The sequence below is a fragment of the Magallana gigas genome, chromosome 5 (assembly GCF_963853765.1).
Source record: "Magallana gigas chromosome 5, xbMagGiga1.1, whole genome shotgun sequence".
Classification (NCBI taxonomy): Eukaryota; Metazoa; Mollusca; class Bivalvia; order Ostreida; family Ostreidae; genus Magallana; species Magallana gigas.
The window spans coordinates 29,225,557-29,290,386 of record NC_088857.1 but is presented as its reverse complement, the minus strand read 5'-3'; the positions used below and the strand labels follow the sequence as shown (position 1 = coordinate 29,290,386).

At 31.9% G+C, this 64,830-nt stretch overlaps 3 long non-coding RNA genes across 4 annotated transcripts; all 3 read left to right on the top strand.

Moving 5' to 3' along the window:
• The first annotated feature begins 7,836 nt into the window (after positions 1-7,836).
• LOC136275303 (uncharacterized) lies at positions 7,837-10,606 on the top strand. The gene is made up of 4 exons (XR_010713870.1): positions 7,837-8,088; positions 8,374-8,713; positions 8,955-9,039; positions 9,827-10,606. It is a non-coding gene; the product is annotated as an uncharacterized lncRNA (long non-coding RNA).
• An 11,613-nt stretch (positions 10,607-22,219) lies between these two features.
• LOC109619943 (uncharacterized) lies at positions 22,220-23,405 on the top strand. The gene is made up of 2 exons (XR_010714343.1): positions 22,220-22,624; positions 22,741-23,405. It is a non-coding gene; the product is annotated as an uncharacterized lncRNA (long non-coding RNA).
• Positions 23,406-30,310: 6,905 nt separating this feature from the next.
• LOC136275775 (uncharacterized) lies at positions 30,311-33,848 on the top strand. 2 transcript variants are annotated; one of them, XR_010714271.1, is made up of 5 exons: positions 30,311-30,530; positions 30,712-30,926; positions 31,108-31,252; positions 33,410-33,622; positions 33,767-33,848. It is a non-coding gene; the product is annotated as an uncharacterized lncRNA (long non-coding RNA). The 2 variants fall into 2 exon arrangements; XR_010714270.1 differs by having other exon boundaries at positions 30,312-30,530; positions 30,709-30,926.
• Positions 33,849-64,830: the final 30,982 nt, after the last annotated feature.

Sequence of the window (64,830 nt, the reverse complement as noted above, 5' to 3'; positions counted from 1 at the left end):
ACACTCCTTGGAGGGGACCTTCTAATTAATAGAAACAGAAATAGAATAACGGCAATCCTTAAAAAATTACGGTTTTTACAATATTCTATGTTTTTCTCGGGATTCAAATTTTAATATTAAAACACACTGATACAAATAGAATAATTTTCTACTAAAAACAGTAAAATTCGTGCAGTATTCAATTTGTCTGCACCGCTTTAGGTGTTACAGGACCGCCGACATCCAAATATAAGCTTTCAAGGCTTATATGGATACGCTGTACAAAAGTTTAAACGTTATATTTTATTGTACATACACAAAGTAATGCGTCTTTTTGCTCATATATTTTAAACACTTGATAAACGAATGAAAAAACCATAAATAATTGTTTTCTCTTACTTTTTCCATGCTCATTTTTTCTCCATGCTTACAAAAATTGTATTGCCGCCCAAATGTCAGATCACGATGTGATCTCTTACAGTTATTCTGTAAGAGTTAAAAACCGACGGTTAGGAAAAGGCAATGTGTAATAATCCGTTTGTTCCTTTTCTTCAAAGAGATAAATAATTGAATCAACAATCTTAACCAGAATCTAGTTTGCCTTTAAACATTTTCAAATTGTAATTTACATATTACTGAAGTAATAAATTTAAATACAATTTTTAACACTGTTCCTTAATTAGAAATTGTGGCCAGAGGGGCTTTTGTTAATAACGGTAGGCGTTTTTGTACATATAAAATGTGAGATCGCATGACATTTTTAGGTGTTATTTTATCAATAGAGATTTTATGATTAGAACAATATTGATCAGATCTTGTGATACTGTTAAGAAATTAAATTAATTTATGTTTACTGATCATTTTTTATTTAAAAAAGCAAGCATAAGAAAGTGTCCCTATTTCGTTATTTACAACTGATCATTCTGTTGCACAAATTACAAACTACTCACATTTGTTGTAATGAGCAGTTCGTGAAATTTTTACACAACCAAATAGACATAGAAAAAAAGTTTAAAAGATTTTACAGGCATCTGGTGTAAGGTCTCAAGAAAATTAAAAGCATTGCAATATACCCCCTTCCCCTAAAAGTAAAAACCAAGATGTATACAGGGTTTGACAGTCACCTGAGTAACAGCCTTTAATTTCACTTGTCATATGGTCGAAAGTTCATTTAAGATAACAAACCCTTATATGAGTATAATGTTTTAAAAACATTCATTCATGAAGGGGGTGGGGAGGGGGCAGAATTAGAAGAATCTCGAATTATTTATAATCTAGCTCCAGGTGCCAAAACTTATAATATTTAGGTAAAAAAGAGTCCCGCAGGCATTTAAAGGCGATTTTTTTAAAAAACAATTTAACGTAGTATTTATAATGCATATGGCATGCATACAGTTTATTTCTACAAGCATGCAATGCACAAGAAATTAAAGTAAATTTCACAAAATATGACAGAAATAGCTAACCCGAAAGACTCAAGTGACCTACAATAAGTAACATGTTCACCATGGGCATTATTTGTCACCCCCTTATACCCCTAAAAACCCATTACCTTTGCCTTATCGGCAGTGAATCTCCAACGAGTTTAAAAAATCAGAGGTGATTATATTCAATTATAATATATTTTCAATTAGTGGCCACATTGACCCAACCCAAGAACCCTGATCCCCTGATCTTCGGGTAGTGAATTTTACCATTTAGCTAGAGGGTTTCATGACTATTATTACTTTGCATTCAGTTACATGTAATCTCCCCTGATGTGGATAGATCGAAGAAGATTTTGTAAGATTAAATACATTTTCACTTTATGGCCATATTAGCCCCGCCCTAAGGCCTGAACACCCGACACAGGCCACAATTTTAGTGGAAGGCCTCATGAACATCTGATTTGTGCATTCAGTTTATCTCCTCCTGCTGTTGATAGAGAGAAGTTTCAAATTTTTATTATATTTTCACATTATAACCTTATTTGCTCCGCCCTAAGGCTAGGGACCATGAACTTCATAGTTTTGGTAGAAGTCTTTATTGACATCAAAACCATGCATTTTTTTTTTTTTATTCAAAAATATAATGTAGTAAAGAAAAATATTTTCTAAAGATGTAATACATTTTCACTATATGTACATGTACATATTGGTCGCACCCTAGTGCATTAGTGCATATACCCCATGACCCAGGGGACATGAATTTCACACATTTGGTACAAAGCTTTATAGCGAGCGAAGCGAGCTCTAAGAACCAGTGTGCGCCGGAAAAAGAACGAGCTAAACCTACAGTTCATCAAACAAATTTTTTTGTCTACGTCCCATAATGCTCTCTAATGTTTTCACCCGTGGTGCTATGCCAAAAATGGCCGACTTTTAACTCGTAATTTACAGTGACTTAAAGTTTGAAGACACGTTTCGAGTACCGCATATGCTTTGGCGAGACTCAAAAGATTTGTTACATGCTTCCATTCTTCCGTATTGAGTCGAGAAACGTAAACAAAGACGAAAAAAGTTATGGATTAACCGGATGACGTCACAGTGCACTCTCGCTATATTTCCCGCGATAAATTTAGAGGTGGATCAAACATCTGTAATGCGTGTACTAGCTATTTCAGTATAGACTGCGATACCTGCCTCATTGACATATAATTTGTTTTTAATTTTTTTAATATAGAGATTTTATGTATATATATAAGCAAGAGCCATACTTTACTGTCATATCGATCCATTTTAAAGCTAATTGTGTATACATGAGTAGGGAGGAAATAAACAATAGGACATTTTGAACTAAATAAAAAGGAATATTAAAATAAAAAAAAATAAACAGTTAAAAAAATAATGTAGATATTGCATATAGTCAGACCATTAAATTTAAAATTGGGAAATTACACACCTACAAACAGGTTCCGGTCTCTCTCTCTCTCTCTCTCTCTCTCTCTCTCTCTCTCTCTCTCTCTCTCTCTCTCTCTCTCTGGGAAGGGGGTTGCGCTGTATGTACATGTATCATAACCATTAAAATTAGTACCTTTGGCATACTTATTGTAGAGCATTACTCTCTCAAAAATTCTTTGACGTTCGTTGATACCTAAATAAAACTAAGTTGACAATGATGCAAGGTATGTGTAATTCTTGCTGCGCTCGCCAGAACGGTAGCACCGTAAAACATATTAGACATATTTCATGTAATCATGCATTCAATTTTTTCAACTTGTGTGGGATAAGAGAGATTTTTTTTTAATTTGGCTCTATTTTGCATATTAAGCTCTGGTAAAGAGGCCCTGGATGTGGTATAGTAAAATATTTCACAATTTATATTCCTCTTATCCTACAAATGCTTCAAACTGAAAAATGCTAATAATTGGCCTGATAGTTTTCAAGAAGTTGTAAATTTGATGATGAACGAAGACCAAGAAGTTTCACCTGTCACTCAGGTGACCTAAAACAACTTAATTAAATCGGTAATAAGAAACCCGTGAATTGTATGTTAAAGAATTTAAAGAGGTGAGTTTTAGGGATCATTCGATTTCCTGATAGTTTTATTGATAATATTAGTAATCATTTTGATTGAAAACAAGTTCAGAGCAAAGAAAACTACGAACTTTTAAACCATACAAGCATACATTTTATTAGTAACTCAAATGTTGTTGTTTATTTCTAAGGATAAAGTATATTTCAGTTGTCCGTAACTAATTAAAGTCAAACATGTGATCTATTATATATAACTCAACTACAAAGAGAAAGTCAAAGTGAAAAGGAAATATAAATTTTAAACAAACTGTAAATAAATAAATCTTTAAAGGAACCGCACAACACTATATATCTTCAATCTATATATACAGCTACTTGAGATATATAGACACAACAGCAAAAAAATAAAGATATTTGTAACGAAATGCACAAGTAGCTGACTACATAAAGAGAGATATCTGAGTAATTGTGTCGTTATATTAAGTGGATGACTTCACAGAATGTTGATATTAGCATGTCCGGCATATATCTTCAATCTATATAAACAACTACTTGAGATATATTGACAAAACCTCCAAAACATAAAGATATTTGGAACGAAACGCACAAGTAGCTGACTACATAAAGAGAGATATCTGAGTAATTGTGTCGTAATATTATGTGGATGACTTGACAGAATGTTGATTTTAGCAAGTCGGGCATATATCTTTAGTTTATATATACAGCTACTTGAGATATATTGACAATTGACAGTGATAAGTGCAATGTACATCGTAAGAACACAAAAAGAAATCCTTGGAATGTGTTCTCACATGGCCAGTAAGAACTAACTAGAAGCCAAGTTTCTTTCATCTCGTAGCCAGTTACTAATACATGTAGCTAGCTTTTCTTACTTCTCGTAGCCAGTTACTAGTAGCTAGCTTTTCTTACTTCTCGTAGCCAGTTACTAGTAGCCAGTTACTAGTACCCAACTTTTATTTAATCTCGTAGCCAGTTACTAGTAACTATCTTTTCTTACTTCTCGTAGCCAGTTACTAGTAGCCAGTTACTAGTAGCTAACTTTACCTATCTCCATACCTGGTCCATTTATCAATATAAAAAATCAACAATCGGACTAGACATTTTACGTTTCTTTTATGATGGTAAAGTAATATTTAATTTTATTCCCGTAACAAAAATTAAAACTGCCGATGGCTTCACCCGAGGAAAAAAGTGTTTGTTGATGGCAAATACATTTACAGCAGTGAAATGACATTTTCCCCGTAAAACACGATTTTACAGAATACATCGGGTTCTAATACATGTAGTTTTAAATTTCAAATAATGTACAAACAAACAATTTATTCTTTTTTTCATCATTCAAATTATATATAGTTGAATTAGATAAGAAAGATTTCAAGATTAAAATACATTAAATTCAGTTTTTTGTTTAACTTCGTATGTTTATTATCCATGTTTTGGGAAATTCGTAAAAAAATTTCTATAGAACACTTTAAGATGTTATTTTGGTTTTTTACTATTTAGGATATATTTTTAAAACACTCATTCATTTTTTAAAAACTTAGAAACTTACCAGTATCTTGGAATGTAATACGTGTATATAATTGCTTTTTAGTATAACAACGATTAATCAGATAAATGCTACCTAATTCAGTGTTATGCAAATTTTTTGTAACAAAAGTAATTTAAAACATTATTTCATCCTCATTCAGTTCACAGTTAGATCTTTTGTTTAATACAATGTAGGTACCAGCAGGCATGTTCACGAAACTTTCCTAAGATATGACCTAAGTGTGTTCCTAAGATATGACTTAGGAAAAAAGTTAGGAACATCCTAAGATCAACTTAGGACACGTCTTAAGATGTAGCTCGACGGTTACTTAGAACATCTTAAGTTAGGATATCCTAACCTTCTAAAACCATTCTTTTTTTCACAATTAATCATTCAGATCGAATTTGAGAGACTTGTGTTTGGGTGAATCATTAAATATTTTGCCAGAGAAAATTGTACGTCTCGGTAGTTAACACAAAAGCCCTAAAACCAGTAATTTTAATGTATGCATTTCAATAATTTTACATTTACCTAAATATATATCAGTTACCAATAACAATTTAGTTTGTTTTTCTTTAAATGAACCCCCCCCCCCAAAGAAAAAAAAATTAAATGAAAAAATATTACAAGCTCCAACAAATTCAATTAACTGTTCTTTTAAAAAAAAGTATTTATCAGGACAGGATTGGCTTACAAGCAGATAATTATGTAAACAAGACGTGTGTATTGTTATATCATAATTAACATTTGAGAATCTTTGCATTGAAGTAAATGTAATACATAAACACGCGATTTTCATAGAATTTGAAACGTTACATGAGGAAACACATGTACTCGTACAAACACAACCAATTTCCCTTTAATCTGCAATATAGAATACACGAACATTTTAAATAAGAAATAAGTTGTAATATATATCGAAAATGTATAAATACAGTTCATTCAACATTACAAATGTTTTGAGGATTATTTTTTTCAGAATAAAGTGATAAAAATTAGGAATGATTACGCATGGTATATGTAGCCCCATGTAAATTTACTTTTTATAGCAAAGGACATTTAAATAATTGTTATTAAAAATTAGTTGAATCAAAACAATGAATGTAACTCATTTAGTATACAATGTAGATAAAAAAATAAGTAAATAACTTTCATTTGTCAAACGGAGATAGTATTTGCGAAAAAAATCTTAATTTGTCTGCTCCAAGGCAGGCATGTAGCAACGGGGAAGTGGTGAGAGTTTGGGGTCCCCCTCCACATCATTTTGTTAAAATGAACATACAAGATAGAATAATTGACTATGCCCCCCCCCCCCTCCCGGATTAGGAATTTGATGTTTGTCGAAAATGCTGAAACTGTGGAAAATATTGCCTTATTCTACCGGTCTTAAGAAAAGGCTTCACAACATCCCAATATCCCCTAAAACGTGATTTTATAGCTTTAGGATGGTCTTGGGACAAGGTAGGCGATGTCTTAAAGTAAGGACAAAGTTATGGCGGTTCCTAAATTTAGGAGAGCTTCGAGAAACAGACTTAAGACTAAGGCGTATTTTAAGATGTACTTAGGACACACCATAGTCCCAAGATACCTTCGTGAACATGCCTGCAGAACTATAGTTTACCTATGCGACAATGTAAAACACATCAGAAAACATGTGTCTTTTCTCCTGTATACATGTACTTATATTTCAGATATGGCAGCATGTGTTCTGATATCCAAACATGTAGAACTATTGCCATCGCATGTGTTGAATATCGAGTCCCCTGGGTATCCAGATGTCAACTACAAAAACGACACAGTCTTAATTTGGAATGTGACAGCACCTGCCACCACAGAAGAAATCTTTATTGTCGTTCACATTGATATTATAAAACGCTTTCGTGGAAAATGTGAAGACTATTTACAGGTAATTTTCCCCAAAAGAAATAAAGTGGTAATTACTCGTTTACATGTTTTGCCATACTGTTGTTTAATTAATGTTAATTGAACAGCAAATTTTGTTGTTGAACCGATCAACAAAGGCAAATGGTCTTCGAATGTAGAATCTAATTTACCAACTTCATTGTTTGCAAAACATTATTTAGGATCCGTAAATTTTTAGTAATCCATAAAACCGATTTTTAATCATGTTAATCGACGTTATAATATAATGTTCAGGATAAAGAAATGTCACTTAGAATTGCAATTTTTGTTTAATTTTAAAGCTATTTAATGATTATTTGATAATATATAAAGAAAAATAATTTTGAAGCTTCTTATATTAGATTCATGAAATTAATCCATCCGGTGGAAAATTCAGTTTCTTTAAACAATGCGGCAAACTTACAACGAATAGAACCACCCGGGGGAATCAACTTCTTATCAAATTCGTTTCAAACTTTGATGTGTTGACTTCAAAAGGATTTCAAATGCAATTGAGAGGTAATATATATAAATACTTATAAGAAAACGGTGAAGCATGACAGATTTTGTTGAGAACAAAACTATGAAAAAAAATATAAAATTTTATACATTTGTTATATGCTAATTATTTTAAGATTTAAGGGATTATTAATAGTCTTAAACTTCTTTTGATTAAGTTTTTAGATGTTAATTTTTTTTTCTTTAAACAAGTGCTAAAGGAAAAATCAACAACATCAATGTTAACAACAAGAGAAATCTCTTCATCAATTTCATCCATAACAACAAAAGCGTCGATAGAATCTACAAAATTAAAATCACGAACATCAAAAACATCTAAAGCATCATCTACAGAATCATCAACAAACTTATTAGCATTATCAACGATGATAACAACGATCAAATCAAAGTCACAAATACATGTTTCAAAGACAGCACAAATATCAGCATCTTCAACAACAAATATCATCAATTTAGTAGCACCAATAACCACGCCGACAACAAAAGGTACATCATCATCATCATCATCATCATCATCATCATCATCAACAACAACAACATTACCGAAGACAACAGAGATGAAGACAACAACGAAACAAATAGTGTCTAGAATGATTCTAACATCAAAGTTCTTAACAAAAACATATCTGAAAACAAAAACAACGACAATTGCATCAACAACAAATGCAGCATATAGAAAAAGTACGTACATGTATTATTGAATGGAGGTACATATATTAGGCCCCTAATAGTTTAAAATCCGCTACGTGTGAATTACTCTGATATCTAATTACTGAAAGCAGTCTTGATTAGAAAATCATAAACCGATAAAACTCTTTTAATTTTGAATGTATATATAAAGATTATATATGTATTTATTCAAGCAAATCAAAGATTAAGGTCATACAATTTATTACATAAAAAGATTTATTTTAGAAATAAAAATGAAATAGTAGTTTCAATTTAAGACCAATGTTTCAAAACCAGCTTAACCGCCAAAACTATCAACGGTTACAACACCAAACTCATTACCACCGTCATCAGAGACTACGTACAGGTATGTAGCTTCCTTATCGACCGTTGGGATATCCGTCTCACATAGAAAGAGGTCAAGCCTTGGACTGACAACAACATTAGCTGCTACGAATGAAATTTCGACTTCCCAAACAATTTTTTTCTAAACAAATAACGCAAACGAGACCATACCAACCAACGCAGGGAAAACCAAAATGTTCAACATATTCAACTTCTTCAATTACAACGGAAACAAAGTTAAAAGAAAATACATCGCCCTTGAGTTTGTTTACTTCAATGGACATGAAAACAGGTATGTTAATTTTTTGCAGTAAGCGTAGATATTTATTTCAACATTTAGGTTATTTATTTAGACGAATAAGTAATTACACACATTATACACCATGAAGAAACTAAAATCAAACCAGCATACACGACCACTGACAAAGGAGAAAACATACTCAAAAAAATAAATGTTTGTTAATGCAACTTTAACTTTATTCTTGCAAATTTGACAGAACCCTTTTAAACATTTTTTCTTTATCATGTTGAAGTTATTTTGCTGATGGGACTAGGGGTTCTAGAAGTAATGTTAATTGTGATTGGAGCACTAGCAGTCCGGAGACACAGACGAAGAGGGTAAATATTGAAAATCAATGCTATGCACACTGTACGGCTGTTTTAAAATTCATTTAATATTTAATAAGATACATTATTAACATACTGTAGCTTGTAAGTGATATTTACTTAAAGTGTAAGTCTTTTCCATTTTGTATCATTTTTATTTTGCCGATCAGAATAATCAATATAATTTTTAAATCTTTTTCGACCTGTTTTATCTCACCTGAACCGAAGGTTAAAGTGAGCTTTTTTTTTTACCACCTGTTGTCCATTGTCCGTCTGTCTTGAATCTTTGACATTTTTTTACATCTTTTCTAGAACCACAGAGCCAAATTTAATCAAACTTGGACTTTAAATCATCCTTATGGAAAGGGATTATAAAATATTAAATTAAAGGAGAAACCCTTTCTTAAAAGGGAGATAATCACGAGACGGTGAAAAAAGAGTGCGTCGTAAAAAAAGTCTTCTCAAAAACAACTTCACAAAAATAGAGCATATTTACTTTAAAGCTTGTATATATAGTGAAGAGTATTAATTGTTAAACTCCTTACCCCTAGACTAATACTTGGACCCAAAGAGGGTTTCAAAATTCAAATATATAGAAAACACTTTTGAAAAATCTTCTATTCAAGAACTACAATGCTATAATTGTGAGAACACTATGCAAGCATCTTAACTAGTGTATATTCTAAATTGTTCAAACTGGGATCCCTGGACCAATACTCTTGGAACCCCAGAATGCAAATATCATGAATGTTCATCATTTTCTTTAAATACATGCCCATTTATATTTGTTGACGTTTAGAAAATGGAAAACAAAAGAGAAATCCGATGACCAAGAACGTACACGGAATAATTACAAGGAAACAGACGTATATGACGAAATTGCCATCGATGACATCGGGAAGACGGACTATGAGAGCCCTTATAAAGAACTTCCTGAAGGTGTATACGATACAACATTTAAACGCCGATCACATCTCAACGTCGCCGAGGATACGGAATCAAATTATACGAAAGGGAATATCTTTTACAATGTATTTCAGCGATCATCGTTTTGTAGGAGAAGCGTGACTGATGCTCCCGCTATAACATTTTCAACATTCAAATGACCAATAAACTGTAACGAAAAAAAGGCAATCAGTGAAAAGTAACTATTTTACAGTCCCGAAATAATTAGAGGACAGGTGTACAAGTGTAACCCCAGCTGGATAATTTTGATTGCAATTACTCAGCGTGCCTGTACTTATATTTAAAATACATTTTTCCATGTAACAAACAAGCCTGTAAATGTGAAAACATCTCTGTGATGGACACCGCCATATCCTTATTATTACAAATGTTTTGAGAATGTTTAACTCAAGGACCTGCTTGTATGGGAATGGAGCTAAGGTCACTTGTGAATTATAGTACTTAATTTTAGTACTATTTCAAATGTTTTGAGAATGTTTAACTTATAGAGCTGCACGTGTAGGAATGGAACAATGATCGCTTGTTAAGTAAAGTACTTAATTTTGGTACTTATTGACGATCACACTATACAACTCTCTATGTGATTTTTTTGTGTGTAAATAAAAAATATGAAATCGCGTGTCATTTTTTATGTGTTAGTTTATCAAATGAAATTTTTTGATTTAAAAAAAGGTCGAACTGATCTAGCAATTCTGTCAAGAAATTAAATAAATTTAATTAATGTTTACTTATCTTTTTAAATTTCAATCAAAAAAACAAGCACAAGAAAGTGTTATCTATGCATCCCTATTTCCATACTTAGAAATTATCATTCCGTGGAAAGATAGAATCGTGTTGGTCTTAGAAATAGTTAAACCGTACCTTACCAATATTCACTCAACATTGTTAAAAAAAATCTTGTGAAAATCCGAAAATAATCTACGGAGTTTAATGAATAATATTTATAGATGTTATTGAATGAACCTTTACGAGTCATTTGATAGTAAATATATAAAATCCTGATATAATAAAGTACCGGGTGACGTCTGATAATTTCTGATACAACATTGGCTTCTTGTAACCACTATACAGTTGTTACATTGTCGCTATTTATTAGATAAAAGAAATAATTCTGGTTATTTCAGATACGGCATTGGGTGTTTCCTACAACTATTCAATTGTTACCCTGTCGCTAAATAATGAACAAGTCATCATGTCACCAGGGTATCCACACACAGACTATGAAAGAGACACAAACTACACATGGTACGTCGTAGGAGATGACGCCGTAGAAGAAATTTTTATAAGGATAACAATGGAAATCCAGAGGACACCTGGTTATCCTTGTTTCGACTATTTACAGGTTTGTGTCCTTTAAAGTAAATTTTGAATCAATACCACTGGCGATTATACTATCCGACATTCCCGACAATGTTCAAGTAAGATAAAAAAGACGACTTACTAATGTGATAAATATAAACAAGTTTGTAGATAAAAAATTTCCTGGATCATTTTTAAAAAGAAAGAAAAATAACAGTTTGAGATAAACATATTCAAATTAACTTTTTAAAATGCTGCTGTAATGTTCAATTCAAAAAGCCTGCGTGATTGGTTTAAACATGTGTCACTTTCTGAAGTTTATTTTGTGATACTGAGTTAATTAACTAAAATAGGACATAAAAAATTAATTAAAATGTACTTTAAAAACATGCAATTTAATAACTATGAATAAGTGCCTGAAAAGGAAAAATGATATTTGAAATGCATCCATTTTATTTTTTAGCTAATTAATAGTTATATCAATGCCATACAAAAGCCTACCGACATATCACTTCATTCTATGCTCATCCCGTGAATAGGCTATGCATGATGTATTATATTGCTTGTGGTCGCAAAGAAAACTCACCCTGTCTAAAAGTGATGAGTAAATCTATAAGCATTTCATTATGATATATTCATAATTGTTCTTCAATTAGATACAAGAAATCAATCCTTCGGGGAGAAATTTTAATCTCTTCAAGCGATGTGGTCAGTCCACGACTTACAGAAGAGCAAGGGGAAATCGACTGCTAATAACACTCATATCAAACGATGATAGGTAGACTTCAAAAGGATTTCAACTCACATTGAAAGGTAAAATATGACTAATAATAAAAACTCGAATGGAATGAAAAAAAAATCATTTCGTGATAATATTATAATTTATTTTTTTTTTCAAACATTTAATCCATTTAAAAGTCCTAGACCACAAATTTTTCTAAATTATTATTTGGGCACTTTTCACTTGTATTTTAAAAATTTTTTAAATATATATTGAATCCTGGAATGTTCGAAGTAGCGTTTTTAATTAGGAATGGTGTCTTTTTTACACTGGTGTAAGAATGTCGATTGGAAACAAATATATTTTGTAATAAGAGATACATGTATATGTAATAATCAAAAAGGGATGGAAACAATGACTTGGTTCTAGAGTTGTCGTATCATACGAGATTTCGCGTTATGAAAACATAAAAATCGTGTATTGTAAGAAATTACACATTGTTTTTGAAAAAATTCAAATGATGCAACATTGATGGTATTGAATGATTTTTTCTTTCGTGACACAATTAAAGTAACGATAATATATATACATTAAATATCTATACTATTTATAGATGCTTGTTTCATTTTTTTTTATCCCTAGAGTATATTAAAATGTTTCTCATAAATTTTAAAATACCCCAAATCAGTTTAAATTTTAAATGTATTTAAATTTAAACTAACACATTCAAAATAGTTTTTGTGGCACAAAAAGTTGATTTTACTATATATGCATTGAAATTTCAATGCAAAGTAATTAGAAGGATTTTATCCCTGAATAATGTAGTATGTGCGGAATTAGGAAGAAAGACATTGTGTCTTTAAAAAGTTTCGACAACCCACCAGCAAACAAAAATCTTCTCTACTAGGATTCCACCAAAGAAGAAAATTATATTGAATTGCAACGGCTTGAATTGATTTGGCCAAAGGTTACATGTCTTAGGAATATGTACATATTTCAATTGAAAATTATAGAAAAGTATCAAATTGGGTGTATATTTTTATTAGGCAACCTGAGTCATTAAGGTAACCTGTTGCTATAAGTCTTTGACCGTTGTCGTGCGTCTGTGCGTCGTACGTTAAAACTACAAAGCCCTAAGACGGGGCCAATATTGCCATATAGTGAACACGTTTTAACTCTTAGAAAATCTTCTCTACATCCCAAACAAGGGAATATAAACTTAATGGTTGTTTATAATGTCCATGAAACCCTCTTTCTAGATAGTGAAATTCATGATCCCTGGGCTAGGAGTTTGGGCGTTTGGGTAGGACCAAAATGGTCACTAGAGACACTCAGGTAACTTATTGTCGCTGATCTTGCGTCGGTCGTTAACAATTCTACATTTTCATTTGGAAAACTATCGGTAAAATGTCACTTTTCGATTACGATTTTTGGCCCCTGAAGGTAGGAAATAGATAATCTGAGATTTCTCCGACTCTTGTCCTTCCTGTTTTATGAATTGATGTCTGCAAAATAGCAGTGGAAACAACCACAGGAGTCTTGGATTAGGGTTTATTCTCCAAAATGAAGCTTAAAATATGAGACTCCCTAGGATATCCATCTAAAAGCTATGGTTCTCAGGTGACCACCAAGGCCTCTGGACCACTTGTTACAATATATACAGTCAGTTGTCACAAATATATGGTAGAACGTTAAAACAAAACGAAAATAAATATTCTTTGAAATCGTATCAAACATTCTTTTGGACGAAAGTAATAGGATATTGGAGACATTAAAATACAGCTTATATTTCTTAGTGTCGAAGTTGGGTATACCATTTACAACAAGAACTATCTCAACACAATCGACGGCAGCAATATCAACAAAGTCAACAAAGTCAACAGTGAAAACATCATATAATAATAGTACGTAAGAGTTCACGAGCATTCTGTTCCTAGACCAAGACTGAAAAAGTTAATTCTTTCTTTTATCTTTATTTACTCTTAAAGAGCTTCTGATTCCTCTAAAAATGTGTTAATTTGATGTTAAGGTAGAGTGATCCACCAAAATGTTTGATTGCCTAACATTTTATCTTTTTACTATAACTGGATACATATTTGTTTTAAAGAATTAATCAAGGGGTTTGAAAATATGAATAAAAGTTTTTTTTAATTTTCATAAATTTAAAAACAACATTTAACGTCTTATTGACATTACTTAACAAATTGTTATTTAGATATTATTTATATATATTAATCATTCATTAAAATATTTAAGCTCTTGGCTACTAAAGTGTCTTTCTTGCAACCAAAACAGGCTTTCCACTTTTTCTTAAAGAATGAAAAAATGTATCAAATGATTAAGAGCATATTTATTCCTTTGAATAACGAATTCATGTTTCAGAAATTATATAATGATACGTTAACAATCCATAAAAAACTATTTCCTTATACAAGAATATTTTCGAAAATTCACGTCATTGATGTCCAATATTAATTTTTGTGTTTGTTTTGACCAATTATTATAAAAATTTGCAAACATTTAATAGAAAATTCATAGCGATAATTTATAAAATGTGAACCTGTTTAAAGAAGTGAATTCAAAAGCAAAAAGGAAAATTTTAAATTGTAAGTGAATGCAAATACAAGTTGGTATAATTGTTACAAGTTGCAGAGTTGATTAAAAAACAACTTTGATATACAGGTGACTCGACAGAGCTAAGGTGTTATCAGTCCATTTTGAAGTTTAAAATAACTTAACATGTTTGTATAGCGTAAACAGGGCTATTAAAAAAAGTGCAAAATATTGTTAAATGAAAAATGGCGATATAGAATTTTAATTATCCATACCTGTTTAAGGTGGCTCGTTATACCTTGAAATAGTTTCTCAAATAATATACAATATACAAATAGTATGCAAGTTAGTATTTATTTATTGAAACAGCTAAGTGTCGGCCTCAAATTTTTATTACAATTTGAAAAGTCTCAGGTGCCTGTGATTTGATCTCGGGGTTTGTGTTGCACAAGCCGGATAATTTAACTACTGAACTGAAATTATATTGATTAAACTGTATAATATAAGTTTAATAATAAGAAAGCTTGCTTTATGGTTATTTTAAAAGGTGTTTAACAAACACGGAAAAGTAAATGTTCAGTAACATATCCAGCGTTATGGATAATTCTGTTAGTTCTAGGGAATCTCAGGCTAATGATGTGTTAACTTCACTGAAATTTGTTACCCATGACATCTCATCGAAAAATAATCCGTCGAAAAAAATCATCGATGCTACAACTCACAGAATGGACTGTTCATCTAAAGGAAAATTCACGAAATAGACAACTCATGGATACGACAGCACATCGATACTCATCGACAGTCATCGAAAGTGAAAAAAAATCCACAATAATTATTAAAATTTTTTATTTATATAAACATTTTTATAAGTATTTAATAGTGTGGGCATGTCCCTAAAGGTAATTTAATAGTAACTGTTGCCATCCCGACGGTTGACACGACTGTAATTTCCATTTTGTGCGGTCCCTTTGAATTAAAATACCCTTACAATCGCTCAGTTTACATTTCCAATAAGTTTTTATTTTCATTTTTCATATAGCACACTAGATGTACAAAGTCAGTGTATGTCAATTTGTTTTCATTCCTTTGAGACCGAATAAAAGTGAAATCACTACCTCCCTCAGCCATGTCTTAACTGAGTGTGAAAAAACAATCTGAGAAGTGTTCAAAGATTTTTATTTCAGAGTATACCGATACGTTTTGCCATCCATGAGTTGTCATTTGTGACATGTCGCATCGGCGAGTTTTACTTTCGATTAGTTGACTTTTATTGAATTGTCGCATTCAACGAGGTGTCTGGTACCGACTCAAAATACTTTATCTCTGACGAGTCGGTTGTTTAATGTAGCTCTTCTTCATACTGAACAAAACGATTGTAATATATAACAAAATTGTCAGTGTAACATTGTACGTTCATAATTTACTTACCCAGTTAAGGGTGTTGTTTACTCAGGGTTTGAGTTCTCAAATTCCGATTGTTATTTAGTCCAATGTAATGAGTAAAATTTGTTCGAAACACAAAAAGTATTTATGAAATAAATTATTATTGACAAAACATTCAATATTTTTACTTTATTATGGAAAAAGGCTCAAGCAAAGATTGACTTTTAGCAAAACAGAGGAAATTCGGACTAAATTTTGCAGATTCTGTTTTCTGCTAAAGGTTCTTTGGCTGTAGTCTAACATTAAAAGTTAGGATTTTATATTTAAGTCTATGTAATTTTGCATATATTCCGTTGCTTTTACCTCACTTATTCATCAAAATAATCTTATGGCAAGAATTATAAAAATGCTGAAAAATGCTTAAAAACGATAAAAGACACCATATCTCAAAATTTGGATCATTGATCTCATATAAATTTTATGCAAACAGAATAAGGTCAATATAAGTAGTTTAATACTATAAATGTTTTTGTTATGTTAGTATTCAATTTTTTAAAAATTGGATAAAAAATGGGTAGGGATTTGAAAACTGATAGAGGAAATTCGGACTGGATTATTTCTTCAAATTGTTACTGAAATCTTGCTGCTGTGTACTTATTTAGTGCCACTACCATTCATAAATTGTATCTTATTTTTTAAAAGTGTTTGATTATTTGTAATATTTTCATGATTAAGAAAATCTCAATCGTAATGTAAAATTTTATGGGATTTTTCTAGATTTTTCAATAAATATTCAATGGCCATTAACTCAAAAAGTAGGTCATTGACCTACTTTTCTGAAGAAAAAAAAACAATACAAGCAAAGGTCTATAACACACAATAGATGGGTTTTCATTATCATCAGTGGATTTTTTTTTTCATTCTGAGTAAATGTCACCCTAAAGTTGCAATACGACAGCTAAAAATGATAAGACCCAATACAGTATGGATATGTTTTTAATCACACCAACATTCGTCAGTTATAGTAATGCTATTCATTTTTATTCCCTCGACAGTAGAATAAACTATATTTATTTCGTTATCTCATATTCCAGCAAGTCTTTTGATTTCTGAAGACATAGAACTGTCGCCATCCTATGTGTTACATATCAAGTCCCCTGGTTACCCAAAGTTCAACTATAAAAGCAATACAATCTACACATGGAATGTGACAGCACCTGCTGAAACAAAAGAAATTTTGATTGATATCAACATGGATATTATAAGACCGTCTAGGGGTTTATGTGAAGATTATTTAAAGGTATTTTTCTCATTTAGTAAAGTTTCATATTTTAGTAGATGGTTAACATGTTAAGCAATACTGTGGAATAATTAGAATTCGTGGTGGCTCAATTTTCGTTGATTTCAAGGGTACCCCTTCCCCACGAATTTAATTCCTCAACGAATAAAGACACCGAATTTGTACTTTTTTAAATAAAAAAATCTCTATATGTACGCATAAAGTAGAAGTAAAGGCATTTTTAATGTTCATGTTCATATTTCAATGCAAAGAACGCAGAGTATATAAAGATAACGTTTGTATTTTACAGCAAAAAATATTAGATCGCAGTGTGAAGAAGAGAAGTTTATTTATTTATAACATTTAATACTTCAGTTCAATCTTAATTACTACTCGGTAGAATAATAGATCGACTTATTACAGTCCGACTTTTTGGAAGCCGCTCTTAATCAGGGGCGTTTTGACATGTTGTAATGAGTATTAATTATCCAGTTAGCGTGTAAAGGCTTCTGTGTCGATGTTCTTAGATCAATATTGGTATTCCTTGGACCGTTATGGTCAAGCGATTCTAAAATTTGGGTGGAATACCATTCGTAGAATTCTGCTTTTAAATTTTCCTTGTAATCGTAGTTTACGACGACATCCAACGGCTGTAGCTTGTCAGTGCACGCGCCTGGGACATACAGGGGCTGAATGCCGGGCTCTTCAATTTTTCAATTAAAGAATTCGTGCGATGATCGGCAAAAATGTCGAAAATAGCCATGGTCTTCTGGTTGATTCGATTTAACGGAAGTTCCTCTCTAATCTCGTTATCATAGGGCACGATCACTTTATCCTCACATCGCAGCATCGAACTTTCGTTGCTCCAGTGAGTTTCGGTGAACGTGATATCCCAATTAGAAGGAAACTCTATATTTTGAGGTAGACAACGCTATGTTTTTCCTGCATATATGAGTTGCGGGGGAATTCCCGATTTTGCTATTCCTAAAAGAAGTGATATCTGTCGTTTATCATCAATTCCGGCGACTGTAACCTGCTTTGATCCTTTTTCCTCCATTGTCCACTCACCCCCGGGAACCAGCTGGCAGCCAGTTTGATCCCAGTTGATAATAAGAGAATCCTGGACAAAATAGTCATTCACAACATTTAATTATTGACTTTTTCACAAATTCACATTTGATGTCGTCAAAATCACTTGGTAAAATTTAAACAGCCTTTGTCCCATTCGGTTTTACAAAACCCATACGGCGCATAATTGACCTAGCAAGATGCTTAGTGATTTCAATGTGGCCACCAAAGCGGGCTAATATTTTTCTGTAGAACTAGGTCACAATGGCCTACGCCTCCGCCATAACGATTCTCAAATTGATAACACCCCCATTGAGCCGTACTTGGCTGATCCAGTTGTGTACCTCACTATCCAAGGAACCAAGCATCAAAGTGTTTTCTCGAGGGGAATTGAGAAGAGCAGCGAGATGTGAATCCCCAAAAATTTAATGCATCATATGTATTGGGTATTTAATTTTATTTATTACGGAAAAAAGTTCGGCATTGCTTAATGTAATTTAATATTTACGTCATATAAAAGTAATTTAATACTATGACATACCAAATGCTTTTCTTGCTCTTAGATACCGGTCTCGGATGCTTCTTACTGTTGATTCTGACACTTTTATAAAAGAATTGGACATAAAGCGCCTTGTTGCCCTTGCAACACCGTCTTCAACAGCGAGTCTGCCAATTTAAGCCCTTTGTACTTTGTCCAGGTTGTTATATTCACCCCGCTTTCTTTTCTTTGATGTCGAGAGAGGACTATCTATCGGTAGTACTAGTACTAGTAACAATAGTTTCAACTGCATCAATTACAGCTTGAATACTACCGCTTCCCGAGGTTCTGTTTAGTCCCCGGGGTCAAGCAGACCAGGAACTGTTGATGCTGTTGTTTTGAGTTTACCTATAGTCAACTATTGTCTCAGCCACATCTTCGAGAAAAATGAACAGACCAAGAAAAAAATCACACTCTAAATAGATTATTTTGCCTTCTGGCGGATTTATTGCTGAGTTTTACTCAAGACCTAATACCTAGTATCGGTATAAACAGCATGTACCTGTACTGGCGTAAAGAAAGATAACTCGTGTCAGCAAACAAACTTTCCAGAACTATCTTTCTTAATAAAACTGAAAACAATGAGACCCACGAAATTACGTCCCCACGTACGAACAAAAAAAAACCACAATCCACAAAAATTGCCCCCCACGAATTTAAATGATTCCACAGTATTGTGTTTTCATCATTAACATTATTCGTTTATTTAGGGAGAGGGCTACAACAGTTTTAAAACTTGTGCCCAATCCCCTTGTACTATTTAAAGAAAATAAGTTCAAACTATTATTTGTTGAGCATTCATTTTCCATTATTCAATTTCAAAGGGTTATTAAAGGTAGAGAAGTAACATCACTTTTTACATAAAGGGCCATTGTTTACAAACTAGAATGTCATCAGGACCGTCAATTGGACTACATTGATGAGACTTCATGTCTATTTTATATGATTTCAAATGAAAGAACAGAACTAAATCTTTTTTGTAAAGTTAACGTTTATGATGAAAAATATCACCTGAAAAAAAAATGTCATTTTGGTTTTAAGAAATTAAACTATAGAAAATATATGTAGAAAGAAAATTATCCATACATAAGAGTTAATTGACCTTTGTTCAATTATCAGATTCAGGAAATTGATCCCTTCGGTGGAAGCTTTACAATATTTAACGAATGTGGTAAACTAACAATGAAGAGAAGCGCTCTGGGGAATCGACTACTCATAAAACTTGTATCAAACTATGACGAGTTGACTTCGAAAGGATTTGAATTAAATCTAAGAGGTAACAATCTTCCGCTATTTTTTGGAATAAAAAAAAGATTTGAAAAATTCTTTTTATCAAGAAAATGACGAACTGAAAATTAAAACAAACATTTCTATTTTTTAACGTCCTTTAGAGTGTAACGTGATTTAAAAAAGTATTTTCAATAGAAAAATCTAGCCTTTAAACGTTTAACTCTTTTTTTTAACAAGTGCTAAATGGCCGAATAACAACATTAACAACACGAACATCAATATCATTTTTGCTTTCATTAACAATTAAAACGTATGTTAATTTTTGTTTTATAAAAAGAACAGATTCATTTAAAATATTTGGTCTATTTTGAAATACTTTTGGTGTTTGATCGCTACTTGCAAACAGGTGAATAATTTTTTTTTCAATAACAAGAATATGCAAATCATACATAACACAATCAGTAGCCATAATTGACAAAATAAAAAGAAACCAAAAGCATCGGAAGCAATAAAACTCGAAATACGTTAAAATCACCCCAACAAATGACATTGCTTTTGACAGAAATACACGATTGCCAAGGTTACAAAACACGTTTTTAAACGTATCTTTATTGTCAAGAGTGGTAATATGTGTATTATAAAAGCTAGAGCAGTCGTTAAATTTAAAGAGTAAAAACTAGCAAACAGTAACAGTTCAGATATGGACGTATCAAGCATATTTACAACACAAAACAACCAAACTATGTCCCAAAACAAGAGCTACCGATACATTCCATGGATTCAGGACTAGGATTGGAACGGATCCAAGACTTTGCATCAGTATGTATGTTTGCTGGAGTACAAAGGTATGCTACATATTTCCTATAGAAAACACATTATTTTTGTATTATTCATAAAGGATGACTTCACTTTAAGTACATCGATATTTGCGAGAAAATAAACTTCTAAAGATTTCTTCTTTTAATTGCAGAAATGGTCAACATCCAAACTGCAACCAAAGAAAATTGCGTTAAAAAATATGGCGTCCCCAAGTGCGATTTTGTTTTCTTAGTCGGGGGCCATTACGATTTCTTAAGTCTTCATACGATAGGTTGTTGACACAGGTGAAGCTTAATTAATAAATACTTTGGAACAGATCAACTGCATGATACTTAAATATATCATGTATCATGTATCGGAGATAATTTTTTTGCAAGAATCTTTAACACCTTGTGCTTAGTATTTTTTTATTATGTAAAACTCTCTTCAGGTTCTCTACATCTATGTTTGTGGCCTTTATTATGAATGTTTAAGAAAGAATAAATACCTAAAAACAAATGGAATGCTTATGTTAAAACTACCATAAATGACAACATTTAAATGGCGAACACATCTTCACGTCACCGAAGAGAAGTTATCAAAGTATTCGAGAGGTAGTACACGTATTATCTACAACATATTTCGTCGATCTTCTTTTATATAAGAGAAGCGCGAAATCGCAGACCTTAGATTTATTAAATTTAAACAAATACTAATAAACTAAAATAATGCAAAATATTACTACTTGTTTTCAAGTTGTATGCTATTTTGATTGAAACAAAGGTTTCAAAACCGATAAATTTACGTATAAACTTTGCCTCCTGATGTTTGCCAGATTTTGCAAATCAAAGGTTACATACAACAGACTGCATATGATAATCAAATAGCTCGTGGTTCTGCTATTGTAGTTGTACATTGAAAGCTGTTTAAATGTATGAAATGTGTGTGAACTTGTTGAGCGTTATTTTTCTACATGTACATACGAATTGCAAGTTGCATTATGATCACGTTTCACGAATCATTTTTTACTGCCTAAGTAGCAATTTCTATATAGAAAATGGTCTCACTCAGCGGCTGTAAATCTCATTTCAAATATGTCAGACCATATATTAATTCAGATTAGATTTTATTTGCTTATTTAAATTTAAAAAAGACCATAAATACAGAATAATTGAGGATGACCATGATGAATAAAGTTATTTTAAAAAAAATAATGTTTCAGCGGAATATATCTGAAAAACCCCATATTTAACCAATTCATTATTTTTTTCCCTCGTACTTGATACACTGTGACTGGCTTCTTAATAGCCTTATTATTTAAATCTGTATAAAATGCTTCAACCAAAGATCGATCTGTACGTGTGAGCATATAGAACGTAGGTCTCGTGTGAATTATATATTTGTAATTTTCGATACTAAGGACAATTCACGGAAATTCACAAGTAAATCTGTAATAAAGTTGATTCAGTATTGTATATACTGGTGTTTATATTGGTGTTCCTCTTTAATTTTGTTATGAATGGGTTACCGTATGTGAGTGACGAGTGTCGGGTGAGTGTGCTATTTTTAGATCGAGTATTTAAAGTGACCGGTTTGGGTGTAGTGGTCAGTAGAGGGTCCGGTAACGACATCAGCCGGGTGCCACGTTTTGCAGCTCCTGTTTCAAGATATGGTGAATATCTCAAGTTAGCTTAATACTAAGGAGAAATGGGTAGCCATTGAAATTTGGATTCTGTTAGGCGGGCACATGTTTTCCTAGCCGGTAAGGTTGTTTTGTTGTTATTTTGTACATTTCGCTGGTAATTTAGTTCTTAGTGTAATTGGTAGTATGTTTGTATGTTTATCGGGACTTTATTAGTCACAGTATGTTTTTTTCAGTGCGTAAGGGTGTTTGATACAATTACCTGAAATACAGACTGGTGTGCTAGACGGAAATTTTCCTATGGAAGGTCGTGGGGACAATTGACGAAGGTCGGGGACGCATTCTATGCTGAGTGGGGCGTGGCTTTCTATCTGGGCAGTGTCGTAGACTGGAAGCGAGAGACCTGCGAGTCCGGGGCTTTCGGTTAGGATAGCGACAAGAGGGACAGGAAATTTGACGAGGGCAGGAGCGTCTCGAGTGCATAGTGACCTTGAGTTCATTTTCAGAGAGGTTTTAAGTGTTAAAAAGCGACTGTTATTACAGGCTAATTTTCATATACATGCTTTTGAGCTGAAATTTGAAGTAATTGTAAATTCACGGTATTTTGAGTTATTGAACTTTAATATTTTTTTGAGAAAATTTTTCAACAAGAGTTTTATTGGTTGAAATAGCTTCTAAACAACATTTTGTAGTTTACTTCCATTTTATATCTGATACAGTGTGATTTAATCTTGAATTTAGTTGATAGTATCAGATATTTGTTCATTTGTTTAATTGAATTATTATTCTTTTTTTTTGTTATGTTCGAATGAGAGTGGTGTGAAAGGGGGAGTGAGAATAATGATTTGTTTTGTTTATTAATTTTTTTTTCAAATTAAACTTGTTTATTTTCTTTACAAAATCTTATTGTTCATTCAGCTGACAAAATCCAAAAAGAACTCATTACAAAATCATTATTACGGGCCGCCGGAAGGCGGTCCGTTATTTGATACACATTTAAATATTGTTACTGCGTTTCTGCGGTATAGTTCTTTTTTAATAGAATTAATATTATGAATATTTTTTATGAATTAAAAGTAAATTTGCTTGTTGAAATATGTTTTATGCCTTTTAAAAAATATCACATATTTTTTGTTTTACTCGTAAATGAAAAATAGGTCATACTTAGTAGATTGTCGTGTTTGGCGCGTTTTTATCGAGACTATAATCCATTCGGAAAATTCCGGTATGCGGGACATACTAAAGACCTGAAATACTAAAGACCTGAATGTCATTTAATTTGATATAAATGATATATTTGAATTTCTTTCTGCCGTGTCAAAAAAAAATGACTTTGTGTGTGTATTTTTTTTTATATTTCAATGTAAAATGTGGTAGAAAATATCATGACATGACATCCATATCAATTATTTACGCAAAAATATGACAGAAATGAAAATTTGAATTGACTGGAAAATTTGAACTAATTAATTTCTTTTTTATCATTTAGTCCCTTGAAATCATATAAACTAATGCATTTACTTTTCATTCAATACAATGCAACAAAAAAGAAATGGTTTGAAATACATAATCTCCAAGAGAAAAATGATGAGTTGAACTTTGTATTGTACAAATCAATGTGTTTTCCATTACTTCATGCTATGGCAATAATCAAACAATTACCGTTAGAAATGCTTACAGTATCCAACTCGATTCTTCATGATAATAGTAAAATGTTAAACTTCAAAACAAGTTGCTGAAAGTATATTTGAATTTACCATAAAAATTAGTACAACCAACTTTTATTTTCGTCTCTGTGGTGTGTTTTTATGTAAACAACCAATGATTCATACAACAATTATATTTTTGCGGCCCATTTGACGCTTGCGTCAAGATGATTTCTTGTTAGGTATGTGAAACAAAACATAGTAGGATAAAGTAAATCCAAGGTTATAATTCGATTTACTCTTCCAGGTTTTGAAAATGTTATTTTCTGGTAATTAGGAATGTGTTTCCGGGGAAAGATTCACAAACCTGTTGTTGGAGTTGTTGAAAACATCATATAGATGATAAACAAAACTATCACAACATGAACTTATTTAAAGATTATCTAATGAGAGAGAGAGAGAGAGAGAGAGAGAGAGAGAGAGAGAGAGAATTGAAAAATTTAAAAAACTTTCCTGCCAAAGATTAAATTGTAAAAGAGATTTTGCTATCTTGGATGAGAACGTTTCTTAGCAATTTCATGACAGCGAATACATTTCTGTCATAATAATTTTCACAGATAGATAGAAGTTCGAAGATTTCTCATATCACCCAACTGTGAAATACAGATGTAAAGGTCAAAAGAGCAATTTTATTAAAAAAAGGAATTTATCAATAGTACTGTGTAAAAACGAAACTTGTAAATTGCCGAGAAGTTTTCTAATGATTTGTTTATTACGAAGTTAAAGATAAGTAATTGGGATAAAAATGAGGAAAACGAGAAACAATGTTAATCATCTTTACGCAAGTTCTATGATCAATACAATAACCTTATCGGCAATTATAATGTTTCATTGAGACATGCTGAATGACGTTTTTCATACTTGTTAGACTATTAGTCATACACCAGACTGACCACGGTTTTTTATGATCTTGATAATGAGCACACGGCGGGTGCGACCGGGGATGCTTACTCCCCATTGGTACCTGATCCCATCTGCAATGTAATGGAGGTCAGTGTTTGCTCATTGTTTGTATTTTGACTATCACAAACAAACCAAATCATGAGCGTTTCGTTTTTTCCCTATTATGACATCGATCATAACATTCCAAACTGTGACAAGGAACGCACAGCAGGTGCGAACAGCCAACAGCGGATGCTTTGTTACAACGCACATTGAAAAGTGCGTTAAATATGGAACCATTTTAATGCACTGTGAATTTTTTTTCAAAGTGCGTCAATATCGACTATATTAACGCACTTTGAAAAAAAAAGTTTTCGTTTTCTTGAATTTTTAGATAAAATTGGTAGTTAAATTAAATTCCGTTTTAATGTCCAAATCAATAAATAAAAAAAAATAATTAATTGTCTCGCCTAAATATTACAGCAATGGACTTACATTTCAGAAAGTACTGACGAGATTTTTATTTACGAGTTAATACGTTCTGTTTCAAGGAATGGATATTTGTCATTTACCTACTGTGAAGATACATGTAATGTGACCCATGACTTAGTATACATTTAAGCCTATGTGGTAGTGGGCTGTCCCAAAGATCATCATGTCGACTTAAGGGTTCTTCATTTATTCAGATATAGAATGTAGGTAATCAACCCTAAACCCTGTATTATAATTAATAGATATCAGCATAAAAAAATTCATGAAATACATTACTGCTCAGATTTCACTAATTAAACTATTTGTATAGAAGGATAACTCTGATTTTAATGCTTCATACTTTCAGGGTCAAGAAGTTACTGCACTTGAACACAATTTACAACAAGTATTCATTTTAAAGGAATGATCGGCATGAAATATCATTGGTCAGCTCTGTTTATATAATATACGCTACATGCAGTAAACTATATACATGTATATCACCATTTTATTGATTTTCGAAATGGCAAAGCATGAATTTAGTAAGCGAATTATACTTCCGACTAATATTCTTACGCATATGTGAAAAAATACGTGATTTGAATCATTATATATGTAACTCTATAAATGTTTATTATCAGGGTAAACGGATAGGATTACCGTTTTAGTAATCTAGGTCTAATTAAAGATTTAAATGAAGGTGTCAGTGCAAAGTAAATAAAATAGTGCAAGGCGCAATGCGTGCGCAAATAGTTAAATTTGCCGGATGCCTCATGTGGACACAACTGTGTTCGGCCGAAGCCGATCACAAAAATATAGAAATATGCTCTATATCATTATCAGTATCAATAAGTAATTAAATAAAAACATAAAATTTTGATGTAGCTCCTGTGTAGAATACATTATTTCAAGATACAATAATAAACAATAATAATAAATAATAAACATTGCAACGGTCACCTGTTTATGGAACAAGGTTTCACAATCACATATGATTAGCTGCTAAATGTAACTCTGACAATGGTACTCTCTAACTAAAAGTATAAAATATGGTAACAATAACTAATTACCTTTCACACATATTAGAAATGAGATACTATAGCTTATATATCAAAACTATGATTTACTGGGATACTTTATAAAATACATTCTTTCATTTAAAAGCATATAAGTTTTAAAGCTGAAGAGTAAATAGTCGTTTTTTTAAAATTGTATTGGTTATATTAAGATGCAAAATCAACTGAAAGGCATATGAATATGAGTAATTAAATGATGATATAGTTCAGTGTACATATGAAGAACACAAATAGAAATCCTAGGTACTATGTTTTTTCACGTGGACAGAAACTAGTAACTAGTAGCCAAGTTTCTTTCATCTCGTAGCCAGTTACTTGTAGCCAACTTTTTTTCATCTCGTAGCCAGTTACTAGTAGCTAGCTTTTCTAACTTCTCGTAGCCAGTTACTAGTAGCCAGTCACTAGTAGCTAATTTTACCTATCTACTTGGGAGCTACTACGCTTCCGCTTCTTTGTGTCATGATGGGTGACTGCATCCGATTATCGGTGTTATACTCCCATCATGTCATTAGTGTTAATATAAGCAAAGCAAACCCTGATATAGATAAAATATGTGAACAACAGGAGTACGAAACCGAGGTAGTTTTAACAGCAGCTTACTCCTTTGTTTTTTTCTCTCATAAATCAGATAAAAAAAAGTAAGCAAATATTTTCTGTGGTTTATAATGCAAAGTGCGTGTTGAAACTAATAAACCAAACAATGTTTACGAAATGACTTTCGAAAACTTATTAAAAATAATTCGTTTAACTTTACACAAACCAATTATTTTATCAACAGATCCATAGAGGCTACCCAAATGTCTAAAAGCAGGATTTAAAATTGAAATCGTTTTTTATTAATATTGATTGCTAAATATTTAAGCATGTAGTTTCAGAGAATCAGCCAAATCAAATCAACAATAAAATGCGAAATTGTTGACACTTACACTCATTTCCTCTTACTTTCGACGCCATGTTCAAAGAGTAGGACAGAGTAAAACTCTAGTACTGGTCGAAGTTCAAATTACGTCAGTTTAGACGATGCCATGCTAAGGATAACTGATGTCAACAGAGAGGAAAAGACGCATTTACTATGGAAACAGGTGAGGCTAAGTGTACAGCAACAGTAGTAATATTGTACGATGACATTGAACCTGAAATTGAAGATTGAAATCAGTTTTGTTTCACCAACAAGAATACACCAGAAGAGTTTTTTTTCTTTAAATGCGTGAATAAAAACATTGTTTAGCAAAGGGTTCTATATCGTGCCAATACCTGTGGTCTGATACACTGTAACATGGGTCTTTGGACTTAAAGCTTGCTTTTTTCTTTTTGGGGGTATTTTTTTTGTATACCCTACTAATAATGTTTTCGATTTGTTCACAGACGGAGTTATCGATACTTTGATATCAATGTTAAGGAAAACGGAGTTATCGATACATTGATATCAATAAAAATAATAAAAATAAATACGTGCCAAAATCGTTTTGTCAAGTATTTAATTCTTTTATTAAATAATAATTTCTGAAAATATTTTTTTTTATATATTATATCCCATTTTTTTAATCTATAGATAAAATTTAATGAATACCATATAGTCACATAAAGTACTTACTGAACAATGATGTTTTACAAAGAAACCAGTTGAATTACAATCGGGATCGGTTCGATTTTAAAATTTTAAAATTTTTCTTTAATTTCAAAATTATGTTTCAATTTCTTGTTGAAATATAATGCAGCTAAATGTGAGTAATAGTTTATTTCCAGTTTTATCCATAGATTTAAAAAATATCTACAATTCTTGTTTTTCATAAATATATTTTTAACAGAAATACTATAAAGTTTATATGACCGTCTTTCATATGTATTTATAGATAATTTGTATTGTGTTTTAATTAATACCAAAGTTTAAGCTCTAAGATATCCCGCTCGCAGATAAAACAATGTTTTCGGTTTCTATCATAAAATACAAAAAAATTCATATAAAATGATTGGAAGCCAATATTGGTTTCATTTTTGTACAATATTTTTTTCTCATCGATCAATCAAATAATGCATTTGTGTCTCAAGCCACTTTAAAAATTCCTTAAAGTAATAAATGTACTTTCAAATCGGAAATTTCACATAATACAACGGATAAGAATATGTTAGCCTGCTTTAAAAGAACTAAAAATTGTTTTTTAAGGTATACCATTAAATCAATATGGATATAACTTCTTTACAAATCTATAGATTTAAAAAATAATTCACACAAATTGACGTTCACATTGTTTATTACCTATCACTTAAATATTTTATACAAACTGCCATGTGTCAACAAAAGCCACGTGATCAACAACATTTACGGAATCAACGACCTGTCTCCCCTACATCGACATATAAGCTTCATATAAGATTGAGTGCGAATATTTATATTAAGGACAAAGTCTAATTAGTAATAAAAAAGTTTTTATGGGTAATTTAGATGCGGAAGAATTTTGTACTGTTGACGGTATCATGAACGTGTAGTAGACAAATTGGTTGGCTGTTTTCATCAAAATAGAACATGTAGATATAACCCAACGTTTTATTGTTGTAGATATAACTCGAAAGTTTTTACAAAAAGAAAGCACACAAAACTATGGCACAAAGAAGATTTAGCTTTCAAAGATATCAGTATTCATATTATTTCCAATATCTTTTGATAAAATTGAAGGCAAACACAGTCACAGGATTTCTACACGCTGCTGTTGTCTCTATACACTCTTTATATTCTAATATATTTTCTTTATTTCAGTTGTGAATTTAATTTTGACTAGCAATATTGCTGGTGTTAAATGCACATCTATTGCCGTTTCAGTTGTGGTTTTAATACAGAGTAATAGGTAAGTATTTTAAAGTTATAAAAATGTCAACTTTTGTTTTACCTTTTTCTTATCAAAACTGGCATAAAAGATAAATACAAAGCTTAAATTAATTGTTTTAATTTGAAACAAAGAAAACGATAAATAAAAAATCCACAAGTAAAAAGCTTTACTTATTATTTATAAATTCTATTGATACATGTATGTCTATCTCTATGAATAACGTTAACATATGGTTAAAAACGTTTTTCTTGGAAAACGTCTGCATATGGTTTTCACAATCATCCAATTTTTTTCAGATTTCCTGAAAATATCGATTTTTTTTATGTTTTTATGAAAAGAAACGATTAGAAAAAAACAACAACGTAAAATGAAAAATTAAGGATAAATTCCCCGCGATGAAGTTGTTTTTCTCTTCTTTCATCAATATTCATGACAAAGTATCAAATTCCTGATTACAAACTATACTTATTATTTTATTTTATTTTAGAATGAATTATTTTGCAATACTATGTGGAAAGTATTATTTCATACCACTTAACTTTTTATCAATTAACGAATTTTATGTTTTAAAGCAATACGTGTTATCTTTAGGGCGTGTATAGCTTTCAGAGTTCCAACAGAAGTAAATTTCAATTGAAATTAAAGAAACACAGTGCATAAAAGACACATTTACTTGATAGTTTACAGAAGATATCGTCAATTTAAATGCAATTCATAAGGATACAAGGCGAGTTGATGTTATGTTAACTTAGAACTTTCAAGTACGTTCTTGAAAATATTATAAAATGAGGAAATAAATGATAAATGATGACACCTCTATTTTCCATATAGAACATGTGTATTTCTGTATCTTTCATTTCCCTTTAATATATCTATCATATCCTTTGATCTAAATAAGCGTCATACGTTAAAAAACGGGAAATATTTTGACACACGGAGAAATGTATAGCGACCACATACTTTAAAAAATTTTGACAGATTTGTTTTGAACATTAGATATTGATATACACAACATTTATGGAATCGACAATTCTTATTCTTGTGATGATTGTTTGTAAGCATTCGGGTAAGTTATTTCATGAGCATTTAGAAAATTGTGTAATTTCAGCCGGTATTTAAATGAATCGATATGGAGCATGCTACAGATTTTGATGTCTTTACAAAACATTTAAATTACTAGTATCTTTGGGTGATATAGTATATTTATTACTATGCATTGTTGGTTTTTTTAATTGTATATTTAGCAGCTGGTGAATTCTACGACCCTTATTCGAAGATACTTGACAACTGTAATGAACTATACGTTTCCTCTACCCGTAACAAAGAAAATCGTTATTTGCCAAACAGTAACTTTTCTTGGACTGTTTTAGTCTCAGAACCGCAATGTTCTTCTGGACTGTCTATCCTAATAACTCAGCTTTCCATCTACACAACTAGTGGTAGTTGCACCGACTATCTGAAGGTAAAGGGCTGCATGTAACACATTAAAGCCATTTGGTAAAATTTATCATGAAAGTTAGTTTTTAATTATTGTATACTTCATTCGAAAAATTGAAATTCCAGATATTTCCATGTCTGAGCCTTGTAGATATGCACAAACTACCATGACATTTTCCGTTCACTTATCCAAAATTTTTCTTTAGATAGAAGAATTCAGTTCATCCCGTGTTTTGTTTCACAGCTGCGAAGGAAAAAAGAACCATATAGAAACAACTGGATTGGGAGTCAAAATATCATTTATATCAGACGATAGGGACGAAGGCACAGGATTTCATCTAAGCGTTAAAAGTCAGTAATTTATGGAATAATAATAATAACTAGACGCAATCTCGTTGCGAGCAACGAGTGGGTCTTCCGTCCAATTTTTCATCAGATGCTAGCGAGATGAGATTATTGACCAAATTTAAAATTCATCCAATCAATTCGATATAGATGTCATTAGACGCAATATTGTAAGCGCTACTTAGATAGCATGTTTGAAAATTAGTCTAAGGTAATTTTAACACGATTTAATTAAATTTGAAATTTAAAAAAAAATAAATTCATCCAATCAATTCAAGAAAGATGTCATCAGACGCAGAATTGTAAACGCTACTTAGATAGTATGTTTGAAAATTAGTCTGAGGCCATTTTAACACAATTAATTAAATCAAAATTTTCAATTTTTTTTTAATTCATCCAATCAATTTGAAATAGATGTTATTAGACGCAAAATTGTAAGTGTAATTTAGATATTATGTTTGAAAATTAGTCAGAGGTCATTTAACACGATTTAAATGAGTTTAAAAGTTTTGAAAAATTTAAAATTCATCCAATCAATTCGAAAAAGATGTCATCAGACGCACAATTGTACGCGCATTTTAGATATCATGTTTGAAAATTAGTCTGAGGTCATTTTAACACAATTTAAATAAGTTTAAATTTTTTTAAAAATTTAAAATTCATCCAATCAATTTGAAAAAGATGTCATCAGACGCAAAATTGTAAGCGCAACTTAGATATATTGTTTTTAAATTAGTCTGAGGTCATTTTAATGCGATTTAAATGAGTTTTAATTTTTTAAAAAATTTAACATTCTTCCAATTATTTCGAGGAAGATGTCATCAGACGCAGAATTCTAAGCGTAACCTTAATATTTTGTTTTTTAATTAATCTGAGGTCATTTTAACACGATTTAATTAATTAAAATTCTAAATTTTCAAAAAAAATAAAAATCAGCGAATCAATTCGAGAAAGAAGTCAATAGAGGCAGAAGTGTAAGCACAACTTAAATATCACATATAAAAATTAGTCTGAGGTCAATTTTTTACGATTTAATTTATTTTAAAAATTTAAAATTTATCCAATCAATTCGAAAAAGATGTCTTCAGACGCAGAATTGTAAGCGCAACTTGGACATCATGTTTTAAAATTAGTCTGAGGTCATTTTAACACGATTTAATTAAATTTTAAAAATAATTAAATTTCATCCAATTTATTCGAGAAAGATTTCATTATACACAGAATTGTAAGCGCAACTTAGATATTATGTTTTAAAATTAGTCTGAGGTCATTTTATTACGATTAAATTAAATTTAAAATTTTCAAGAATTTAAATTTTATCCCATCAATTTGAAAAAGAGCTTATTAGACGCAGAATTAAAGTGCAACTTATTTATTTTATTATGTTTTAAAATTAGTCTGAGGTCATTATAACACATTTAATATGAGTTTTAAAATTTAGCTTCCGTACTCGGAATTTCCAGACAATGATTTTTCTTGTGATGCTAGACTATTATCTTCTCTATCATTCCTGAAATGTTTAGTTTTCTATCTTTTTTTGCTTAAAATAGATATGTGGACAATGAAAACACGTCGAAAGTGTGTTCTATATCTTGACCCCGGCTAGCTTCCGTACTCGGAATTTCCGGACAATGATTTTCCTCGTGAGGCTAGGCGTTCATGTCCTCTATCATTCCTGAAAATTTCAGCTTTCTATCTTTTCTCGTTTTTGAGGAAATGCGTGGACAAGAGTTTAATAAAAAATGAAAAAATGGCGGATAAGTCCGAACCCGAAGTGATTTTAACAAAATAAAAAATGTATATAAACTTTAGATGATATTAGATGGATGCTAAAAATTTGACAAAAATCGGACCATGCATCTTTGAGAAATCTTCTGCACAAAAATTGTAAAGAAAAAAAAAGTGAAAAAGAAACAATAGAATAATAGAATTGTCCACATATCTATTTTAAGACCCTAATAATAATACATGTAATACTAATAATAATGCCCTCCAAAAATTAATAAATTAAAGGAAATTAAAAAACATTAAATTAAAGTGTTTGTTTCAAAAATGAAATGGAATTCACACAACGTCAAAAGTATTAATTTCCTGTATACCAGAAATAAAAAGAGACCATGGAGAGTGCATGTACTTTATGTAAATTTTCTTCAATATTTATAGGAAACTGCAGTCAAAACATACCTATCTGCACCTCAAATTTTTCTTCGTTAAAACCTGCAACTTTTAATGAAAGGGAGTCAAAATCGACAAAGGAATCTCAAGAACGTCTTTCAGCAGGTGTTTTGTCTACACAATATTTGACAGCGACAGTTATATCATCGATACACCGAAGAACTGTTGATGTACCTTTCAAAGATAACACATATCTTACAGGTTTTCAGTTTTCATATCATCTCTAATATCTTAAAGTTAATAACCTAAAATTGAATGCCAACGCAGTGAAAGTATAATTTTTCTACACGCTTTTTGTTATCCCTATACAACTCGCTATATCCTTATATATTCTTTTTATTTCAGTTGTGATTTTGACTAGCTTTTTAGCTGGTATTATATGCACATCAGTTTTCGTTGCAATAGCTATATTGATAAGAAATAACAGGTGAGTATTTTTTAAATTTTATAACGTCGAAAATTTTATCTTTAGAAATAGCACAACTAATCATTTTTTTTAAACTTTGAAATAGAAAGAAAAAAATTAACCACACGTGTAAAAATGTTCAGCTTTCTGTTTATAAATCTTATTTATATGTGAAAATGTGAACATGGTTAAAAACGTTTTTCGTAGGAAACTTCCATCACTGAAAAGATAGATTTTATTTCTATGAAAAATGAAAAAAAATCAATTATTGAAAACCAGTCTGACTAAAGCCAGACCATACCATTACAAAGAATCATAAGGTGCTGGCTAAAGTCAGAATGAATGAAAAATACAGCAGAAATTTTGAGTACGGAACTTTTTTTATTAAACCTAGCTTTTCTGTTTACATATATCGAGGTTAAAAAGTGATGTAGTATATTGTGTAATTTTAATCGAGAAGGTTTTAAGTGTTCATACCCTCCAACTGAATCCTCCTATATATATTATTGTTGCATAATTATACCCGCACTTTCTAAAGAAAGTTCGGGTATATTCTTTTTATCCTGTTCCGTCCGTCCGTCTGTCACGTTTTACTTTCTCAAACTGCTCTTACATCTTATAAACCAGCAAATTAAACTCTTGTAGTTTTATTTGGGGTGTCATGTTGTTTTGTAGTACTGGGGGGTCAAAATATAATTGGTAAAAAATGACGTTTTTTCACAAAAAAACCCTTCTTCCTCGAACTCCTCCTACATTTTCAACAGTAGACAAATCACCTCTTGGAATTTGTTTTAGGGTATCCTATAGATGCGCAATAAGGTTTCGGAATTTTCAATTTCGTCCCGGGGGTCATTTAATGGCTGAAAAATGACTTTTTTGTTTTTTTTTACCAAAAAACTGGTTTCAAAAACGTCCATTTTTTTGCAATAGCCAAATGATCTTCTAGAATATGATTGGGGGTGTAATATTGAAGTATGACCAGGTTCCAGAATTTTTGTGTTATTAAGGGGATCAGTGGGGAACAAAAAATGACTTTTTAAAAAAGTATGGTTCCCAGAACTCCTCGTACATCTTTTGGAGTAGCTACGTCATCTCTTGGGATATAATTGGGGCTGTCCTATAGATGTGCAATAAGGTTTTAAAAATTTTAATTTCATCCAGGGAGTCAAATAGTGGCAGAAAATTGACGTTTATCACTAAAAAAAAACATAGATCCAAGAACTCCTCTTATGATTTAATGGATAGACAAATCATATCTTTGGATATGATAGGGACTGTTCTATAGATGTGCAGTAAGGTTTTGAAAATTTAAATTTTATCCAGGGAGTCAAATAGTAGCAGAAATTTGACGTTTATCACTCTAAAAAAATATAGATCCTAGAACTCCTCTTATGATTTAATGGATAGACACATCATATCTTGGGATAAGATAGGAACTGTTCTAGACATGTAGATGTGCATTACGGTTTTGAAAAATTAAATTTAACCCTGAGGCCCATTACCTACATACCGTTTGATGCCCTTTAAGGATCAAGAATATATATGGTTAAGGGGTGGGGATCTCAACCGTGCACTTCCTGTTCGAGGGGGTTACGACCATCCCCGGGGCCTATGACCTACATACCGTTTGATTCCCCTTGACACAAGGAACAAGAATATATATGGTTTAAGGGTGGGGATCTCAACTGTTTTGAAGATATTAAGGGACTTGCTGTTCGAGAGGGGTAAGGACCACCCACAGGGCCCATGACCTACATAACATTTGATGCCCCTTGACATCAGAAACAAGAATATATATGGTCTAGGGGTCATGATTATAACAGTTTCTGAGATATATGATAATTTCCAATTCCTGGGATGGGGATGACCCCAGGGGTCAGATCTAATAAACACTATATATTGCCAGTAACAGTCAATATATGTGATTATGAAAACCATATATTATTAGATTGTCCGTTTTCAAGTTACCATTTACAATAGACAAGGTTCAATGTTAGACCCCATACCCTTTTGACCTCCACCCCCGAAAAGTGGTTGTCTAACCCAAAATGAGAAAAATCAAACCAGGGTGCACAACTAGATATGCAGGCCTATCGTATCCTAGAGTTTTGTACAATTCTGTTCAGCCATCTCTGAGAAACAAGTTCAGAGCGGGAAAGAAGAAAAAGAAGAAGATGAAGAATAATAATACATGTAATAAGAACCGTACAAAAACAATAAGTCTTCAAATTTCATTCGGGAGACTTAATAATAAAGATTAAATAGAGATAAGATCATCAAACATCAATATGTTAAAGATTTTTGATTCTAAGGGGATCAGGATGAATCCCTTAGGGTCATGACCTACATGCCATAATGATAGCAAAATATACAGTGTAGCATCATTTTCTATTTCATAAAGGGTGGGGGGGGGGGGTTAAAGACAACACCTGGGGGTCATGTAGCTTTACAGCATTTGATGCATCATAATGACATTAGAAGATATTTTGTATTTTCCTGTTTCATGGGGTCAGAACAGTAACATAAGGTCATGGACTACATTGTATTTGATGCATTATAATACATCAAGAAAGAAATACTCCTTCCTTCCTTCCTATTATAACTCATATAAAAATGATAAATCGCTATACTTACTTACATGTTATACACAAATTTAATACGAAATTGTTTATACAGGGTCAATATGGGGTCAACTCAATAGTGTAAGTCTGACAAATGAAAAAATAAATTTTGCAATTAAAATGACAGAAACTTAAAAAATGTGATAGGATAGGTAACGACGATAAGCTTATTTAAATATTAAAAGATGATGATACAGTATGCTGTCAAAGGGAGATCACTTATTTAGAAAGTGAAAGTAATACTTATGTATGCTGGCGTCTCATTATATTGTGCTACTACATGTATTATGCTTACCTATATTGGTCAACATCATAATGATAATCCAATTAAAACACAATAATGAATTACTTTAGCTGATCATCACAAAATAAATGTTTATGCATGTTAACTAATCCTTTTCTGCATATGGAAAACACATATATGTATGTACATGTGTATACGGCACGTGAAATCCATCTAATCGAAGAGCTTGGTAAAACTAGTACCCGCTAATGAGACCTGCAGACCTGTGTTGTGTACGTAACTTCAGACAAAGATCAGTTATTTGTAACATGCATGTATTTTTGTGACCTATTCTTCAAAACCCTTGCACTATTTTATTAGGTAAATAACAGCTGTAGGTGGTGCGGGACACCTGCATATTGTGATGTATACTTTCTATTGAAATAAACAATAAAGTATAAATATAATATTTACCCCCAAAATAATGTTACCTAGCATTGAAGCGCAATGAGTTAGAGCGTTTACATGTATATGTCTGTAAGAACATTGGGGTCCAAGGTGTATTTTTGGTAATTTTACTTTTTAATAATGAATTTTCATGGGGGGGGGGGGGGTCTGGACCCCTCTCTCCCACCCTTCTCTAAATCTGTGCGCACGATGATGTTCATGTAGGCACACAGAAGCAAATCTAAAGCTGGCAACCGCCACGGGGAGGGGGCATAATTTAATTTTTAATTCTGTTTGTTTTATTATATAGACCATTATACTTTCTATGACGTGAAATGTTAAGATTATTGATTAACTGAAAATTCAATGCAAACAGTTCAACCCAAAATAGCACATAAAGTGCTGCTCATGTGTATTATCATATGGGAAGGTATGAACATTATAATTTTTAAATGTATTACCGGAGCTTGCACGTGGCCTTCATTTTTAATTAAACTGGTACAAAACAGTGTTATTTAGGGGCTAGCACTTGTTAGATTGTTTTAAAGGACAAACCCGATTAGTAAAAAACTGAATTGTTGAAAAATATTTCTTTATTATCTGTTGATCAACCAAAATAAAAGTCAGACTTGTTCTTTAGTTTCTCAAGATAAAGCTATACAGCGAGTTCAAATCAATTCATAAACCTAACAAAAAGTATGGAAAAAGAAGTTTGGACAAAAGGACCAACACCGATAGAGACTATAGTCCCCTCCGGTTTTACCAGTAGGGGAAAATAATGACAGTTATAATCTTTATTATCTATGCATGAATATTTTGGTACGTTTGTATCATATACATGTACCATAAATTCGATAGATCGTAAATTCTTCTATTTCTACAGTATCACCACAATAATAAAAAGATAAACTGTTTTTGTTTCAGAAATAAAAATAATATAACGGTAACCCACTCCAGTCTAATTGCTGAGAATATTTCATGCATTGACTAGATACTAATTAGAAATGAACAAATATGATTCTTAACTTCACAAGACTTATTTCAAATTGGACAAATGTAAATTTCTTATACTTATACTCTTATATGAGTTTTGTGTCACTTAGAAATAAAAGAAAAGAACATTTAAGAAGTGTTGATAAAATCTCCATACATGTACAAGTACATGTATAATTAAAATGTCAAAATCACAAATTCACTGTAAATAATACGTTTACAAATTAACTGTAAATAACACATTTAGACAATCTGTGTACAATACTCGTACATGTATGAAAATTTGTTTCTGAAAAAATAATGACATTATAATGACAACAACTCCACTTACCTCTCAATGATTTATTTCTTATTTAAGATTTGACAGGTTCAATGGGTATTTTAAACTGCCCATACATTATCCATTAGGCACTTGATCTTAGAGAACAGTGCTCTTATTTCATATGCACAATAAGTTCGAAAAATTAAAGAGACCTATCTAAATTTGCAGACGTTTGTCAGTTAAATGAAAGAAATCAATTTGATGTTCCAAACAATTTCAAATTGTTAAAATAATAGAATGTTTATAATTTTGAATTTCATTTGTTCCTGAAGGTCCCTACATCTATTAAATTGACTACTTTTGAATATCGTCCGATTATCAATTTGTACATTAAAAAACCTATCATTTTTATAGTGCAAGTTATTTATTGTCAGGTTAAATATATAAAAAGTAAATCGCAAACGAACCACTGCTAATTTCACTTAATATGAATTCCCTTCTCATGCTCCATCTTCGTTTGCGGGAGGCAGGGGGAAGGTGTAAGTAGATGGGATAAATACGCCCCATTTTCCGTACAAGTATTTCAATTTTAACGTTGTATTTTTAGATGCATTGATGCTGCTCTTGGAAATAAAAATTGTGAGACAAATACTGGAAGATTCCAAATTTCAGAATGCGAAGCTGAGAAAATACAGGTTTCTTTGGTTGTGAATACAAAATGTCTTGATTCAAACCATTCCGGATCCCTGCAACAAGATGATAACGAGGTCAACCCATATCGTGATAACCCAAACTACGATATCTTATATAGACCCCGATCACCTCTGTATGAAAAGCATTGTAATATTTATAATACACATTTATAAAGCTTCTTAAAACGAAATATGTTCCATCATACTAATACAAATTACAAGTGAAGAAACATATAAAGAAATGTTAGGTTGCACATAAGAAATATTCGCAAGTGTGTTTGATGTATGTTTAAATGCAATTAAATTATTATGATAATGCCCTCTTCTTTTTTCCTCTATTTGACGCACGTTATAAAGAGTGACATAAAAAGCTAAACAAAGCAAGATAAAAGATATAAGTACAGACGTCTAAGACTTTTTTACATTGTCAAAGTAAATCAAACAGTGTTGTTTTGCAGACATTTGATATTATTAAATACAATACATCAATGAACAGTTTATGAAGAGAAATTTGATAAGGCATCAATGTGTAAAAATGCATTTATTATACCTTTCACATTTGATATTAATGTTAACAAAAAGAGCAGCCACAACTATTGCACAAGTTAAAAATACAAAATTGATTAACACTTAATATTCTATCATCCACATCTTTCTTAGTGCTGTGTCTCTTAGCAAGGTTGCATAAATCAATTTGACTGAAAATAAGAAGTATATTTGAAAAATATGTAGAATTACTGGGTTGATATTAATCGTAGTTTATTATAGATGAAATATGGTATCTTTGAAGTCTTATAGAATCGAACATGTCTAGAAACAATTTTGGACTTTTGGTCGATTGCAAACGGACCTTACAGATTGCAACATGCATAATATACATCTATTAGAAAATCTAGCCACTTTGTTAAAATGTCTGTCGAATTGTGTACCCATTGAAATGAAATTTTTCTTAGTAACGTCGCTTTGTTTCGAATGAATAATTCTCAGAATAATCATACATCTGTATGTTTTTTTTCCCACTATTCCGTTTATCTTCTGTATATTTCATTTTATTTAATGGTGCAATGATATTTTCTGATCTTTGGGTTTTTTATGCAAGTACAATGTACTACCGTACATTGTACAGGAAATAAAACATCGATCAAGACAAACTTGTTCTGCATTTGCTGCAGTAAAAGATGAAATAAGCAAACATAATCTTCATTAATCACCTTTTTTTCTCTTGTACTTATAGTAGTTTCTCTGAATTTTATTCATTGTTTCATATTCTTTTGTTGCTATGCTTTGTTGATATATGTTATTTATTTTCAATTTTTTTCAATCATGGTAATAAATACAGTGGTTTCTGACTAGTTTGTAATCTTTTCTCTATATAAGGATCATATTGTTCATCAATTTTGGATAATATTATAACCACACGAGGCATTCGAATAAATTAATTTTATATTACGAAGTATAATTATTCCTATAAAATGTACATTAGAAGACTATAAACACTTTTTTCATTTATGTATTTCCTAGCTCCATTGCTCTTATATTAAAATCTCCGACTATGCTGAACGGGCATTGGTCAATAGTTTCATAAACTATGAGATATTCTTGACTCATACAACCAACGCCGGAAAGGAGAGAATCATGCATTATTGTCTGAATTGTTGGATTGCTCTAAGTTTGCTATAAAATTATTTCATAAAAACCAAGCATAATAATTAATAAATAGACATTTCTTACGTTCTTGTTTGTGAAACCTAAACAAGCATATTAAATAATTTATGAAATATTTTCAAACATGATATCTAGTGCTTAGGTTGTGCAAGATAATAAAATTTATCTCTTACAGATAAATACAGTTTTTAAGAATAAATTCGTGTAATTTTTCCGGTAAACTTTATCTATACATCATGACTTAATACTTTAATTATTTTCTAAGCATGCGCTCTTGGCCTCTTCATTTTTATCCTTGGCCGAGTGCAGAACAAAATATGAGCAGCGGAAAAAATCAAATTCGTCCAGTGAGGTAAAGTAGCAATCTGAATAAATTTAAGCTTCAACATTGCAAAATAGAACACATCAATTCATATTTTATCAATGCAATATCATTTTATTGCCCAATTTAAGAAAAAAATCAAAGACGTGTACGAAGATTAAATTTTCAACTATAGATTTACAGATTGAGTTATTTGTAAGCAAAGTCTTGAAAGTTTTCTTGTTTAATTGCAAGAGAATTAGCACTAGAATGCTGAAAGCGGTACCGTTTCGGCAATCCAAATCAAAGTACCCTTATGCGATACCTCCACGATCAGTTCGACTCATGCTGACCAGACCACGCACGTGTAACGGGCCCCACACTGGCCACAGAACAACTTCCGACTTCATGTGATCTGGACAATACTCAAATTTCCAAGTAGTGCCCCTAATGCTTGTGAAATGTCTAGTTCACCGCGTGCTGCAAAGATGTCAACTATGCCTGTGTTAGAGTCTCAAATATAAGAATAGCAAAACTATAATTGCATTTAGATCCTGCAGCTGAAACTCAGCAGCTTCTTGTGTTAGAAAATGGTTAGATTACAAACAAAGAAAGCAAATGGGTATTTTTAATGCTTTTAGATTGTTACCAATTAAAACCCAAGGGTTTAAGTCTTCTCAGTTTTAATTTTCTTGACAAATACTTCATAAAAAATTCTTATCAATAAGTTCTGCCATATCATGTGCATTGTTTGAGAAATTTTCTACTTTCTTACATTGGTCAGTAGAACAGCAAAATTAAATTCCATTGCTCATTATTTAGATGATTTTTTTATATACGGATTCTATAAGATTAACTAAGGTAAAACAAAATCAGGTAACAACAAAGACCACTTTGATCTCGCGATCTAGTATCAGTATCAAGGGACAAGCAATTGTTCAGTTTTAATGGATAGTTATTAGCAAATTTGTTACAGGTTATATATAGGTGTTCCTTTATGAGATTAAAAGACTGGGGGTCCAACAACTTATACTGTTTTTTGGGGTTTAGGTAAAGCCTCAGTTAGTACATCAATTTTCATTCCAGTAGAGAAAGTTGAAGCATTAAAGAAAGATATACTTCAAATTCAAGAAAAATCCAAAGTTACATTGAAACAGCTTCAGTCGTTAGCAGGTTCATTAGCTTTTGTAACGAGAGCCTTAACAGCGGGTAGAACATTTACATGTCGCATTTATGGGCTTATGCCAGGTGTCTCCAAACCATATCATTTCATACCCCTGTCAAGAGAAATATAAAAATGAATAATAATAAAGTGATCTTCAGATGTGGTTAAAATTCCATAATGCATTGAATGGGACTACAAAATTCCAAATTTACATTGGGAATCTGATAAAAACTTGCACAGATAGTTCAGGGACAGTTGGATGTTGGGTTATTTTTGGGACATGTTGGTCTTATTTATGTCGGTCAAAGGAGTGAAACATGGATACGAGAATTAATATAACTTTCTTAGGGTTTGTCCCAACAGTTTTAGGATTTTATTTGTAGTCTGACAAGTATCTAGACTTCGAAGAAGTTCTGAATCAAAAGAGATAAAAAATACCAATAAAAGGGTATGTCATTCATGAGAGAATTAGTTTAATTGTTATTGAAGTTCAACAGTCATGATTAAGGCAGTTCACATAAGTGGTTATAGAAATGAGATTCAGACTCTCAATTTTGGAGCCCTTTGAATGACATGTCAATCATTTTATGGACGCGAGTCTCTCACACATCACAAAGGTTGCTTATGACAAAGCCACTAATGTTTTTCATAACTTTAGGTTACAGTTTTGTTTGCCGCCACTTTGGCCACTCCCGGTAGATCACATAGTCAATGTTTTTAGCCTTGTTAGCTTCAAAAGATATTGCATATTCGACAGAGAAAGTTTTTAGCAACAACATTCAAATCCTTGGCCTGGGCAATCCCAGTAAAACTTTTACTGTACAAAATATGTTGGCTCGTTTAAGAAAAACCAAACCTGTTAAAGAGATTAGATGCCCCATTACTTATCAACTTTTGTTCAGAATATTACTGGTCTACTATATATTACCTACAAGGATTAATCTAATTATGAGCATTTATTATTTATTATTCAAAACTTCAGTGAGGCATTTTAAAGCTGACATGAACTCATAAATACGCATTATTTCCCTTTTATCTCCGACTACCGCCATATTAGTTGTCGATTTCTATTGTTCTGTTCATCGCTAAACACCCCCTATATAACACCCCTGCGAATGGTATTGTCATTTAAATTTTAGACCACCTGGTTTTATTTGACCCTTTCAGTTTCGCAGTAAAAATAGTGCCTCGTGTTTATAGTCTATTTTAGAGAATCTAGGTACTTGTATTCAAATGTAAATTCTAGAGGTTTATTGATTTTAAACCTTATCTTTATTAATTGGTGGATAAAACGTGTTCTAGAAATAAATGTGACAATACAAAAAAAATAGTATTTTTTCTGCTGTTGCGACAATTATCATGCGTAGTAGAGATCCCCCCTAAGAATTAATTTTCGATCCGCGCCTGACCTAGTAATAACATCAATAGTGAAACAGACTGTACTACTTTATGCAGAATGTTCATTGAAAATGGCACGATACACTAAGTTTTAAACCAAAACATTCACCCATTATTTTTTTTAAAAACATGGTATTGCACACAACATAGCTATGATTTTATTTAGCAACCCAAAATTTATATTATCAACCACTCTACACGTGGTTGTACACGAACGATAACTCTGTTCTGAATATCATCGTTTAATTTAAGAAAACTGCTAGATAGTGAAATAAGACATATATCTTAAAAGATGTTGATGTTTTAACATAAATCAAAGTAGAATATGATATGAAAATCAACCAGTACTTATGTATTTTGAGAATATTATCCGAACACTTATACTTCCGCTCGAAATTTCACAGGAACTGAACAAATCTCGGTGAAGTCTCGTGAACTTTCATTCGAGCACCTCTGGATTTATTACATACTTAGCAACGATAAAAAAACCTTCCGAACACATTCGCAGGGGTGTATAAGGCTGAGAGCACTATTCATGCTTTACCGCATTCAGGTATTTCATACACCCGAACAAGTTACCTTGGACGAAAAGACGTGTAGAAACGCGTTTTGAAGAAAAATAAAATGACAACCACTGCACTGGCAAGATATATCCAATAAACGACGAAACAAGACAGACTGAAATCCAGGCGCAGATTATACTTATAAAATTGCTCGATAATTGTGGACCGTTTTCCTGTGTATGTTATAACATCGCATTTGCGCAAACAACACTGTGGCAGATCGAGCAATGTCAATGATTGCATGGGTTTTAGAAACGGAGCGTTTTTGTAGGAACGGATGGAAACAATTTTACGTTGTTACTTTCATGGATTTACTATCATTTATTGACTGTGTTGGTTGTAGTGCCGCCGAGGTTTTCAAAAAGTTATTCACTCTGTATGAACGACACACGTGTTCGATGTGAATGCGAAGTAAGGCAGCACTGTCTGTGCAAAATAATAAAGATATATGGGAAATACATCCACAGAATAAATATATTTTGTATTTCATTGATTGATTGTTGTTTTCTTTATTCTTTGCTACAAACATTTTACTACAATGTGTAATTCATGCATTTAGAAGTCCGTGCAACCTGAATGCCTCGATCGGAAAGCAACCGATCGTAACCTTCAAACCGGTATATATACCCTAGTGGCAGTATAGGAGCGTTCGAAACTAATATGGCGACCAAATACTTTTATGAAGTCATGTCAGCTTTAATAGGCAACCAAAATTTGAGGGTCTTCCATGGAGTTATGCTACACAGCTTGCAATTCTTTTTAAAGTAGTTTACATTTTGAATGTTGAAGTGAAATTTTCAGTTTTAAACCTGCAATGAGTGTGTTAAACGTAAAGAAATGTTTATTTTTGCTTAAAACCAAAAATAAGATAAACAAATCAGCTTAAAAAAGATGTTATACTCGTATGTTGAACCTAACATGTATTTAAGCAAAAACAGGACAGAGCCTTGTTTACATGATTAAAAACTGTGAGCATTGTATCTTGCTTATTATAACTCTTCGACTGACTCTCAAATTTCACATGATAAATAGAAATGCATTTCTAAAGCATTATAAATAATAAAAACAGAAAAAATAATTTGACAATAATCGTGACCATGTCCCTTAAACAACAAAGCTTATTTTAAAGTTATTTTTTATATACATGTATATCTGATATTTATATATCTGGATATCTGGATATATCAGAGATTCATAATTGATTAGCTTGTTTTTTTTTCTGTTCAAATGATTCTATCGAGGACAACCTCTTAATTAAATTCTCATCGATCGATCAATTCATTTATTCCCTTAAATCAAATAACTTAGATTGATAGCAGTGTCTCGGATTTTCTCTCTATGATAGAATGAATGCAATGAAGTATGATCATGGCAAGCTTTTTATGATTTTATCAAACTGCATAACATCATCATAGAAACTTAATCTTTTTTAATGAAAGTTTCTCGGCGAAAGAAAGTTAACATCAAAATGCAAGTTATGGATCTAGATTAGTGAAAAAATGAAAACAAGTGCTTTACACTAAGTCTTGTATAAATATCACTCAAACATTCCAAAGACTGTAATGAAATAAAGATCAGTGATTTTAGTCTTGATAGAAAATCTTGAGCAGCAATTGGAAATCACAAAGCTTTGCAAAGAACGTTTTAACAATTAAGAATCTTTCGACCTTTCGAAATGTTCAGATATCTGATTTGCTCTGTTTTTGCTCTACAGATAAGTATAAACTGGTGTAGACAACGCAGTGAATATTTCGGTATCTATAAGGAAATTGAGAATTTAGCCCCGGTACAGTCACCTGTTTTTGAAGAGAAATTCGAGTCTCTGGTGCAGTGTTTAAACGCTTGTGTCTTACAACGAGACTTCTTTTCGGTTTTTAGAAAAAGTTGTTCTCATACATGCGAAGGATTCGGGAATCCTTTTCTGTTTTACAAAGGATATATAATATAGAATGGTACATGGCATGTAGAAAAAGGTACAAAATATTCTCTATTGCTGTTTTGATTGTTCATAACTCCTCAGTTTAGATTAAGGTTAACTTAAAGTGAAATCGAACTTACAATATGGAAGTGAATTTATTGAGTAAAATTTCAAGTGTGGTTGGAAAATGTAGGAATAATTTTTTGAACCAGTGTAATAATTGTATATCCGGCCTCCTTATATGTAAAATAAATTAATTGTTTTGATTTTTATAAATCCTAGTTAAAAAAGACTTAAATTACGAAATGGATTTTGTTATCTAGACTTTTGAAACCTTGTTATTCTATCATACATGTATTATCATTTCATACTGTACTACATGTTAACCTGTGTGGTTTCAAATGCATGCAGTGAAGCCACATTATCTTTATAAAAAATTATTCCTTTTCAACTATATTTTAGAGCCGCTGTCTTTTAAAGGAATAAATTAATGAAATGTTACTCAAAAAATAAAATTGACACCCAAGTACCGTAAAATATCATTTGCACTGGTGTTAACATGTAGGTGCTGACTTTATTTTTGAGAAGAAAATCAAATAAGATTAAGGTTGTACATTTGAAGTGCAAAAAAAAACTCATCACGATTTTCAAGAAAGTACTTGGTAGTAAAAATACTCAAATGCAGTTACGGATTTAAACACTGAAAGAGTGTTGCGATTTCGGTTTTTGTAAGATAGAAATTAGTCCTAGTCATTATTTATGAAAAAAAAACCCGTGCATTTTAATGATGATGATCATTTGATTTATTTTAAGTTGCGGAGACATGCTCCTTAGAGGGGTATACGTGGGATCCTACTTACCGAGTCTGTTACAAATATCACTCAACAGGAATGACCATCAGCGAAGCCAGATCGACGTGCAGGGATGAGTTTGCACGCTTGCTGTTGTTGACTTCTGATCGTGTGTACGATTTTGCCGTCTGGTTTATAAGTAAGTACTTATGATTGGTAGTAATCCTTCCGAATCGTCATCTGATGTTGAACTGGATAATTTTTGTATAGGCGTTATTTTTGTTGTTGAAATTATCAAAATAAAAACAGACTATTCAACTAGAAACTGAGAACGCCAGTGCCGTTGAAACCGGGTGGTTTGTGACTAGTTTTAATTTATAATGAAAAATCGGTATCTGTTACGTGTGGTAAACGTTATTAATATGAATGACTTATTTATGCTCACATAATCCATGGACTACTTGTTATATGTTCTCTTGAGAGGTACAACATGTACATTGTATGTTTTCAAAACGGCGTCTTAAAAAATTGCTTTATACTACATGTATATGTTTTAACTTGCAAAGAAGAATATATTAAGATAAGATAAAATATTATTGTGTACTTAAAAAAAACAGTTCTGGGTTATCTGTTTTTTTATGTGCTATTATTACACACAATTGCCGAAACAGTAATTCATTTGATTTCGACAAAAAAAACCCCAAAACAAAACAAAACAAAAACCAGTTGATAAAATAATATTATTTTTCAGAGACATATTCTACGGGTTCTTTGTATGTCCAAGGTTCCCGCGAAACAATTTTTATTTCGGAATATTTTGATAACCGAGGAAGAGAAATGAAAAATCTAAAGTGGAGTTCTGGTGAACCATCGTACGATGGCAAATACATAAGACTTAACACGGACGCTTACCGTCTAGAAGCCACACCTGGAACAACAGATCGGGGCTTTATATGTCAGAGAGGACAGCTTTGACTAAACATCATGATGAGAATAGCTCTTCTTTGTATCATTTTAAAATTAAATTCCGGTTATTTCATTACTACTGTAATCGCATATTATCCGATCTGTTAGTTGATTAACTCTATGTTGAACTTAGTCGATTTACCGTCTGGTTATAATATTTGTCACTTGACGTTTGATTGTTTCTAAGATTATACTGTGCATGCGGTATTTGATTCTTTTTTTGTTTAATTATGGTTCATGACCTTATTTTATCATATACCGTAGAGTATAAGTTTTTCCAGTCTAAAAGTATGACTTGTGAGATTTTTTTTTAACTTGATTGTTTTTATACTATTAAATTGAAAACCTTTAAAACCCGCTTTGTAATTTTACTTGTTTCTACATAATTCAAAATCTGCTAACAAGTAAGATATGCTAATGAAAGTAATTATCCTTAAATAGAATTGATGTATAAAACTAAGCTTCATTTAAAAATATAATACTGTATACATGGTTATTTTCGCTCCGTGTAATTTTCGCCTATCAAAACTGGCAAACAGTTTTGCCACGTCTTGAATTCGTCCAAACACAACTTTGTTTAATGAAAAATGGTTTGAGATATTGGAATCTGCTCAAAGGAAAATCGCCCACAGACAACAAGGGCAAAAGGAACGAAAATAAACCGAGGCGAATATTTCCTTGTATACAGTAATATGCATTGATGTATACCTATCTGCGCATTTTTTGTATTTATTGTAGGCCGTTATCAACTAGTTGCACATTGGTAATTGTATTGCAGTCAGCGTCATCTGAGAGCTGATTCGACTTCAGCAGCATTCTTTAATAGATAAAACATAATATAGCATTTCTAATAACGGCGACTGTTTTCAAGGAGTCGCTCAAAGTTTTATAATACCGTTTATTGATGTGTTGCAATACATATATTTTGCTTAAAGGTGCACTATTTCATCAGTCATCAGTCAGGTAAGGTTTAAAGGTCAAGGTCACCCTATTAAGTAAAACGGCTAATAACTAGAAACAAAGTGATTATATGGTAGTCGCCACATAATTATGTGGGGCCGCCAGATAAAACATATGAAGAAATCGCATACACTGTATTAATGTATTTAAATTGTCTCCCTTACAAATGAAATAACAGAACCTTTAATGTATAAATTGTTGTTGCTGTATTTCGTGTTAGAGAAAATTTATTTGTGTACTATTTTGTCATTACATTAAGTTGAATTATTTTAATAACTTAAACACTCTTGAATTAGTTTATTTGTAATTACTTCCGGGCATAACTTTAGGTATGAGATTGAATTCTTCAAATACCCCAGGGATTGTTTTCTAAAGCTTCTAGAGCTCCATCATTAAAATTAACTACCTCACTCTTTGTAACGGCCCGGGATCATAGAATGCATGTATCGATAGCTTCCTCCTGCATGGGTTCACCAACTCCTGTATGAATGTTATTTTTTTTAATTTACGAATTTCCATTAAACAAAAGCCAAAAATTGGTGGTGGAAAGAGCTCCTAATTATTTTATAGACAATAAATCTACTACTTTATTTAATATCGTAATGTAAGGGAGCGATTTTGCATGTCTAACGATTGCTTAAAAATGCATTACCCAAAGACAACATTATAACGTGTTACTTAATACCAGTTCATATTCTTCGTGTAAGTTCATGGAACACTCAAACTTAAAGAATTAAATTATGTGTTTTAATACATTCCTTAATATTTTTCATATCTATATTAATTTTCAAGGTCTTTGTCGATTTCCCAATTAAGTAAGGACTGTGTGTTCTGTACTATTCGTGACACATCTTAGTAAGTCGATAGAAGAGAAAAAAAGTTACCACTTAAGGTATGAGAATGTGGTGGATGCTTTAAAACTGTCAGAATTCCACAAATTTGTTGTTTTTATTCTATGGGCTGATAGAATTAATGTCTTGTAAGAGTTTCATACCTTTGAAACCAGTGCTATGTCGTTTCAATATCATTATGACTGTATTTTTTATAAAGAATAACAATCTTGCGTTTTTGTTTGTATTTCCAGATAAATGGACGTTTCTCAGTTGTGCTCTATTTAAATCTTTATAATTTATCCTGCTTTGTACATGTAGTTTGAGCATGCAGACCATGCTAAGTATAGTCTTTATCATCACGACCTTTATCATAAAAATAAATGCATACTTCCGTCCGGTGCAAGTTTTGATTTATCCAGGAAGCGGCTTAATTTTTAAGTCAGATATTTCGATCAATACTCCAAATGGCCAAAATTGACAACAAATATGAATGCAAACCAAAGAAAAATAAGTATCGTTTTTCAGGTTTTTAGGATAATACATGTAAATATGGATTTGAGAGGGCAAAAATCTAGATATATATACAGTGTATATTCATTTAATCTGAACGCGTGAGCATAAAACAAAATAGCTTTCAATTGTAATCAAATGCAGTAACTAATGAAATGATTCTTTTAAATAAACACCAAAATTAACTTGTATGTCAAACGATCAAAGATTAAACCTTAATTACATGACAATACACTTATGATTACCATTTTCACGAACATGTTCAGATTCGTTGCATTTTTATTAATGGTTGTTTTATTAATTTTTGTTTAATTGTTAAGTAGTTTATTCAGTATTTAGTAAATGTAAAATAAACAATTTTTTTATATAAAACTTAAGTAAAAATTCCATTTCTTTGTTGCTCAGTAAAAAGTGACCTGTTTACAATTGAGTATGTAAATACACACAGTCAGTTTTTTAATTACAATATACATTATAAACGAGGAAGACTCGGCCTGTCGAACGTTTAAGTCAGTCTAAAAATATCCAAAAAATATAATATTAAAATTATGCAACATGCACGGCGCTATATATCAGTTCAGTTGCACCATGTATATACATTTAATTAACGTAATGAAAAATGAACTGTAACAATTGAGTAAACATTATAATTAATGATACACATCCGATCGTCTTAATGCATTGTATACATATGTTGATCCCTGGCGTGGATTTTTTGATAATAAAAAATTGATAAAATAATTCAATGAATTTAAACAAAATGAACCATGCCTATCTGAGCATCTTAGTAGGTATACATAATAAATAGTTTGATACTCGGCGTAGATAAGTTGATAATAAAATCTTTCAAAAAATCGTTTACTATCTGAGTACAGTTTTGTTGACAACCAATACTTGTAAACAATGTGTTTCTAAATAAAGTATTTTTTTTTTTAACAATATAATAATAAAAATGATATTCAACTTAAACTTAATTTAAAGAACAAAACTTACAAATTCTCTATTATGAAGCTTCATCTTGATATCCTCCAGTTCCTACTTTTGTGTGTAATGCACCACATCTAACTTGTGCAAGTATAGATCTAGGGTACTTTGATAAGTTCATAGAAACATTTTTTTAGGCAAGGTGAAACTCATGTTTAATTTGCACATAAGTACGTAACTTTGGTAATTTAATAGTTAAACTTGTCCTGAGAATAATAATGAATACATTTTTCTTCACAAGACTATTATTAATAACAGACTCGCGTCTCTAAATAGAAACCAAAACCTAATTTTGTTTAAGTATATTTTTTTATTTCACTACACTAATTACAGTTTTGTTAAAGCAAAGGTTAAAATCAATGTCGAATACAAGTTTGGTAATACGATCAGAGTCAAATGAAAGACTTAGTACTCTGTTCCAGAATCGAATCATGTTTATCCACTGACCGTATATGTTTGGCACATAAAACAATACCCTTAAATAAACTGGAGTTGCCGGCAGAGGACATGTATTGCTTATGCAATGCTCTTAGAATGTTTGTTTTATTCATGTGTTCCTGTTTTATAATGATAGAATTGAAAAATGTTTGCAACAGAAGTACAGTTGATTTATAACCACTATCTAATAAAACATTAGCAACAATAACATTATCAATAACACTGATCTATATCATAAAAAATTAAACATTAAAATGTTATCTTTTGTCTTTCATGCGGGTTTGAAAGTAGCGAACTTAGCAAAAAAGATACAAATAATTTTATTCATTCTCTCAAAAATCATGTCAATACGTCTACATACAAACAGTCTGGAATCTGCTGAAGTTTAAAGCTTAATCATTATACTGTGGAAACCAGTTAAACCCATAAAATTTAGAAATGGATATTCAAGTTTTTTAAGAATTACAAAACTGATTGTTGACAGTAAATCAAAGAACTTTAAAGTATTTCGTTGAACATTTATTTACATTTTCTTTCCAAACCGTATTGCCAATTGAAGAATAGTATATCACATTTTATCAAGAAGTGAAACACGTATCCAGCTTGATTATCCCTACACACATTATGAGTCTGTCATGTCGTTGTACATGTATGTTATCCATTGACCCCTCTCTATTAAGACAAAGTGGAGGTTTGTTCTGAATTTTACAAAAATATAATTCCAAAAATTCTGGGTTAATCGTTTAAATATTCTTTACATTCACCTATAAAATTTCGCTTAAAACTTCTGTGAGTGGTACCGTTAATAGAGTTGTTAAAAACTGATACAAAAATCCGCTTATATGTAACATAAGCTTGTGTTACATAATTGGTAATAACTATGTTACAGTTATGAGCTTGGAATTAAAACAAGAGATAAAGCACTAAAGCAGTAAATGCATAAACATGATACATAAGACCTAATAATAGCAATTAAAGAGATTTAAATCGTATATCCATTTTAATTTAGCTGACATAATGAAAGAGTATACTATAAAATTATGCAACAATTTCGATAAAATAACATATGTTTTAAATATAACGACCAATTATGCATTTAATTAAAGTACTTGCAGGAAGGTTCAAGCATTGTTAATATCGACGAACTTAAATTTAAAAATATTTATTATCAAAATTATGTGTGATAATTTTGACAGCTCTGTTTCTATGTTTCAGGCCAAGTTTGATACATGAGTGGTAATAGTTTGTTTATTTTAAGGATTGTTATTTCCTTGTTAATCATTATAAAGTTGTAAAAACAAGATACGCGTGATTGTAGTTCGGGCGAGTTTTGTTTGCGCTCTTATTCAGGTACTGTACTAATGAGAAATATGAGGAATATCTTTATCAAACTCTTCCTGCTGATCATCTGTGGTGAGTGAATTCTCTTGACAAACATACTTTTGAATTTGTGAATAATAAGGATAATTCTTCCATCTTTTGCATCTTTTGTGGTCAGTGTGTCGTAAAAACGTAAGTGGTTGCTTTTCTGAAATGTTCAGAGCGTAAGAATTAAAACAATTTCAAGCGATAAATTTTTAAAAATCATTTTTAAAGAAGATATTGGCTCAACAGAGTATTATTCTTTATCTATACCTGGTCCATTTATAAATATAAAAAATCAACAATCGGACTAGACATTTTACGTTTCTTGTATGATGGTTAAGTAATATTTAAATTTATTCCTGTAACAAAAATTGAAATTGCCAATGCTTCACCCGAGGAAAAAAGTGTTTGTTGATGGCAAATACATTTACAGCAGTGAAATGACAATTTCCCCGAAAAACACGATTTTACGGAATACGTCAGTTCGTAATACATGTAGTGTTAAATTTCTAATAATGTACAAACAAACAATTTTTTTCGGCTTTCAAATTATATATAGCTGAAATAGATAAGAAAGATTACAAGATTTAAATACACTAAATTTAGGTTTTTGTTTGTGGACTTTGTATGTTTATTTTGCATGTTTGGGAAATTTGTAAAAAAAAACAAAACACTTTATAGAGCACTTTAAGATGTTTATTTCGTTTTTTACTATTTAGAACACATTTTTAAAACACATACATTTTTAATAGCTTAGAAACTTAGCAGTATTTTAGAGGTTAATACGTGTATATAATTGCTTTTAAGTAAAACAATGATTAATCAGATAAATGCTGCTTATTTCATTGTTAATTTAAAACTTTGATAAAGCCTATGTCGTCATTATTTTATCCTCATTCATTTCACAGTTAGATCTTTGTCTAATACAATGTAGGTATATCGGAACAATAGTTTACCTATTCGACAATGTAAAACAAATCAGTATACGTGTGTCTTTCCCTCGTATACGTGTAATTATATTTCAGATATGGGAACATGTGTTCTGATATCCGAAGATAAAGAACTGTCGCCATCTACTGTGTTAAAAATCAATTCCTCCGGGTATCCAGACGTCAACTACAAAAACGACACAGTCTTAATATGGAACGTGACAGCACCTGCCACCACAGAAGAAATCTTTATTGACATTGAGATGGATATTGTAAAACCCCCAAGTGGATTATGTGAAGCCTATTTAGAGGTTATTTTTTAAAAAGAAATAAAGTGATAATTATTCTTTTACATGCTTCGGCATACTGTTGTTTGATTAATGTTTGTTGTACAGCAAATTTGTCAAATAGTAATCTAATTTATAATTTGATAATTCAAAAGCTATTTAATGATTCTATTTCGTAAATATCAATTACGAGACCACGTGAGATTGTACTGCGCATGCGCGGATTCAGTGTTCTATTTGCTTGTGTTGAATGCGGACGTGTTTTTAGACATTGTCAACGAGGTTGACAAAGTTTTTTATAATTTTTATCAAACGAGGTTTGATGGCATAGCCTAACGTTTAAGGCATATCTTGTCGTAAGTTGTGTGTTACACTCGCAGCAGTTTTTTATATTTTCGCACGTGGTGCAGTGCACGTGTTTTCTAGTTACTGATTGCGAACGCCATGTTGTCCCCGGAAAGGAATAACGCTATTCCTACAGACGTTTCTGAGGAAAAAACGAACACTCGGAAAAGGAAAGCAGAGTCTGCTGCTCCTAAGAAGCCCAGTAGCAAATCCGCCAAATCAGACTCGGTGTCGAGTCTCTCAGCAGCGGCTTCGTCGTCGAAGGACCGGGGCTCTGATCGTAGACCTACTGCAGGTGCTTCGCAGGGCACGAGTGGTTCAGATCCATCTATTTCTGATGTGCTCAAGGTTCGTAAGACAATTCAGGAAAGCCAATGCAAATCCGATCAAAATTTTAATGTAGTAAGTCACCGTGTTGATGAACTTTTCAAAATGGCGGAGGATTACGATGATTGTGGAGACTATGGCCTTATTCCGGACAGTGACGTGGTCACTGTCGATGATTGTACCGCCGATCATTCTGTTGATACTAGTAATGCAAATAAAGACACTACGATATCGTCAGGTGCTGACGACAAGTTCAAATTGGCCGGTGAAAAACTCAAAATCAAAGAGGTATGTGATACTTCAGTTAACGCTGAGTTAGCTTCGTGTGTCAATGACTGGTTCAGACAAGGTATAGAAGATGAATTATACACTGAACTCACGAAAGATTCTATGAATGCTAGACCAGACAAGTGTGAGAGTCTAGTCACTGTCAAAATGAACCAGTTAGTGTGGGGATTTTTACAACCAAATACTCGAACAATCGATAAGAAGTTAAAAAATATTGAGACCTCTGTGGTTAAAGCAGCAACTGTCATAGTTAAAGTGTGCGACAAAATCGGAAAGCTAGGTGACCCTTGTGTTTTTGAATTAATAGACAAAAATATGGAAGCTTTGACTTTGCTTGGCCAATCTAATTACCAAATCAAAATGCTTCGCAGAGAACTCATGAAGTCTAACACGAAGGGGGAATATTCCCACCTTTGCTCACAACAAGTGAAATACACATAATATCTCTTTGGGGACGATGTCCCTAAAACAGTAAAAGAAATCGGCGACTGTAGTCGCATCAGTAACAAACTCAACAATTTGCAGCATAGGTCTGACAGAATTTCGCTGGCAGGAATAGATTTGGCTTCACTCGTGGACGAAGATCCACTTTTCAAAATCGATCTACCCAGAGTCAGAATAGAAATTACTCGGGTTACAATGAGCCAAAAAACTTCAGAGGGCGACGAAGAAACTCTCGACCCAACATCAACAAGTAGACTTCCAGGTAAGTCAATACTTAACTCCAGAAAACAAATCTCTTAGTTTTAAAGCTGGTAGATGGAAACTATTTATTTCCGAGGGGGAAAACTTACCTCAGATGACAGCATTCTTGATATTGTAAAACATTGTCATTTAGAATTTGAAAATGACTGTGTGCCATCTCAAACCTCTCTTCCTCATCAAATTAAGTTTAATAACAAAGAATGCTTATATACCAAAAATGAAATAGATAAACTTCTAAAAATGGAAGTTATTATGGAAATTGATCTGGAAAATGTTGAATTTGTTTCGACTATATTTTTGAGACCAAAACGCGATGGGGAATTTAGAATGATTCTGATTTTAAAAGAACTTAATCAGTTTATTAAATACCATCATTTTAAGATGGATACGTTTGAAAGCGCTTTGAAAATAATAACCCCTAATTGCTTTATGTCATCTGTGGATCCAAAAAATGCTCATTATTCTATACCAGTAGCCACTGAACACCAAAAAGTCTTGCAGTTTTTCTGGGAAAAGAGATTGTTTCAATTTACTTCTTTACCCCAGGGATTATCTAGTGCTCCAGATTATTTACAAAGCTATTGAAACCTGTGTATGCTACATTACGAAGGTTATGTTATTTGAATGTTGGATACATAGATGATTCCCTCTTGGTGGGAGAAACTATTCAGAAATGTAGCAGTGGGTCAAGTGCAATGATCACCTTGGTTGAGAAACTTGGATTGTTTGTGAATTATGAAAAATCAGTCCTTAAACCTGTTCAGAAAATTGCTTTTCTTGGCAATATTATCGATTCTGTTAAAATGACTGTTACCTTTACTGATGAGAGTAAAGAAAATATCTTATATGAATGCACAAAAATTGCACAAAAAATCCGAAGCGTCAATCAGAAATGTAGCTTCAGTTATTGGTTTGATTGTGTCCAGTTTCTCAGCCATTGAATTTGGACCCCTGCATTATAGATCCCTAGAAAGAAATAAAATTGAGGCTCTCAAATGTTCGAGGGGAAATTTTGATTCTCTAATGTATATAAGTGATGAAATGAAGGATGATTTATCATGGTGAATAAACAATGTACACTTTGCATGTAGGCAAATATGTCATGGCCCTATCCAGTCTGTAGTTTAATTATTCTGATGCTTCACTATTGGGTTGGGGTGCAACCTTTGATAATCAAGAGATAGGTGGTCATTGGTCAGATATAGAACAATCTTATCACATTAATGCCTTAGAACTGGTCGCATGTTTCAATGCATTGAAATCCTTTTTCAAATACCAACATGACACATCAATTAAAGTTATGACTGTTAATGTTACAGCTGTTAGCTATATTAATAACATGGGAGGTATTCACTCTAAATTATGCAATGATATAGCAAGTCAGATTTGGACCTGGTGCATTGATAGGAGAATTTGGTTATTGGCTGCCCACATACCTGGAGTAGAAAATGTGGTTGCAGATAGAAAATCTAGAAAGTTTGATGATCAAACTGAATGGAGACTGAACAGTAATGTTTTTAATGATATAACTCGGTTATTTGGAAAGCCAAATATTGATTTGTTTGCCAATAGTTTTAATGCACAGGTAGAGATTTACTGTTCATGGAAGCCTGACCCCAATGCAAGTTTTGTTGATGCATTTACTATTGATTGGAGCAAATTGTTTAGTTACATATTCCCTCCTTTTAGTTTGATAGGGAAGTGCTTGCAGAAGATCATGGAGGAAAGAGCAGAGTGCATCATGGTGGTGCCAGTGTGGACAACTCAAGTGTGGTACAACATAGTTCTGGAACTGTTGATCGAACACCCACGAATCCTGCCTCAACTGGAGGATCTTATATATCTTGTTCATTTCAAGGAACTTCATCCTTTGAGGAAATCCATTGTGATGATGGCATGTCGATTGTCGGGAGACACTTCAAAAACTCTGGCTTTTCGTCGGATGCTACCGTTATCCTCTTGGCAGCTTGGAGAGGCAGTACAAAGAAACAGTACAAGACTTTCCATAAAAAATGGTTTTCTTTCTGTCGTGAATGGAAGATTAATCAATTTCAAATTTCTGTGAACCATGTTATTGAATTCATGACTATGTTGTATCATAATAATTTAGGTTATAGTGCTCTGAATACAGCAAGAGCATCATTGTCGGCACTGGGTTTTGCTTTTGATGGTCATTCTGTAGGATCTCACCCATTTGTTATTCGTTTTATGAAAGGGGTGTTTAATTTAAGACCCCCTGCTCCTCGACATGATTATGTTTGGGATGTCTCTATTGTTTTGAGATATCTTAGGAAATTGTCACCTGTGAAATATCTGAATTTGAAAGAGATTACTTGTAAACTTTGTATGCTTATCTGCTTAACTTGTGCTGCTAGAGTACAAACTGTTCATGCTTTAAAATTGAATTGTATGCAGAAGAAGAAATCTTCATTTATTTTTAACTTCAACTCTTTGTTAAAGACTTGTAGACCAGGTTTTCGTAGACCAAATATTGTTTTGAAAGCCTATCCAGCAGACTATGTGTTTATACTGTTCTTGTTGAATATTTAAAAAGAACATTGCCATTACGGAGTGATAATGATGATGCTTTATTCATTTCATATGTAAAACCTCATAATGCTGCATCTAAAGATACATTGTCACGTTGGATAAGATATATAATGACACAATCTGGCATTGACATGAATGTGTTTTCGCCACACAGTGTTCGAGCAGCATCAGTGTCGAAGGCATTCTTTAACTCTGTACCTGTTCATGAAATTTTGAGCAAAGTTGGCTAGACAAATGAAAGAACTTTTGCAAAGTTTTATAACAAACCAATTGTTTCTGCAGAGACAGACTTTGTAAAAAGTGTTATGACTAAATAAATTGTGGGTGTTCAGAGAGAAAAAACCTTTTGTTTTCTTTAAAATCTCACGTGGTCTCGTAATTGATATTTACGAAATAGAATTAAAAAATTAAACGAGACTTACCTTGGTTAAGGTGAAGTTTGATTGAGATTCTATGAGGAAATAGAATCAATGAAGAGATCACGTGCCACCAACCCACCCTGCATATACAATGAATGGGTTTCAAAATCTATGATCAATTTAAATCTATCAACTCGGCAACTTCAATTATACAAATATGTTGTATAGATATCATGATATATCGATATTTGTTTAATTGGTTTAACAAAAAAAAATTTCGCTTTAAATTCTGAATCCGCACATGCGCAGTACAATCTCACGTGATCTCTTCATTGATTCTATTTCCTCATAGAATCTCAATCAAACTTCACCTTTACCAGGGTAAGTCTCGTTTAAATTTTTAATTAAATTATATGTTTAAAAGAGAATATCGATGCTTCCTATATTAGATTCAGGAAATCAATTCATCTAGTGGAAACTTTACTTTATTCCACCAATGCGACACTCTTACGACGAATAGAACTGCCCTGGGGAATCAACTTCTTATTAAATTCGTTTCAAACTTTGATGTGTTGACTTCAAAAGGTTTTCAAGTACAATTAAGAGGTAATTAATATATAAACATTTCTTGGAAAACAGTGAAGCATGTGAGATTTTGTTGAGAACAAAACTATGAAAAAAAGATAAATACATTTGGTTTATGCTAAATTTTTAAAGATTTTTAAGGGTCGTTAACAGTCTTAAACTAGAAAGAATAATCTTACTGTGACCAGGCTACGCTCAGGTTACAGTAAGAATTCGTCCCATATACTTGCAATATAGCAGCCGCGAAGCGGATCAGCTTCCCGTCGATTTTAATTCAGTTAAACATAATCTGCATGGGAAAAACACATTTTTATACATTACAATCCTTTATGAACATGCATATGTAATTTAATCCACAAAATATCCATTTATAGAGTCGTACCAAGGCATTTTGTTAAAATACACGTTTGAATTTGCCTGCCATTTTGTCGGAAATCGCACTCGGAATGTTTCGGATTTTATCATTAACATGGCGACCATAAACATCGAATTTTCAAACGTGATATTAAAAGTGGCAGTGATTTCGTTGCAAAAACAGTTACTGTGGTAATATGGGATTGTAAAAGAGCAACATTGTAGGTATTTGAGACCAATCATATGAAAATTTAGGCGAGATACAGCGCGATATAATTTTTTTATTTGCTACGAAGCGAGTATATAGGACGACTTTTATCGTTAAACTGGGTCCGTAGGACATCTGTCATTTTAACGATAGAACATTCTATCTAGTCTTAAACGTGCTTTAATTAAGTTTTAATTGTTCAATTTCTTCTTTAAACAAGTGTTAAAGGAGAGATCAACAACATCAAAGTTAACAACAAGAAAATCACCTATGTCAACAATAGCGTCGACAAAATCGACAAAATCAAAATCACGTAAATCAGCAAGAATTAAACAAACATCTACAGAATCATCAAAAAAATTATTAGCATCATCTACAATGGAAATGATAAAATCAAAGTCACAAAAACATGTTTCAAAGACAACAAAAATATCAGCATCAAAAACCTCTACAGCATATTTAACAACAACTACATGTATCATCAATTCAGTAGCACCAATAACCCCGCCGACACCAAGAGGTAAATCATCATCATCATCAACAACATTACCGAAGACAACAGAGATGAGGAAAACAACGAAAAAAATAGAGTCGAGAATAATTTCACCATCAAAGATCTTAACAAAAATCTTAACAAAAACAACACATCTGAAAACAAAAACAACGACAATTGCATCTACAACAAATGCAGCATATCGAAAAAGTACGTATTACTGTATAAAGGTACATGTATTAGGTCCTTTATTGTTGAATATCCATTGCGTTTAAATTTCTCCTATATCTAAAATATTCTTGATTAGAAAATGATAAACTTAAAAATATATTCATTTTGAATGTATAAATACAGATTATAAGAATTTTTTTTATAAAGAAAATAAAGATTTTATATGCATTAATTTTAGCTGTTCAAAGATTTGGTCATACGATTTATTATCGAAAAACACTTTTTTAAAAATTGATATGAAATAGGAGACTTTTTAGTTTTTAAAATTAATATGAAATAGTAGTTTAATCATTAATAAGAACAATGTTTAAAAACTAGCTAAACCGCCCAAACTATCAACGGTTACAACACCTAACTCATTACCACCGTCATCAGAGACTACGTACAGGTATGTAGCTTCCTTATCGACCGTCGGGATACCCGCCTCACATAGAAAGAGGTCAAGCCTTGGACTGACAACAACATTAGAAGCTATAAATGAAATTTCGACATCCCGATCATTTTTTTCTGAACAAATAACAATGCAAACGAGACCATACCAACCAACGCAGGGAAAACCAAAATATTCAAAATATTCAACTCCTTCAATTACAACGGAAACAAAGTTAAAAGACAATTATACATCTCCTTCGAGTTTGGACACGAAAACAGGTAAGTTAATTCTTGCAGTAAGCGTAGATATTTATATCAACATTGAAGTTATTTATAGGGGAAATTTGTAATTCTAATTTTTTTTACGAATAAGTAATTACACACATTATACACCACACATGAAGAAACTAAAATCCAACCAGCATACACAACCATTGACAAAGGGGAAAACATACTCAACAAAATAAACGCTTGTAAATGCAATTTTAACTTAATTCTAGCAAATTTGACAGAATCCTTCTAAACATTTTTTCTTTATCATGTTGAAGTTATTTTGCTGATGGGACTAGCGGTTCTAGAAGTAATGTTAATTGTGATTGGAGCACTAGCAGTCCGGAGACACAGACGAAGAGCGTAAATATTGAAAATCATAGATATGCACACTGCACGGCTGTTTTAAATCTTTAAAACTCATTTAATATTAGATACATTATTAACATATTGTAGCTTGTAAGTGATTTTTACTTAAATTTTAAGGTTTTTTTCCATTTTGTATCATTTTTATTTTGCCGATCAGAATAATCAATATAATTTTTAACCGAAGGTTAAAGTGAGCTTCTTTCTGACCACCCGTTGTCCATCGTCCCTCTGTCTTGAAATTTTTTTCAATTTTGACATCTTCTCTAGAACCACAGCGCCAAATTTAATCAAATTTGGAATTTAAATCTTCCTTGTGGAATGGAATTTTAAAGTATCAAATAAAAGGCGAAACCCTTTCTTTAAAGGAAGATAATAACAAGACGGTGAAAATAGAGTGTGTCGTAAAAAAAGTCATCTCAAAAACAACTTCACCAAAAATAAGCATTTTTACATTAAAGCTTGTATCTATAGTAAAAAGTATTAATTGTTAAAATCGTTACTCCTAGACTTATACTGAGGCCCAGAGAGGGATTCAAAATTCAAATATATAGAAAACACTTTTGAAAAATCTTTTATTCAAGAATTACAATGATACAATTTGTGAGATTACTATGCAAGCATGTTAACTAGTGTATATTCTAAATTGTTCAAACTAGGATCCCCGGATCAATACATTTGGGACCCCAAAATGCAAATATCATTAATGTTTATCATTTTCTTTAAATACATGCATATTTATATTTGTTGACGTTTAGAAAATGGAAAACAATAGAGAAAACCGATGACCAAGAACGTACACAAAATAATTACAAGGAAACAAATGTATATGACGAAATTGCCATCGATGACATCGGGAAGACGGACTATGAGAGTCCTTATATCGAACTTCCTGAAGGTGTATACGATACAACATTTAAACGCCGATCACATCTCAACGTCGCCGAGGATACGGAATCAAATTATACGACAGGGAATACCTTTTACAATGTATTTCAGCGATCATCGTTTTGTAGGAGAAGCATGACTGATGCTCCCGCTATAACATTTTCAACATTCAAAGGACCAATAAACGAAAAAAAAGACAACCAGTGAGATATAACTATTTTACAGTCCCGAAATAATAAGAGTACAGGTGTACAAGTGTAACTCCAGCTGGATGATTTTGATTGCAATTACGTATACTGAGCGTGCCTGTCCTTTTATTATCAATACATTTTTCCTTGTAACAAACAAGCCTCTAAATGTGAATACATCTCTGTGATGGACACCACCATTGCCTTATTATTACAAATGTTTTGACACCATTGCCTTATTATTACAAATGTTTTGAGAATGCTTAATTTAGAGACTTGCACGTATGGGAATGGAGCAAAGGTCGCTTGTGAATTATAGCACTTAATTTTAGTACCATTCCAAATATTTTGAGAATGTTTAACTTATAGAGCTGCACGTGTGGGAATGGAACAAAGATTGCTTGTTAAGTAAAGTACTTAATTTTGGTACTTATTGACGATCACATACAACTCTCTAAAATTTACAAATGCCACACGAACGTGTCATTATGTATGATATAATAAAGTATGTTAAAGATGGGTTAATTCTTTTAAGGGACTATATATGGTATAAGCCTAAAATGGCCCCCTCAAATGAACATCGTCATTTCCCTGTAATTGTTTATTTTGTTGGTACAGATATACATATGAAGTTTTTTCAGAATTTTCATTTTGATTTCATTGCCCACAATTTAAGAATACTAGATGATAACCCGCGCAAGCGCGGGATATAACACTTTATACTTTATCATGATATAATGCTTAATATGTTCAACCATATATTTTTGTTTATTTTTGTATATGCTTTGTCCGTTATTTTCCTTATCTTATTTTTTCTAAAATCTAAATAAAAAAAATCTGGTTCTTTTTATTGTATTTAATTCAAACCAGTGAATAGGTTTTTAGTGTATCTATCTCTAAATTTGATTCTTTTGGTCAACTTTCAATATAATTTCTATTAGTGTCACAAATAAAAATTTCAGATATAAACAATCTGGAGAGGGAATTGAATTAAACTTCCCGTTTTATGCATTCATCATTTATCCATATATGAAATTAAGACACGCTAGGTTGTCCATTTGCATGCATATTTGAAACCTGCCCGATTGTTAACTCGCCCTACACTTTCCGCCATGCTGTCAATTAGGCAACCCGTTTCTGGACACCCCGCTCTAGATAGTTCTTTCCATGAATACTAAAGTCGCAATGACTGTTCCATTTTATTTATAAAATGTTAGTATTAATCGAAGTCTGATCCAAGGTATTTGCCCGCGATGCATAAAAAACTCGTCCTACACTTTTCGTTAATTAGTCAATCCGCGTTCTTAGTTACCCCGTTCTTGGAAGTTCTATCCCATTCTCTCACCAGAGGTCGTGCTTTGCAAGCGACTGAGTATCAAAAGTAAAATCGATCACTAAAGAAACGAATTGACTCATTTTATTAATTTGACATATGTAAAATCTTAACGTCTATGTTTTCCTTAAATAGGCTCACGGTAAATATATTCACTTTTTACGTAATCATTCAATATTATTTCATTGCAAGTATATATTTTGATCGAGGCTATCCCTTACTTGGATCCGCCAAGGCGTGTCCACCACCTTACTCTCATTTTTGCTTTGGGCTTGTTTATCGAAAATGAAAGTATGTTTTTGATTGATTTCACAATAATAAATTATAAGTTAAAATTTAATTATACCTTACGGACATCATCACACATGTGTTTAAATACCAAAGGTGTAAGCAAGTTCTCTGGTGCAGGCATTTTGTAGTTTATTTGCAAAATGTCTTAATTTATAAGTATAGATGTCATCATAAACTTTACATTTTCCCGCCATTTTTCACATTTTTAGCATAAAACGGCTTGTTTTCAAGCAGTTTTTCATTGAGTGATTGCTTGAACAAACAAACTATTATCACCAAAGATGTAAAGTACATTGTCTCCAGTACTTATAAGTGACAAAAGATTCGTTCTTGTTCAAAGAGACGATCTAAATTTCCCATTATAAATCCCAAAATAAATAGGTGAAAAACATAATTTATGTGAAGTCTTCTAAAAGATAACATAACAAATTAATGTACCCGAAACTCTTTAAAAATGGCGAATTACGGGGGCCACATTTGACCAATATCATACTAGACTTTGACCCCTGCGTGTACGGGTTGACATTGCATAATATGAT